This window comes from Fundulus heteroclitus, chromosome 22, assembly GCF_011125445.2.
Source record: "Fundulus heteroclitus isolate FHET01 chromosome 22, MU-UCD_Fhet_4.1, whole genome shotgun sequence".
Classification (NCBI taxonomy): Eukaryota; Metazoa; Chordata; class Actinopteri; order Cyprinodontiformes; family Fundulidae; genus Fundulus; species Fundulus heteroclitus.
This window is the reverse complement of record NC_046382.1, coordinates 36009424-36070371: the sequence shown is the minus strand read 5'-3', so window position 1 is coordinate 36070371 and position 60948 is coordinate 36009424. Positions and strand designations below refer to the sequence as shown.

General features: G+C 41.3%; 1 protein-coding gene across 1 annotated transcript; it reads right to left on the bottom strand.

The window, feature by feature from the left end:
- Positions 1 to 1326: 1326 nt before the first annotated feature.
- On the bottom strand, positions 1327 to 36066 carry LOC105933345 (sprouty-related, EVH1 domain-containing protein 2). Its single transcript, XM_012872830.3, has 6 exons — positions 35445 to 36066; positions 17300 to 17492; positions 17033 to 17201; positions 14853 to 14917; positions 7935 to 8093; positions 1327 to 7297 (listed from the first exon to the last, which is right to left on the bottom strand). Exons 1-6 carry the CDS (start codon positions 35468 to 35470, stop codon positions 6512 to 6514), a joined length of 1398 nt encoding a protein of 465 aa, XP_012728284.2. The 5' UTR covers positions 35471 to 36066; the 3' UTR covers positions 1327 to 6511.
- Positions 36067 to 60948: the final 24882 nt, after the last annotated feature.

Genomic DNA, 60948 nt, shown 5'->3' with positions numbered 1-60948 from the left:
TTAGCCCCGCCCACAGGCTTTCTTGACTGACATCAGGAGTTTGTGACGGCCACTCCATACCATTGACTTTGCCTTTAATCAACTGCGTAACTGCGCAACCTGACCTTTCCTGAGGCTTTTGGATCAGGTTTTTCGTTGTGGCCTTTAAGCTCAAGTCAGTACGAGACTCATTTCACTGTGGATCACAACAGTCTTACCAGCTTCACCTAGCAAGGGCTTTTGATTGATTAGGTTGATTTGCACAAAAACCAACATCTTTGTGACACAGAACCCAAAATCCTTCTTGAACGGTGCGTTTGGTGAACGTTGCCATGTCGTTTACTCTTGCCTACAACTGAACAGACGAATCTTACCCAAGAACGTAAGAGACCTTGCTGAGGTTTTAACCCCCCTCCCCCTTTTTATAGATGTCACAGAAGGAAGCAGTGAGTTTTAGGCGTTACTGTAAAATACCTCCACGAATGTGCCTCTCTAACGTAAATGCTGTAAACAAACACACCCAAAGCTCACAAAGGTTATGACTTCATCATCGGCGCCTTCATAGACTGTTTAAAGGCATAGTTATGGAGACCTTTGGAAGAGTTGAGACTTTAATTTGACAGTTTCAGTTTTGTCTTTACCATGACACTATGCCTTCATCACCGTCTGTGAGCTTTTGTCGCCTCAGCCACTGAAAATCTGCATCGTCATCATCATTAAGGGCAGTTTTGAGTCTAATTGGGTAAATATACCATGGATCTCTAGAACACATATTTCAGAAATATTAAATCCTTTCCAATCTGGGGTCTAGGTATTCCTTTGGGATTGCAACATTGAACACACCAATATTGAGATAGTGACGATTTGCTAGGTTGTTGACCTCCAGAGAGAGAAGTTTCTTTTGTACAGTATGTAAATATCTAGGTTCAACTATATACGATGTACAGTATGTAAATATCTGGTTTCAACTGTATACAAGTTTCACTATTTGAACAGAACCGCTGCAGCAACCTAATCATATTCCATTTTATGAGCAAGCACTTTTAGAACCGTGCAAAAGTCCCGGGTCATCCCTCATTTCTTTCTTTTTCTTCTTCTAAACTTCCAAGACCTTGACATTTTTTAAGAGAGAACTAAAGTGTATGCAGACATTTTGAAAATCCTTTGGGTTGAGCCACTTTAAATCTTGACTAAGTCATTGTGAAAATGCATGGGGGGGGGGGAGCAGATTTTGCTTTTGTAAATGAACGTTGTGGATTTATTGTGCTGAGCAGTATTGTAGCAACCCTTCAGTAGATGTGCAAAGATATCAAGGCGAGACTGGAGTCAATCAGCAAGCGTGCATGGTGGGTTTTCCTCTGTCGTCTCTCGTTTTATTAGAGGCAGAAGGTAAGACACACATTTCAACTTGATTTTCTCACAGACCCTGGCCACTCTTTAGTATCTACAAAGTACTTCCTCGTCCTTCTCAAAAGCAAGAGCTACATCCATCGTACATGTTAGAAACAGTTACTTAAAAAAACAAATATAGAAATAAAAATGTACAACATACAATTGATATATATAATATAATTTTTGCTCGTATTTTTTTTTTTTTTTTACAGGAGGTAAAAATACTAAGTGTAAAATAAAAAAAAAAGGATCCAATTCAGTAGAGTGATTTATCCAATTCTTTTTTTGTTTTCAATTTAAATACGCAAGGAGATAGGAGGATGTGTTCAGGCACTTTGTAAATGGCTCTGACATGTGAGATCAATGTAAAAAAAAAAAACAAAGAAAAAGAAAAAAAGAAGGATAAAACACAGACACTTTCTGAACGGATTGGCCCAGTCCCTGATGCATCACCCTTCATGGATGCAAGTTTAGAAGAACGGAGCCAGTATGTGAGTGAGAGCTGATCCCAGTAGCTTTGGATCAAGGAGCAGGATGGAGAGGCTGGAGAGGATGCCACGTCTACGCACACAAGCACTCATACAATGACATACAGGCCGGTACAGGGGACAGGATGTATCAAAAAGATACAACCAGCGGGGGTGGGGGGGAGGGGAGGACATCCTTAAACACTCTGGATTTTTCAGCTACAGTAAAAGGACATTTCCTTGGCAAAACAATGAGGGCCCAATGCGTGTTTTTAAAAGTTCAGATGACTCTTTTACACTTTTTTTTTTGCTCTCTGAGGGATTCTTACTGACATCCTGCCTCGTTTCATGTCTAAACAGCTTATTGTGTTCGCCATCACGTTCCAGACGCTGCCATCACAGAGGCCAAAGGCTGAAGAGACAGTAAAACAGCAGGTGGGACAACGTTCCTGCTTTTTTTTTCTTTCTTTTTTGCATTTGCTGTAAAATCGAAGCCCCCCCCCCCCCTCCCGCTTCAGAGCATTTAACCATTTCTTTCCCAGTCCAGCCGAGGCGTCCTGACTTTACTCTGCGCCTCGGCTGCTGAGCCCAGACCTTGCATGCAGGGGGCGGGTTGCATTAGGGCAGAGATGAATAGCACACAACGGTCACATGTCGATTCAGCAAGTTTGTTGCTCATGTTCCCAATCACAACTTTTAAAGCATGACGGGGATAGTCTGATTTTCTGCAATAAATTAGGTCACTTTACAAGTAAGGGCAATTATTTTGATTCGGCCTAAGGTTAAATAAAAACGACAAAGATCGACACCGATGTAGTTTACATATCTTTTTGAGGCCCCTGGTAGTTATCTTGCCTTTGTAACAAATGGTAGAATTCTATAAAACATTCACACTTTGCTTTTTTTGTGTGTAGATTTAGCAAAAATAGGCTGATTTTAATGAGCCTTTACGCCACCGATGCATGGAATCTGTTGCTTATAAATAGTCAGAGAAGACGTTGCTCATGTTTCCGAAACAGCCACCTCTCTACGGCATCTGACAAGCCCGACCACGGAAAAGCCTGTGGGCATCATAAATGGGACATTTCGAATGCACAACCGGCATAAAACATGACCCAAATTCTTTATGATCACTGTCTTAGAACGGCACCGACAGACATTTTGTGTCTTAGAGGGTTTCGAACTAGACCAGCGACTCACAAGAAAAGTTGAGGTTGAGAATCAGCGAATGTAGGTTCGTGTGATCTGCTCTACTAGTCAAATAAAATCTGGAAAAAGATTTGCAAAGCGTGTTTATGGTGCAAGTCTTAGAATAAAATAATACAGAAAGAGATAAAATAAATATATTGGGGGCATTCTGTTCCTGCTGTCATTTTACCAAATGACTGGACCCGTTGGTCTATTCAGCCGCGCCCGTGGGTCACTGGGAGGCATTTAAAACGTTACAGTTTAAAAAGTATTTGCAGTACTTGTTTTTTTTTTTTTTACACAGGTCAAAGTCCTTTTACTGAGATGCCAGAGAAAAAGCCAGAGTGAATACAATTGTATGAGACTGTAAGCGCTGCAAGTCAGCTGGCTGAAAGCAAGCGACCACACGCAGTCAGGTAATATCTCCAGTCACAGAGAACACAGGCATCCATGGTGGAGAAACTAGCTGCCCAGTTAACCAGCTAATACCAGCTCACTCTACTGGCGTAACTCAAGGAAGAGCACGACCTTAAGCATGTTTGCTTTGAAACTACTACTAAATTTAGAGGGTATTTGTTTTAAATTTCTATGCTCAAGTCTTTGTATTAAAAAAACAAACATAAAATCAACAAGCTATTTGATTTAAGCTCCAGTATGACTATTGGTCATACTGGAGCACGTTTATATTTTTGGCTTAATTTTAGTGATAATATAGCGATACTTCTCAGTGTTCTCCTTGCAGGAAGTCTCATACCGGCCCATGTCCAGTCACGAGTCTCCTCCGCTGCAGTTTTGGTAAGATAGAGGCAAAAATGTTTGGGAACCATTGATCTAGACCTCTTTTAGTCAGGCCCGTAATGCTCTGTGTGTGACCAGCGAGAAAGAGAGGGGGTTTTGATGCTTAAAAGAAAGAAGAAGAAAAAAAAACAAGCGGCTGGTGATTGTACATCGCAGGCGAACTACAGTCCATACGCAGTGAGAACCTTTTTGTCTTTTTAAATTTCCTTCTTGATACAAAAATAATTCAAATCGTGTTGAGTTGAGTGGTTGGATTGTTGCAGACATCTTTAAGGAGAGACGTGAAGTTTAGACCCGAGACTCCACATCTTAAGGCAAACGGGCACTAATTCTTAAACGGTGGGTGACTGATTATTTCCGCCTTGGACAAGAAAACCCTTCTGACTTCTGGATGGAGGTTCTTGCTTTGCTGAGTGAAATGACCCCAAATCGGACTGGAATCGTAAGACTCTGGGTGATCCAGTTATGAGACTTTCTAGGCACTGTTTGAAGGTAATGAGAGGGAGGGGTGCAGGGATGCTAGATTACCATAGCATTACTTCAGGCAAAGTCAAATCACACTCTTAAGGGTGGCTGAGGAGAAAATAAATAGGATAAAAAAAACAAAATAAAAATCACTAATCTTTGGAATATCATAAGAGTAGTAAAGGGATAGATCGGATTTGCTGAAGTGAGATTCGGTAAAGTTATTATCACTAACAGTTCCTATACCTGTGACAGAAAGATCTCACGTCGCAGCGAGTTTGTGGAAAACGGAAAGAAAATCCTCAGAGCGCTGGACCTCTAATGGCCAGCTGATTTAGCTTTAGCCGATGCTAACTGATGCCGTATTAAACTCTTAAGCATGAACCAGACACCGTCGCTGCCGTTTTCCACAGCCGAACACGCGTGCTACTTCATGAAGTTAAGTGGACTGAAACCAAATAGACCAAATTAGACGTCTCTCAGACCAAAACCAGTTAGTTATCCCAATCTTAACAGGTGGGAACCAGGCTTGACTGTGACTCCGACCGGGCTCCAGTCTTGGTTCTGGTTCCGTCTCTTAGCGTGAATCGACAAGGAGAGCTCATAATCTCACGGAGGTGAAGTTTGGACAGTGTGCCAATTCGCATTAGATGGGTGTTAAAGAAAAAGCACGGCTCTACCGTGATTTCTAACCCTAACGTTTCCGTTATGGGGCAAAGAGTTTTCGTAACAGAGATACGTCACCAGTTGGGAGCACAGGTCTAGTCTAAGGTCTCGGAGAGTACGGTTATAATCAAACACATTCATTTCAAAAGCTTAGCAAGTTTTAAACTACCAAAAAAAAAGAACATTACTTTAACGAGCATTATTTGACTTGCATTGAAATGCATCTAAATAGTTTCCTGTCAGCTTCAGGGTCGTAAACGCTGCACATGGACATCGTCTGCAGGATGAAATATGTACTTCAGCTTACTCTACTGTCAGTATGAAGGCCTTCGTGGTCAGAGCGACGCGTGCATTTGTGTCCATCTGTGTATGCGTACGTATACGAGAAGTCTGATGTCCAAGGCTCCATAACGCTACAGCTGCGTCATGTCAGCCTGCCCTGACAGGGGAGGAAACGTTCGGATTTTGTGCAACAGCATTGAGGGATGCTGCATTCCTGGCCTTTTCCAGTCGTTTGGAAATCGTCCTGACAATCAGCTTCAGCTACCATAACTCACTAGCAACGTTGACGTTGCTCGGCCGAGGAAGACGGCGGCGAGCCGCGCAACGGCCCACTGCAGCAGACGGTCGATATCGACCCCTGTAGCGCGGTTTTCCCTACAAAACAAGCATGTTTGGGTTAAAGTGCCACAATCAGCTGAAACCTGGGGAGTCCATCCGGAGGATTTATTGACGTTTCTACAAACTGGCTGCGATACGACATCCGTCTGCTGACAAGCGACGGAGCCCTTACTGAGAACTACACGGGATCTCGCTTTAAATCTCCAAGCTATCCCTTTAAGATGAGTACCACATTTGTTTGAGTGAGCAAAGATGTCTGGTGAGAACTATGTAGAATATATACATTAGCTTTACTACAAGCTGCAGTACAGACAACAAAAGGCCTCAACAAACACACACACACACAGAAACACACACGCACACGCACACACACTCCCAAAGAGGTGTAGTGTCTGATTTCTGTTGAACTGAGAGGGCCTGGTGTTTAAATAGAAAATCAACAATATGGCCACAGAGACATTAAAGGAAAGGAAGGAGAAAAAAAAATACAACAAAGAGTTCAAGTTCTTTGAGGCCGAGTTACTGTACAAATACAACAATATAAAGTACCTGCATATGTGATACATGACGTATAGGTTGGCTATAAAAAAAGGCCCCCTGAAAAAGACTGCTCCCTCTTCAGAAACAGAGCATGAAATGGCCACATGGAGAGCTGAGAGAACTGTCTGCCATAAGGGGGAGCTTATCTTCCCAGGCTGTTCACAAAATGCACCAACTGTTTTTTTTTTTTTTCTTATTTGGCTTATTTCAGTGTCTGGAATTTGTAGAGAAACCCAGAAAAACCAAGGCAAGAGAGAGCGAGCAGCTGTGACTACTTGTCCCTCCTCTTTGAGCGTTTTCCCCATCCCTCCTTTTCCCTGTGCTTGCATTGGGTTAAGGTGTTTTTTTTGTTTTGTTTCTGTAGTCTCCTCTGAGATGATTCCAAGTACGGCATCTCAGCTCTGGGCCTTGTGTCGGCCTCCGCAGCAGCCGCAGGCGAGCCCCGCTCGGTGGCAGGCGTGGAGGGGCGGGTAGAGGCAGAGGCAGGGCGCCACCGCCGACAGGCCGAGCAACGCCAACCAGCGCGTGCCCACGCGGCCCCCGCCGCTGCCCTCGCCCCCGTCGCAGGAGCACGGGTCCGAGTACTCGCCCTCTGGGTCGGACATGCAGTGATAGAGCATGGTGTCTGCCAGCCACATGCAGCTGACCCGTCGGATGCACGCTCGCAAGGGGTCCGGAGCATCCTGGCACCGTCCTCTCCGGTTGTCAGAAAGGTAAAAGGCCTCGCCGCAGTGCTCGCACTGAGCACGCTCTAACCCGTTGTCCTTCCGCCCCTTCCTGTCTTTGGAGGACGGGGAGGAGCCGGTGAAAAACGAGCGAGGCTGGTTGGAGACGACCGAGGAGAAAGGCGGGTGGTACGAGCCGGCCTGACCCTTAGGGGTCAAGGATCCCAGGGCCGGGTCAGAGTCTGAGGGCGACAGAGCGGGTGCCAGCGGGTAGGTATAGTCGTGCTTCTGCGCCTCCGTCTTGTCAAAGTGTACATAGGACTCCGAGTCATCCGAGTGGATGAATCTGTCCCGCACCGTCGCTTGACGGTAGTCCTCGTAGCCCGTGGGCCAGGAGCGGTCCGCCTGCCGTCCAAGGTAACGTTCTGTGCTTCGCTCCCAGCTGCGTTCCCGGGGGTTGATCCGGACAATTTCCTCATCCTCAAAGGTGACGTGTCGAGGAATCCGAGGCAACGGCTGAAGGGAGGACACAAAACCAACCTTTAATTGGATGGTAAGCGACAACAAACAGTGCAAACCACATTTACAAGCATGCAGAGCTTAAACATACCTTCATTTCTAATTGCTGTGGTATAATATTACACTTAAAAGTTTAAGAAACACCTAACCTTTTAACATCTCTAAAGCATTACTAACAGTCTGCCCTTATGGGGCCCACACCAATAACACTACATCTTCCATAATGCACTGCGACAGTCACTCCCTGCTCATGGCAAGCACTTGTAGGCAAGTCAAATGCAACATGGAAGCTTATGGCACTCTTCACATTGCCAAGCAACAACAAAGCAAGTCAGTCCTGCCGTGTGAGCGAGTGCACAGTTAACACACGCTGTTCACACGGCGTTGACTTTGAAGCGCAGTAAATAATCTGGAGAGAGATCCTGCACAGACCCAGGAGTCCCACGCAATACAAAGTTTCTCTGACCAAAGCAAACAGTTCCAGTTAAAGTCCCAGCAGACAGCGTGTCACAACATGTCGATGTGCATCACATGGTCAATACAGTGATAGAAATGCAATCACTACGGTCGATAAAATTGCCAAGTCAAATAAAAGGCATACCACTTCACCTAGGAACACTGAACACCCATTTACCTGGTCCAAGTAGTAGTGGTCTGTGAGGCGGTAGGAGTCATGCAGGTCATGGCGATGTCCAGGCGTGCACTTGTGTCTCTGAGGAAGGGGCGAGGACTCGAGCGGCGGCAGGGAGCCGTCCAATTTTTGAGAGGAGTTGGACGAGCTGTCCGTGGCGTTCTGGTGTGGACAAACAAACACAGGATGTGCGCTCAAAAGCCACTCTTTCATTGGCCGCGGCAGACAAACAGCCAGTGTTGGGAGGACACCGTGATTGGACAAACAAAAACAGGAAGCCTTGCAGCAGCACTGATTGGAAAAAAACAGGAAGCATGTGGACTTTTTTTTTTTTTTTTTTTTTTTTAAAGCCACTCCATCCAAGTTTGCATTGCCGCATGCTGAGTCAACGAACTGAACTAAAACGGTTGTCGTGGCTAGCAAACTTGTCATAACTCAAGTTCGCTGCGACAGCTGAGATCAGAATAGGTCTTGTAATGTCACTGCAGGAAGTTTACCTAAACCCTTTAGTGAAGAAGAAACAGCGTCTAACATGCTTCAGATAAAGTATGTGGTGCAACATGATCAGGACTCCAGACAATTGCACACGGTAACCAGAGTCACCTTTTTTGGCCTCTCCAATGCACTCCCCCCGATCTTAACTCTTCTACCCTCACAACAACCTGTCCTCCGCTCCCCCCCCCCCCAATAGCACTCTCTCCACATTCCACCTCTCCGGCACTCCGCACCGCTCTGCGTATGCCTATAAGTGTGTGTGCACAAATAGTATCCTGTTCCCTTTCCGCTAAAGGCTGTCAGGGCTCAAATCCAACCCAAACCTTGGCCAGACACGAGGCAGCCGGGCTGTGGCCATGTCGTGCTCAGACAGACACATTTTCAGACAGAGCAAATGGGGGAAAGGGGGGGAGTCGTCCTCGGAGGGCACCGTCTTAGAGGCAGGTTACTGTTCCTCCTGTCTCATCATCGTGCTTATTTGAGCACATGGGTAGGAGCTAGTCAAGATGAGTTCAGTCCAGTAGACGGGGTGAAACGGTGTAACCGGACAATGACACCAATAAGTCACAGGCAGTTAAGAAAGGGAAAAACAACGAGCGCGTTCAAGGACAAGTACGCAAATGGATTAAAATTAAAGAATTTCTTCTTTAAGAATAATTTTATTTCAAAATATTTTCTCAAAAAAAAAAAAAAAAAACTTGAAAGGTGCATGGCACAAATTTTGAAGTTAATTATTATTTCTATCCCATACAGGCCCTTATGTTTGCCCGACGAGTTTTCGTCTATTTACGGCAGTTGTGTCTATAGCCTCCATCGGTCAGTTTATGAGAGTGAATTGGGTTTGTGGATGTTGTGCACTGCACGTTTTCGTTCCCCTAGCTACTTGTTGAGTTTCCGCTGTAATCGATGCATTAGTGAGAGATGATGGGTTAAATTCACTATTTACAGCTTTTTTACCGCAGAAGACACCACTCCTCTAAACTAAGGACCTGTGCAGTCGGAGCGGCAGATGCTTTTCCTTTTCTCCCATGCACATCATTGGTGTCATTTTAAGTTGTCGCCAGAGGGGGCAGACGTGTGCAAAAATCCTGGAACTTACGTTATTCAAATTTTAAATTATCTCACCTTAAGCTGCTCTCTAAACAAAAAAACTTTCCGCAGTGGGGGCCAAAATGGTTTTGGGGAAATTTTTATTTTACCAAAAAGTATAACATGCAAAACCGTAACAAAGCAAACAAAGTGTAATTCTTGTAGACAGGGACTCTGTAAATTATTGCAGATCCAAACCATCTTGTACGATTGCAATAATTAATAACAGGCATATAATTTCCCCGGTTTTGTTAGACTATTTTTTTTGCTCAGCAAGAGGAACGGGACATGGGTCTGTGTCTAATCAATGGAGACGGGGGTGGGAGGTGTTTGGGGTCCCATTTACAAATTTAAAATGAAAACCGAAATGAGGTTAGAGAAATACTTCTTGCATCTAAGGTTATTTTAATGAGATTTTATTCCTCTGTGAAAATCTATCCTCGAAACAAAGAAAAGTGTCCATCCGCATCAATGGCCTGTTCTTGCAGGTCAGACTTGCTCCATTCACTTGCAGTAGACATACATCAGTCTAATGCCAGTTCTGTTCAACAGATCTAGGTAATGTTGAAACCATCCGAGGACCCCCAGCTATTGATTAAGCCACCAGTGGTAATAACCTTTGGTCTAGCTGGTGGAAGGTGGATATTGATTGGGTATCCAAAATGGGACAGCCAGGACAAATCTTCCTATTTTGGTTTGTGATCATTGTTTGCATGCTGGTGACTTTTTCTAAAATGTTAAACTGGCAAACTCCTGTTCAACATGTTTTGCAACAAAAACTATTGAAACAATAAGAATAATTTTCAGTCTGCATCGACTGTAGGTAACATACACTCCTAGGACACGTTCTCTGCAAACTTTTCCAAACACTTCCCTTGCGTCCCTACCACTTCATCGTGTTCAGAACAAATCTGGGATGTTATTTATGCTATATGACCCAGATCTGGGGTGGGTGTGTGTGTGTGTCTCGTCTGTTGGCCTCGTCTGTCTGCTGAAGCCATCCCCATTATATCCTGCTCCACCACATGGATACTGCCATGCCGAGAATTTCTCCCAGCTTTCTTACAAAGCCCTGAGAGCAGCTCGCCAAAAATAACATAACATACTGCCTCTGCTCTCGGCCCCGCCCCCCTGGAGAAGCCATTACTGGGTGGAAGGAGGAGTCGATAAGGTACAAAACCAGTCCGACTCTGGCCTCCGTGGCTGCAACTAATTCAAAACACAGACCAGACGTTCTGCTGCAAGCCCAAACTCCACAAGAGGACAGAGAAAGGGGGAGAGAGCTGGTTACTGGACATCCTCTTGCTGCATATTCCAGTCCAAGGCTGGACAGAGGACATTTCAAGTTATTTACTGACACAAAACGCCTCGCAGCTAAAAGCTTGGGAGGATTCATCCTTCAACAGGCCAATCTAGCACGTCTGGGTCGAGCCCAGAATTGCTTCAATAGTTTTCACTCCCCCTGTTGTGAATGAGCCAAAATAGAGACGGAGACAGGAGGCGATCAGAAGGGGGTGGGTTGAGTTAAGTTTAGGTTTGTTGAATGAGGAATAATTTAGAGAAGCATGTCCATCATTGCTCTCTCCCCCCCTTCGAGCTATCCTCCTTCCATCCCCTAAATGGCAGTAAATCTGATGAAGCATTCCCCCCCTTGTCCACGACTTTGGACCTTTCAAGCTCCATCACAGTCGCCGTTTACTTTAGGAGCCAGAAGCTGAGGTGAACACAAGCCTTGTCCAAACAATAAGTACATTTGCATTGCTGTCATTGGTGGACATTTTACAATTCTGCACTCGCTGTGAAAATGTATAGTAGGAGTTGACGGCATACACAAAATAGGGTCCACCACAAAGGTGTCAAACCTTTTCACATTTGTTTATGTTACAGCCACAAACCTCAAAGGATTCTGTTGCGAGTTTATTTGATAGACCAACACAAAGTAGCGCAGAATTGTGATATGGTTAGGAAACGGTAGTTGCTGACAAATAAAAACCCGGAAAGTGTGCATGTATTCAGGTTCCACAAAAGGCAAGGCGTTGCACAACCAGCTTTCCAAGCAGCTACAGATGCACGTCTCTACAAGCTCTTACAAATCGTCTTTGTAAAACAGCAACTGAGTCATTAAGCAAAGATAAAAATAGACCCAATAAAACCCAGCACTTTGACTGGGTCGCTCTACCAAATGCATGTTTTGATCTTAACCATAGCCCTGGATCTAGGTTTAGGGTGTTCAGAGAGGGGTTCCCACTCCAAGCAGCGCCTGGAGACCCAAAAGGTGAATATTGGTCTAATGTGACCGGAGCGTCTTCTTCCACAGGTTTGACGTATCCCTTAAAGGCAAACTGCAACAGGACTTCTGGTGGCTCTGTTCTCTTTGTCTCTGATAAACACTCTCCTTGACTAGACGGTCACTTTAGCTGGACAGCCATGTCTCGATAGGTTTGAAGGTGCACCACACTTTTTCAGATGATGAGCCGAACCACGCTATTTGAGACGTTGAAACTAGTCGGCTGCACGTAACTTTTATGTAGGGGTATGGCACGACAGGCGGCTGGCTGCAAATACAAGGATCCCTACAAATATCCTGAATTTGTAAACCCAACTATCAGATCCCCTCCCCCCCTTTCCTAGATCTACGTCTTCATCTGGTTGCAGGAAAGACCAGGTTTACCCAGTTTCTTCAAGATCATGGGAGTTGTGGCATGAGCTTCAATCACAACTACAGGGAAACTACATAGACCCACTATTAGCCTGGGGTTTAGACAAATCACAGCCAAAAGCAGGGACTCCTGTGAACGTGATCAAAGGCAAGTTTGGGTTTGGCAGTCGCCATCAACGGCAGCTTTTATGCTCAGTAGAAAGATGGAAACTGCATATACATTCTTTGTGTGTTCTGGATTGTGAACACAGTTAGGGGAACTATTAGGTGTAATCTTGTGCTGTGTTTAAGTACACGCCTTTAAAATAAGGCATGCAAGATGACTTTAAATGCGTCTTTAGCTGGATCCCTAAGCCTAACTTTGCAAAACTATGTAAAATACTACTGAAATGGAAATATTAAGCGCTTCTTAAATACTTTTTTCCTTATCTGCCACAAGATGCAATATTAAAGAGGATTGATCTCGAATTGACAAGTCTTACTTAAAAAAAAAAAATATGCAGCTTCTCTGCCAACAAGAGAGACTGCTACGGATTTGTTCCACTGAAAGCAGCAGCACCCCCCCCCCCGTCCCCAACCCCAAAAAAAACCCGCTTCCACTCAACTCTGCACTCCTGATCATGTGTTTGTGTGAGTCTCAGTGGTGGCTATACACTCCCAGCAGAGCCCCCATTAGTCATGGCCCTAACAGACAGCTCAAGTCAAAGATGAACCACGAGGAACTTCCTCTCGTAAATCACCAGCCCTGCACTAAGCTGGGAAACAGCTGCTCGCTGCTAGCTCGGTGGCTGCTCTCCCTTCCAAATGGGAGGGAGCAACCATGGTGTGTGTGCATGTGGGGTGGGGGGGGAGCTGGTGGGATACAGGAAGTGACCTTATGACCCCGCCTGCTGGCTCTGGTGTCAGATTACAGCACTAAAGGAGAAGGTAAGGGGGGGGGGGGGGGGGTCTTTATGCTAACTCAAGGTAGAGAGGCCCTGACACGTATCAAGACCTCTTGGAGTAATTCTCAGAATGGATTTGGATTTGACATTGAATTGTCAAAGTTAGCGGACACTATAATGTGTGGTTTGGTGCATTGTGATATTTTAGGCACAGCCCGGTATGAGAGTAAAATAACCTCGACTGAAAGTACCGTGCTATCTTGGTATTTACGCAAACAGGATCTGAGCAGTCCGCACACACAGGTTCTGGATTTTAGACACCTTTTAGGCCCATGGAAGGGATTCCGATTACTTGGATGGGTGAGCGGATACTTTTGACAATGCAGGGTATTTCCGAGCAGCCGAATTCGTCTTACTTGTAAGCCAGGGAAAAGAAGAGTTTCATTTTGGCCAGCTGACCAGCAGCGCGAAGCAATGGTTGGGGGAGGGGCAGCACTATATAAACTCAATGCTTCATGCACCTGGAAGAACAACGAAATAAAAACATACAAACCCAGTTCTTTCTCCATCATCTCATTAAAATGACTTCAAAGGATAGGAGAAGAAGTATGAAGAAAGTCCTTTTAACGCTTTGGAACCACCACTTATTAAAACCTTGTTATACATTGATACTAGTAACCAGGTCATGCCTTAGATGTTATAAGCTTAGTTTCAGTATTGATTGTAAAAAAAAAAAGAGATTATAAAAGCAGTGGAACCAGCACCACATTTCCCTGGTAAAATATGGGGTTGTATTCTTTTTGGCATCCTCAGTGGACGCATGCTGGAGGATTACCTTTATCTGGCTCAAATGTTGACACGCTTATGTTCTGCATCCAAAATGGGCAGGAAATAGCTTTCATCCGTGTAAAGGGGGTGTCCGTCTTTGTTTCAAAGTTTAGTAACCATCCCACTCGTGACTTTATATCGGCCTAAGAGATTGGGAAGGTAGTTTGGGGTAACATTAGGGAAAGGGACCAGAAAAGGTTGTCTACGGTCCATCTGCAGCTACAAGAACCAAAGGCGGCCCTAATGAAATCAAACTTCTCTGCCTCGCTGGAGGGGGCGTGCTGTGCAGAAAACTGGATGCATGTTCTTATCGGACTGTGGCACCCTGGTTTGAGCGTAAGCCAAAACTTCCTGCAGTAGCTGGGAACATCCTCAGACTTCCTGTGACAGAGGAACGACGTCGAGGCGAGCAACTTCTTTATCCTTTGTTGCAGCATCAACAAAGAAAATCAGCACCAGGGCTACCTGGCCTAACGGCACCACCACTAAGAGCCTACTTCTTCTGTTTAGCTTGTGGCGACTGTGATAAAAGATGCACTTCTTGAGATCAAATCTACTTCCCTGTATTATAAACCTCTGCAAAGTGAAACTGTTTCCAACCCTGAAGGCAGTGTCCGGCAGTCAGACCTGTCCTCGTGATCATTACAGCACCTGCAGACCTATTTGTTTGCGTTTTTTTTTTTAGGGCAAGGCTGAAACAGAGACCGTGCCACGCTGTGCGCCTTCGTTGCACAATGAAAGGAGTGACACATGCTTAAGCTTGGCTGTGCGACTTCCTCCAAAAGGCCGCTCAGCCCAGAGATGCATTGACTTTTGAGGCAACCACAAATGTCTTGCTTAAGATCAGCAGCATGATGGAGCCAACATGCATGAGGGACATTACCCTTTTCACAGGTTTAAACTAGAAATAAATGTAGGACTTTATAGGTCTAACATGCAGATAGGACTGTGTTGAGAAAGGCTTACAGTGAACACGTCGTCATCCCCCAGTTCTCCCTCATTCTGGAGTGCTGTAGAGGAGGTTGTGGAACCTGCGGAGAGGAAAGCATCACGTTAAACAGATCTGGAAAAGCGACTCTATAGTTCAGCTCTGTTTCTGGGTGTCACCGCTTTTATGGCTGCACTTGCGGCATTAATAAACTTTCAGGTTTTACTACCTCTGGATGTAAACTTCCTCATCCTGTCACTTGTTCAAATTTCAGACACACTATTTTCGGATACCCGTTTCTCAACACGCGCTAAACTCATTCATGTCCGCGCCAGGACCGACTGGTTTTACCTGTCGTGTTCTGGGCACCGCCTACTAACCAGCCCTAGTCGTGAATTAGCAAAGCGTTTTTCCTCCTCTCTCACTCTCTTTTTCTAAAACTCATCGCTGTGGAAGAAACACACACTGGTTTTGTCAGAGATGCAGTGATCACAGCTTTGTGAGCAATTTCTGGATTTTGCAAAGCTCTAAATCGGCAGATACTGATTTTAGCAGATTCAGAATTCTCTTCAACAACTAAAACATAAGATTATTTATATCAGGGGGACAGGTCATATCATACTGTGTGGGAGAACAGCTGTAAAATGATAAACAATTATTTAAAAATAGTGACTAATGATTAAGAAGGCAGAATGATCACAGAGCTGACATTTTAGCATCTTATTTTAACTATTAGCATTAATAACCAGCCGTGTGTGTATTTCTCAACAAAATGAAGGCTCTTACGGTAACAGAAATTTCCAAAAGGCTGACAACATTACCAAATCAAGCATGTTCCCCGACACTGGACAAAGAGCTAAAAAAGGATAGAACAGAGCAGCGTCGCAGTTCTTGGATCAACCTTCCCGTTATCTGCTAAAGTGATGCTCTCCCTTTAAGCAGCGGTCTGAATGTATGACATGTCTGTAGAAAATCCATATTCCTTTTTATATTTCTCCTTAAACCGCATGTGCTTCCACTGACCTCATTTTTAAAAAAGTGAAATGGTCTGCTTGTTTCCTGACCGGGAACCTTTGAACGGGGCTTTGTGGAGAAAGAGCCGATAAGCATTTATTATTGGTAGCTTTTTTTCCACGGCTTTAAAAATCCAGTCTTATCAGTTTAAAAAACAGCCTACGGCTAATTATCTAACTCAACTATAACATCCGTTTACGGTCGTCTGTGGGGGGGAATGAGAGGGAATAAATCCTTTATTCAATGAAATATCTTAGGATGCTATGTTGGGAGGGACAAATCAAAGCAACCACAACGCCGTGAGGATCTTTCCGAGAGTTTTTACGAAACGGGGCGCTGCTCCTGTGTTACGCCCCTTCGGACACATCTCTCAGGCGTCTTTCCTCAAATATCTGAGCGTTAAAACTTTCCCCTGACTTTACAGTGTAAATAACTACAGGTTTATAGCTAGAACGCCGGCTGTTAATCCCGACTGCAGCCGCCTCTTCTGTCCTCACACCTCAAGAATGACAGAACGTCTAAGGATGTCAGTACAATGTCTTTATAAGTTGTTACAGTTACACCTTCACCCGAGCCCACATTAGGGGGGTTGTCAAAATAGACGATGCCCGGATGTTTGAAAGCAACATAAAAGGGTCAGTAAAGCTCCTGTATCAACGACAGTTTCATAGGAAACCTCCCAGACAACATAAGCTAGCGCTAGCTGTTAGTAGCTTGACGGACAGTCCAATGAACGGGTTCTATTGGTTTGGAAACAACACCCCAGCGGTCCACGATCATTTCCCGTGTCTGACTCATGGAGCAGGGGCGTACCTTGGTCAGAGCTACGCAGTAGAGCTGCAGAAAACAGCATGCCGGTCTGCCCGGCCCCATTAACTTCAACCAATCTAACTGCTACAACGTGATTTCTCGTCAGATCGTGTGTTTCAGCCTGTAGAGTATTTTTCCCCTCAATAACAATATCCAAACTGAAGAGGGCCATTTTTACAGAGACCTGGTAGAGCTTTGGTGTGAGACATAAAATGATTGGAGAAAGACCAGAGTTTGAGTCTCCAGGAAGCCAGAAACCGGCCAGGGTCAATGATGTAGCATACTGTCTGATTCCACTTATGAGACAAATTCTTGCCGCATCCCTAGTTTCTGCAACTGTTCTTCCACTGGAAACCGTGATGAACGGAGAAGTCTACATTGCTGCACAGCATACCTTCAGCCAAGTCGTCGATTGCTTTCCGCAGCCCCCTGTCGAAAGCTCTTGCATCAGCCGGACACTGAAAGGACAGGCCGCACCTCCTGTCCTCTACCTTCCAATGGTGAAATGTCGGCATCGCGATGGTGTACACTATATCCTTCCTCACCGGACAGTCCAGGATCACCTGTGGAGCCGTCATCACGACTCAGCATCACTTCCGTAGCCAAAACACAAACACTCATAACGTTTGATTCAGCTAACCTAGGGTTTACGGGGTTTTACCTGTTTGTCACGCAGCCGTTCTCCCCGGATGACAAACTGGGAACTGCTGGAGCCCGGAAGATGGGTCAGCTCGGTGGGAAGGAGGCGACAAACACCCACCCGGGTGAGGGCTCCCCCATCCTGAGCCAGCCAGCCGCCGCTTGAGTCGTCCCGCGTCATCACCACCGCTTTAACACGCACGATGTAGCTGTCACTGGACAGAAAGATGAAAGAAGGTAAAAGATTATTGGAATGGGGATCTCAATGCGCGCAAACACACAACAGGGGGCGAGGATGAATGAAATGAATTTAAATTGCTGCTGTTCTTAATTTTAAAATGCTAATTATACGAGTTCAAAAATGCTTTAAGAACAGAAAAAAACATTGATATCAACTGAGTCATCATGTGACTTTTTTTAAAACAGACTCGTACTCCGTTATCAGATGCTTGATTTGTTACAGTACATTCTAGTTTGCTTGTATGTGGTAAGATAAGTCAAATGCAGAGAGTACCCACTTCCTGCTATAGTTAAACCCAAAAAAGGAAATGGAACGATGCGGGAACCTTGTAATCTATACAGAAAATGTTCCTATAAACTTCACTTGAAGTTAAAGGAACGTTTTAACTTTTTTTTTTTTATCCCAACGCATTTCCAAAACAAAAGACACGTCCTTTGGACAAAACGTAACATTTCAATCTTGCTTCCATTTGTCAGAGCAGACATTGCTGCAAAGTCAAAGTGGACTTATTGCTACAGAAGTTTGATTCACACCCCGGCAGACTGTTTGAGGGCGTCGCAAGTCACGACTTTGCTCGGTCCTCACTGTGCTGAAGTGGGAGGTGTTGCACCAGGATCAGTCAGCATAAAAAGCACAAACACACACACACACACACACACACACACACACACACACACACACACACACACACACACACACACACGGTGAAACTAATGGAACAGGGCTCAGTGTTCTCCACCTGATGGTCAGAGATTACGTTTTAAATTAGAGCATTTCAAAATGACACCAACGCAACATGACCATCATTGTTTCCAACGGGTAGTTTGATACTTATTCCATGTCGTTAATGGACACTTCTTGTTTTTGCGCTCAAGTGGATGCTGCAACATGATTTAAAACCTTTCAAGACGGTTTGAGATCTCAACTCATAAGGTGTAATATGTAGACATTGCGTAGGCAAAGAACTGAGACAAGCAAAGTAATCAAAAGAGTGAACTTAGCAAATAAAATTACAAACCGCAATGATGACTTTTCTTTTTGCAATATAATATCCCGCAACATTCTTTTCCCCAGAGTGCACAAAAGTATGATCCTGCTGTGTGCGCCTAAAAATTAGTGATTTCAATAGTTCTATTCAAGAAAGCCTCAACGAAAGAGCTGCTATCTACAACCATAACTTGGTGGTATTTACCTGAGAGAATGCAATAATTTTGCATTTAGCTGTAGGTTATTCTTATGCCACTAAACTGCTTTGCAGTTTATATATCTAAAAAAAAACCACTTCCTGTTGTGGGAGCGGTGCATTTCATATATCCTTTGGAATAAGGTTTATCTTTTGTCAAATCTTTTGTCCAAAGTAGTCACAAATGCAGGAATATGCACATCCCGGTCATCAAATTTGAGAGGCATTGCACTGTTTGTTAAAATAAAAGTACGAGGTATAAAGAATATGATATTCAGTAAAGCTTAGCCTCGAGCCAGTTGCACTTTTAATTAAGTTTTATCTACAGAGCAGATTAAAATAATCTGTTCCGATATATGCTGCTGATCTGCATCACATTATTACGGGATAGTAGGCATTTCCTTTTCTGTTTCATAAACCTGACTAACTGCTGTAAAACGATGTGAGAGTAGTTATAACACTCCAGATCTGTTTTTTGTTTTTCCACTGCAAAAGTCCTCCAACATTCCTGTTAAACAAATTAGGCTTCTCTGTCTAAACTCAAAAGAATTGAATACTTAAATAATTCTCAAACCTTTAAAAACAAAATATTTAAATGTGCTCATGTGCTCTCAGTCAGCTCTTTAGACAACGGGATGCTAGGATTCTTGAGAGCTGTAGAGTGAACACAAAATAAAAATAAAATCTGACAAGGAATTAGAAGAATCAGATCTAAATTGTTATCTCTGTTTTACAGCAGTTGGGGCCTCTGTTGGCTTCTCGGTTATTTCAAGGTTTTTTGTTTCACTCACTGGATAATTGTACCCAATGCTGGTCTGCTGTTTGTTCCTGTAATGTCCTCAAGTTTGGTTTGAGCTATTGGGTGTTTGTGTAAAAATTTAAAACATTAATAATAATTAAAAAAAAAGAACCAAATAAAAAGTAGAAATGTGCAACATGATTAGGTGCTACATTAATAATGTTTAAAATAAAACTACAAATCCAAAAGAGGCAGTTACAACAGTTCTATATTATGGCAAGTAAATAAAAGTTATACGTACAATTACTATAACTGTAAGAGTAAATGTCTTTTTAAACAGCATTAAATATTTCTTGCCTGTTTAAATGGATTACATAATAGTTCAGATTTTTGTTTACATTTGTAGTATAAATACCCTGATACCATCAAACTGTTGTACTTTAACTCAAGGTTATCATACCGTGACAATCTCATACAAGCATTCTAACTTTGCTTTTGAATGTAACATTTGCAGCCCAGGTGCACTTTTTGAAAAAGAGAGCTACGTTTACCAAGCTGATTATCAAACTAGCCTTACTTGTGTTTTCAAAGCTTTAACGAGGGTTTCTGTACTAAGACACTCAAAGTCGACAGGCGATAAAACCAATATGTAATCAGATATATACTTCCTCGCAATTAGTTGCATTAAACAGGTAAAACATTCTCACCCCAGCTACATACAGTTTGTTTAGACAAGACAACAGCCGACTGGAGCCTGAATCGGACGCACATCATACAAGGCGACGCGATGATGCAGCCACAGTTTAGTCTTTAGCAGCGCAAAACAATACTTGACAAAAAAACAAACAGGAGACCGGATGTGAAGCGGCAAATCCACAAGCCATTCTCCGGCCTTAGCATGACAGCCACCACCCTCGTGGGGACACAATACACGGTCCTGATCCTCGCGAACAAGCTGACAATAACAGGATGTGAATCTGTATATTCAATCAATACTGTCCCCGTGTGTGTGTGTGTGTGTGTGTGTGTGTGTGTGTGTGTGTGTGTGTGTAGGGGGTATTAAAGAGATATGGACGATGAGTGGCAGAGTGGGAGTGAATGAGAGAGGTGTTATATAGTTAACTAGCAGATAGTCCAAAGGAACTAATGCACGCTCACACACAGGTGGCAGAACTGGTTCACAGCTCCCGCCCACACACATTCATAAAAGTGACTGAATGACAGACTGGCTGACTGGGTGATAGAAGACAAACAGCCCGTACAGAAAAGCAACCACAGAATCACCCACGTATGTGCTTTTGTGAAAGACACGCATGCATAAAATGGCAATTTTTTTTTCCATTTAGCCAGTACAAGTTTTTTTTGTTGTAATCTTTGGACATAGACGCAGTAACCAACAAGGGGGGGGAGCATTTTAGAAAGATGTTATGGAACTTAGAAAAGCTTAATGTTGTTACTGGCAGAGGGCAGCGTTAGCGGTAGTCTGTGGGCAGGTAAAGTTGCACTTGTCATGTCAAAGCACGATGGGCGTAGGCTAAAAAAGCCATTCAGGTTCCTCTGTGCCACTGGAAAACTTGAAAAGCAACAAAGGAAATAATAGAATTTTAAAATAGAAACCCCAATGACCCACTTGCATTTCCATTAACAAACTAAACTAACTGGAAGCCAACAAGCTAGCCTACAGTACGGAGCAAGCTAGCCATCACAGTGCAACGAAAACGGCACAAAACTGGTGATAAAAATAGGCCACTAGAGTTTTACGCCTTTAAAATGTTTTGACTGCATTATCTCTACCTTTTAGCTTGACTAAGCTACTGTGGTTAAATACCTGCCTATATGTTTTTGGGTTGCTTTGGAATAAGGCTACTTTGGTGCTAATAAAGCATCTATGGAAAAACACAAAAAAAATAAAACAAGAGCCTAAAAAGAGAGAATTGGGTCCTGTTTCTATCAAAGGAATAAATAGCCCTTTTCCAGGCACTTACAATAGATTATCACCATAAACCCAAAATACAACCACTAAAATAAATATCTCAATCCAGCTATAGTATAAATGACACCCCAAACTTAGAGCTCCTTTTTCCACATGTGGATGCCAAATCTGAGGGCCCGCATGCTGCCAAGATTAGTTGGCCCAAATGCAGCTAAATGGGTCCAAACACCCAAAACCCAGTCTTCCCTAGTAATTACCACTGAACCAGAGCTCACCGACCAAAATTAAAGCACTCCCACACAGTCTACGTCACTGTATACCAACTATATGGCGTTGATGAGATCACTTCTAGTTTTATAGAACGAAAATGATGTGCTCTTGTCGAGAAACTGCTCCTCAATTAACTGCTAGAAAAGCAGCAAGATTATTGAAAACCCGCACAGCAGAAATTCAGGTACAATTGCAGACAGAGCAGGGACAAAAGGAAAGAAAGGATAATGTTCTTATTAGCTGAGAACTCGTATGGAAACGATCCACTTTACTTTTATCTAAAATAGAAAAGCAACAATTCTACTCACTGGCGTTCAACATATGGATTAAAACCCTATGTCTAAAATGTCTTTGTTACGTTGCTTCTGATACCTGCAAAGAAAATTGTACCCTTTTGCCATTCAGCTCTTTTTGGAGCAACGCAAGCTTAATAAACGCTTCTGTACACTAGCATGTTAGTAAGTAAAGCTACCTGCTAGCCCGCAGTCAGCTGCTAAAGAGCACTCTGCCTACTGTACTGCTAAAACGGTATTACTTTTCTATGAGTGATGCGTGGCATCCCTTTAGTTGCCACACAACTGCTGTACCCGTTTACTTATGACTATTTCTAAACAATTAATTAGGCTTTCTTGTAAGCGAGGGAAAAACTATAGATCCTTCCCTCAGCCAGCTGACTGGCAGTGTGAAGAAACGGCTAGAAGAGAGGCAGCTAGCTAGCGTTAAAGCTAATGCTGGCACCTCTTCTTTAAAACAGCCAATATTGTGATGTGAATGCAGTAACCCTTTTTAAAACCTTGGTACGCCTTAAAACTGACAACTGGTCTGTTCTACGAGTTAGTTCAAGTTAGTCGAAACGCAATTACCTTAAACGGCAAACCCTGTCATTCATCACTTCTGGCTTCACGGTAGCTGTGAAACTGTTATATTTGGAAATCCATACTGTTGCCTTTACATGACTCAAACACACACATGGCACAGCCACATATAGAACAACGCGTCCAAGCCACCCACATACAGAAATAAACACTAAATTCTGCAATAAATAGGAACATGTGCTTTCAGATACACGATCCAGGCTATCGGCTCTCTGAGATGAACTTGTCACATTTTGGTCTGTCTTGTGACCCATGTCTAGAGCCCCGTCTGCCGACAGGCCCCTGTAATCTGTGGTTGGAACACACAGCCGGCCACAACCAGCAGCGAAATGCTACTTTAATGCACTTGGAAGAGACTAAACATCTTGGCACAGACGCACTCGCGCCAACATTTAGGAACTGTGAATCTAATTCTGTCCATGTGAATGTTACACGAGGTGATGATGCTGAAAAAAGGACTGCCACTCCGTTTGACAGAAGAGGACTAATGCAATATAATAATGATGCGTTTGTACAGAAGAACCCAGCGCAAAAATGTGAGAATCCCACACATCGTAGCCGATCACTTTGATCGGCAGCAAAGCGGCTGTGAATTATAGGCTACAGGTTGTTTTAGAAAGCATCGTTCAGGTGTTTGAAGGATACTATTACGAACAAATGTGAGTAACAGGGGAGCTGACAGCCTTACAGATAACAGCAGCAAATCCGTGAATCATGGCCTTTTATAATTTATTGTAAGCCATCGGGACAAAGGTGCAGGGTGTGTCAGACACTACATCTTATGTAAGTCCAATTGCCGGCCATTTTATCCGTTGCAATACCACTTATACTGCATATCAAACAATTACTCATAAGCTCAATAGCCTGGGATATATACCTAAACATTCGCTAACCGGAGCCAGAAATCTCCCCAATGAGTCAAAGTTTTCAAATGTTTGTTCTTTTGTCTTAGCCAAGAGTAACTTGTATGTATTTAAATGTAAGTTACTGTTATATATACACATCTGTTAGACATTATCATGGCATAATTCTGAACCCCCAGGTCCTGCACAGTCATGTGCTGCAAATGTAGATGCATTTGCTGAACATTTCTCCACACTTTTGCTTAAACTTCTACTACTTGTCAAGTAGGGGTGTTCTACAGTCCAAAGTCATCCCCATTTATTGATATTTTTCTGGAAAACAAAAACAAGAAATGCTTGTATTGTTTTAAAAAGGGTCTCGATCAAGAAGTCATCTTCCTTTTAGATCTTTTGAAATTGGAGTTCGGAACATGACTTCCTTTTCACTCATTTTTTTAGCTACTACCTGGCATGTTCAGAAAATTTGATCATGCCTGAAAATTTGAAAGGTGAAGAGATTTACCAGTGCTGTCCCTATGCATGGACATTGGAACCAATCAAATTAAATAGGCTGCTTAAAAGACATGAACTGTGAAATTGTTGTGATTGGGCTATACTCAACTTTTAGGTTAAAGATCAGGCCGAAAGAGAGCAAGACCTTCAGGAGATAACAGGAAGGTTAAAATATGAAATCAAACAATGCTCTGCTTTATCTTTTTCCCCTTTAAACATTGTCTTTTATGGGAACATGCTAGATTTGGAAAGCTAGATTGGCAGCCTTTTGGTAAATCAGAGGTGATTTTATATAATATAAACATGGAAATTGCTGTTTATGTGACGCTAACCAAGCTCACCAACTGCGAATGAATATAAATGATTATATTGAATGCTTTTTAGTTTTTAAAGAAAAATCTGAATAGTCTAAAATTGATTTTATTAGGAGATTGAGGCGATTCGAGAACAAGAAGCTGGAAATTGGCTACAAAATTTGAATTGGCAGCTCTCTAATTATTAGCTGTTGGCAGCCTTTAATAGGAATGGTTTTGTTCCAGTTTCTTTAGCCTCTGAGAGACACAAAAGCTTACATAACTTGATATTTTAGAACTAACAAGGTGGTTGTAATTGATTCAATAGGAATACCTTCATATCCAGTAGATGAAGATTGCCTGCCTGCCCCCCCCACACACACACACTTTTTTTGCTTAAAGACATGACCTTTGAATACAATTTATCTGCCTCGTGTGGTTTTGAGTCACTTTTGTCCACCTCACACTGTGCAACATGCCATCATGGTCAATCATTGGACATAAAAATTAGTTTCAAAAAGCTGCCAAAGACTCAAGAAAAGCCTGGAGAATTGTTAATCAAGACCACTTCAAATTACGACAACATAATGCACTGAAGCATGGTACAAAAACATTTAGATAGCATTTAGAGCTTTTTCACCATGCCCAGTTTATATTTATACACAACAAACAGGCTATTGAATGTGCTCTAGAGTAAGATGGACCCTGACAATAGGGCTGTGCAACAGGGCTGTAATAAAACAGTAAACGGGGCTCGGAAGCTGGCTTGGACATGTGTGGAATCCAGCTCATGTGTGCCAGATAAATGGGCCGGTGAGGGCAGTCCAGCCATGTGTGATAAGAGTGACTATACTTCCTGTGATAAAGAACCACTCGCCACGCCTCAGCATGAACAGCCACCCCACACACACACACACCCCTCTCTGCACACAGTATACGCTCTGTTTGCTGCAATCAGGAAGTCACTGAAGGGCACTTCACAATCAGGATCATTTAAATATTGGTTTGTTGCTCCAATGTCCCAAATGCTTACAGTGTCTCACGGCACTGCCTGGTACCCCTGGTGCAAGGACAAGGGTAATGCCACATATGGTGTGCAGGGGGGAAAAAAAGCTGACTGAATGCTTCTGAATGGTCGAATTTGCTGATTTTCCAACTCGCATCAATTTGATGGTTTGTTTAATGATACAGAGAAGCAAATTAGTTAAAAAGACAGGATTTTTGGTCTACTCCACCCAATCTTTTATTTTATTCCCTCTCATTCAGAGAGACAGGAAGTGCAGGGTCGGAACATGGGGGTGAAGAGAATTCATTCACAACTATTGACACCGGAGCGTCCCGAGGGGAAGTGTGATCGGCGTTCTGTCAATCCGATGCAGTTATGTGGAACGTTCACATGTCAGGGCAGCACAAGGCTCGAGCCGCCGCTTAAAAACGAGTGCGTCAGTTGATATGCGAGCGCCGTTAACGGATAACACGCTATGTTCAACTGACCAGTCACAGCGCTAAGGCAGCGAGGGCGATCCGATCAATTGGTCACAGATCATTACGCGTCTGTATTCTTTCTGAAATGGCGAGGGAAAGAGAGAGTAAGCCATTCCTGAAAACACTTTTTATTCAAATGGAAGGAAGGAGACACCCAGTTCTCTTCAAAAAAACAAACAAACTAATAACTAGTATTCTATTTTATGTTGGTACACAGAGCTACATTTTCAACTTTTCCCCAAGCAGAGCCTCTCCCTTTTAAGATGAGTGGAAATAATTTGAGATGCACAGAAAAATTGTCCGGATGTTTTTGGAACAGCCATCCTTAAGCACCATACTTTACCATACCATAGTTAAGCACTGCACAACCAGGTTACACCAGCAGCCACACTCTTCAATGTGAAAGCTTTATCGCTGAAAAAAGACTGTTAGCTACTTTCAACATCTGCTAGTTTTAGAGTGATTCACATGAAGAAGAATTTTGTGTGAGAAAATTTCCAGTTTCCTTTAATTGTAACATACTTTTCAGGTTATGGTTACCCGTCATGGATTTTTACGACAGGTAAGTAAACAGTCAGGTTTGTTAACTGTTGTGGCGCTTAACTACTATGAGCAATAAAATCCAGCATCAATAATTTCTCTCAGTTTAATACGTTAAAGCACACAAAAATTGCTTACAAAAGGGTACTTTACGGCAACGTGTGCGACTGGTTTAAAGAGGTACACTGTCAGACGTGGAAATAATTCACTACATTCTACATGCAAGGCAGCCATATTGGATGCTAACCTCTGGGTTGTCCCTGGAGAAAAATCCAACTTCAGAGTACAAAGGGAAGATGCCAAGAGACAGCAAAACACTGTAAGGCATGGTTTTACTCATTCAAATCAAACAAATAGGATTAGAGCTAACATTTTATTATATCTTTTATTAGCAATTAGCGCAGTTAGCATTAGTAACTGTTAATGGCCGTCTTGTGTTTTCCTTTCAGCACATAAAACCTTATGTAGCCATGCCAAAGGACGGAGCTCTTAAATGGAGGGTAATGTCCAGTGTCAAACCAAATAAATGACTTCAAAGAAGCCAAGATGTAGATGCAGCCGAAACCTGGTACCTCCATTTATTCTCTTTAGGTTTTACACAAGCAACAGTCCTGCCGTCAAACATCCCGCACTGTAACTAGAACGCTGCGGACTCGGACGTGACGTCGTTCCTAATTCCTCAACAAACGGATCATTAAATTGCTTCTGCTCCTAATATGAATAATTAATGACTGGTATTGGCAGGTCAAAGCATTGCCATACCCAGAGATTAGAAAACAGATTATCTGTAGAAAATATATATTTTTTGATGGAAATAAAAAGATAGCTGAAAACAGCCTGTATATGGGTACAAATTGACAAGCCAGACAGGAAGGATCAAAAGAAAAGCGTTACTGAAACTATTTTGTAAAATTGTTCAAACGTGTTTAGGACAGACAAACGCCATGTGAACGTTTTCATAAATTTTGAGCCTGTTTCTAGTTCAGTCACTAGTGTTTACATTTTATTTGGGAAGGTTTTCACCTGCTCACATTACGAAAAAATTCTAAAAAGAAAATCCAATCGAATACGCCTGGTTTTCTACGACTATGCTGTTCAAAGAGATCAACACATCCTCAAAGCCATGTCTGGCTTTGATTAATTTTGGTGTTGATTATAAATTTTGCTTTAAGGGGAAAAATTAGTTCAAAATTAATAAAACAGGAAAGCCAAAAAGTGAAAAACAGACAAAGAAATCTAAATCTTGTCTCCAACACCTCTGCGGAAATGCGGATATCCAGCATTGCTCCGCTAACTATACTCCAAAAGTGACTTGGAGGCCCCTTCAGTTAATACTAACTCTACTGAAACTAAGCTGATTGGTCCTAAACCTCTTACAAACCTTCAATAAAGCCTCACATCCGCTTATTCTTGGTTCGACTTAACGCTTTGGGCTGAGTGAAAGTGCCGAAGGGGGCTCTCTAATCCTCTTTGCATCTTTGACAGACATCCAACGCAATGTCAGCCCGAGGTGTGTTTGATCAGGTGGACTTCGTTTACATAAACTGTCAGATGTCAATGGTTTATCTTTTAATTGGACAAACTGTGGTCCAGCTCTGGGGCATCAAACCAACTGAAAACTATTTGCATGATGAACACTAGGAAGCCTGTTCACTCAGGGCTTCCCCATACGAGGCGTTTAGCGATTTTTACAGCTACCTGTGAAAGGCCTTCACATTACTTGTTGTAAGCTGTAGTAAAATCACGCATTAAGATTTTGCTACCAGCCCATGTTTAGAAATTCTTAAACACCCTTGATTCTTAAGATTTACTTAAGCTATTTATTGCTGTAAATTGGACAGGCAGTATTCTCCTATTATGCTTCACAAACATGGACTATAATGCCGGCTGTTATTCTCGATCGGTCAACACCTAAATTATTTACTAGGCACTTAAAAATATGGTTATTGAACAGTCAAAGCAGCTCCTCCAATCTGACTTAACTTATCTGTGCTTATTTTCAGTTGCATACATGATTGCTTGAACCATTGTAAAGATGTTAAGCATTTAAAGACGTCCCAGATTGATTGTTTTTATGTGTATATTTCTATTGCCATGCATGCAAACTCCACGCAGAAAGACCTTATGTTGAACCCGGGATTTGAACCCAGGACTTCCTTACTGCAAGGTAACAATGCTACCAATTGTGCCCCTGTGCAAAGCACTGTCCCTTTTACAAATAAATGAAAACAAATTTTGTACTAGTTTTATAAATAACATTTAAAATATTAATAAAATCCAAATAAAAGGATACCTCCATTTTTCAAAAGTGATTTATTGTGCATTAAAATTTCATTCCTGGCACCTTTAGCATTATGGTTTTGCACTGTTCCTAAATGTGTTGAGATAATTTCAAATATACAAGGTAAAGTTATTTTAAATGTTACAAAATTAAGTGTAACTAGGCCGGACGATGCAGTTTTCTAAAAACGTATTGTGATGAATCATATTATTGTCATTTGGAGACCTTTTCTAACCAATATGATAATGATAATATGATAATAACGCATGTATATCTTTATAGCGTCATTTCGTTTGAATCCAAAAAACCGCCACCCTGCAGCGGTCGTGTTTGGCTTTGACACCATTGTTTATTTTAAATGCCTCAATGTTTGAGAGAGACATAAAACTGTCAGTAAAGTTCCTGTCTGGAAGAAAACCTCCCGGTCAAGTAACCCAACGCGCTAGCTGTTATTGCACACTACGGTACCTGGTTAAGGGATGCACCCCTCATTCGAGCTGCATTGTGCAACGCTCCTCACACAACCCACCAGAACAATACCGTCAGGATTCCCCCATTTTCTGTGGGATATCCTGGCAAGGTTTAACCCCTCCTACACTCAGTAAACGAGAAGGGAAGGGTGAACAGACACCGATGTACTGTACTGAAACCTTTCTGCTATCCCGTCTCAGAGAGAGGAGGCAGAAACACAAGGGGAAATAAGCAAGCCTGCATAAGCACATTATCATGCTTATTTTAACTAATCATGTGATTAAAATTTATTGTGCCATTAATTGAGTTATTGATTATCGCGACAGGCCTATGTGTAATATCAAAATGTAAAGTAGCTAAGTTGAAACGTTGTTATTAAAATTTGTGTATACTGCAGCTACGTTCATAATGCTGTGCTTTTTGTATGACTACTAATATTTTTTCACTGCCTCATTAGCATTACCAACTGTTTACCAGAAAGACTACAGTCCATCCAAATGATGCAGGTCATTTTAAACTTATGGATGTTTAAGTATCGGAACCTCTCGGGTACAAAAACGAGGAAAAATTGATTTTTTTTTTGTACCCACTTAGCCAGAAAACCATTTAAAGTTATCATTTGTATTTTTTTTAACAGTCTACTGTAAGGAAATTCGGTCACGAGTCTTCATTAATCAGCTACCAGCAGTAGGTCACTCATGATTATTTGATCTGATCAGAGGTCATAATTTGTTACATTTCACAGGAATCAAAGGGAAAACAAAAGGAAACGGAGTAAAAAAGAAGACGAAGAAGAAAGAGCGCCAGTGGCTCACAGAATATTAATTTACATGTGAAGTTTGATGTTCTTAGCATTAGTCGTCTCCATAATTGATCAAGAGACTTAACGACTAAGAGAAATAAACAGATATGCTACAGTTAAATACATGACCACATTTCTCCACAAGTATAAAAATAAAACTGAACGGGACAAAACACCAAAACATGGAAAATTAAATGTCTTTAATTCATCGACCTGCAGTTGTATCCAAAGTGCCCCCAAAAAAAAGAGACATGTTTAAGGTTAATGTCATGATTTATTGCCCTTAAAAATTCAATAACCCACACGTCAATACCAGAACAATTTGCGGGTGATAATGGCTAATACACTAATAATAAAACAAAGCTTTAAAGCTGTCAAATAAACTTATTGTTACCGTAAAATAAATGCTGTCAATGTTTTTTCTGCTTGTAACACCTTATGAAATAAATTCACCAACGTACCCTTAGGTTGGGCCTCAGGCTAACTATGGTTTAACATTAGCTAAATACTTCTCCAAAGAACTGAAAGTTCATGGAGTTCATTCACTGGGGAGCGGAGAAGAATGGGAGTTATCTGCAAAACAGCCTCTGAGTCGTCGTGTACACGGATTTAACCAGGGGGGGGGAAGACACAGCGAAGTGAATGAATACTTCAGCTATTATAATCTTGGTCATCAAGTCAGCTGATGAGTGGAGATTTAAAAAAAAAAAAAAAAGGGGGGGGGGGGGGGGGCAAACAATCCAGGTCCATTGTTTGGTCTCCTGATATAAACAGCTTGGACCGTTATATGGCCTAAAGGCTCCGGAGAGCGAGCAGTGATGAGCCTCTCTGTGAAACACAGGAAACACTGTGGAAAGCATCTGTTCCATGTGATGTGTGCGTGCATGCGTGTGTCTGTGAAGGGGGAGTACAGCGGGGCAGAGAAAAATAAAAAAATAAAAACATACCAAGGGTCTGCAAAGGAAGGCTATCTGCGGACATGCCGTATGTTTACGCATGCGATAAAAAAAAAATTTTAAAAAAAAAAGACCCATTTGGTGCAATTCCTCTTCCTCGCATCACCGTCTGCAGCTGGTAAACCAAACGCACATTAAAACGTGCAGATAACAGCTGTGTTGGCCTCACTTGACTGGCTTCCAGTTCGTTAATGGGTTGGTGGGTTTTTAAGGCTCTTCCTGGTACTAGAGGAACTTCAACCTTTTTCAGTCCTCAGTACGGTTGACAAACTTGGTTAGCACAGGGTAACACGGATTTTGGGCTAGATTTCTGTTGCAGTGTTGCATCTGTGAACCCAGGTAACAGCGTTATGGCAGCAGGAAATCACAGACCCCCGTTTTATAGTCAGGACTTGGCCAATAACCAGGTTGATATTTCTGTTGACCATTGCCAGGTATATCACAGTGCATGAAAGGCCACGGCACCAAATTTAAATGTATCCTGCATAGTCTATGATGTGATGTTTTTTTCCCCACACTGTCAATGTCACAATGGAGGAGATCATTTCTCTCTAAAAGACGACACTTTGTCAAAGGCAAAATCTTCAGCACCACCTACAAATGTAGGCTAAACAGATTAAATTTTGGCTTTGGTATTCTAAATGTTTGCTGTATACCCTAACCCTTATGGCTCTCCTTCAACAATGGCTTACAGGAACAGATCCGCTTCCAAAGACGGCAAAAAACTCAATTGTCTTTCTGGGTTTGGTTTAGGTAAGTGAGTATTCTGGCTTCGGTCAGACTTATTAAAGTGTTAATATCAGATTCAGCTAACTTAGACAAAAAAAAAAAAAAAAAAACCGAGGGACAGGAAGGTCTCCAAGAAGGAAAATACTGGGTGTACAAGTCACTGCTGTGTTCACCAGTTCATGACTGCTTTTTATTTCAGGGACGGATTCGGTTTCAACTCCATGTCGACCTTAGCTGAATGTCACTAAGCATCTCCTGTCCAATACTGACAGTGCACATGCTGACTGGGCAGCAGCTCACACCCGATCAATACATCCTCTGCTCATAGCGTTACTCTGTGCAAGGGGAGGGCAGTGCACTCTTATAAAAGTGTAATAACTATCCTGAGGAGCGAAAAGGGTCTTCAAAACTGGGGATATGACAAAGATAACGTACATTTAAAAATTGACAACTTCATAGTCCGAGCAGGAGATAAGACAGTCGCATCTGCAGCTAGACGGCGACGCGACAGAAGTCAGAAAACGAGCCGCTGAAGTTGCAAAAGAGGGAGTGAGAAGTGCAACCGTGTACTGGCACCATGAAAGAATACGTGACACTACGAGTATAAACAGGTGTGCCCGTATGTCCTAAGCCTGCCTTAATCCCATGACTGGCCTTTCTTCTGATAAGAAAACCGCATTACACAAAATAGTGGATAATCTTCCCAATGACTACTTCCGTCCAGTAAAGAGATAAGAGACAGCGAGGCTACATGCAACAGCACAAAAAGACAATAATAATAACCTTAACAAATGTTTTAATTAATATAGGGAAATATTTATATTTTATTTAGAACTGTCAAGATGAATTTAGTAAAATTCTGCTACAGGTCTCTTTTATAATTTTGAAAGGAATCCATCAAATGACCATTCAGTTGTGATTCCCCAGAGCTTTAACCAAAGGCAGGCCAAACTGAGATGAGAGGCAACAATTTTATGAAAGGTACTTATTTATAATTTGACTGGAAGTTCTAATTTATTGTCCCCTAAGGGCAGCTGATTTCATGCTGCACCTGTAAAGACAAATCTATAGTTGAAGGTCGACCTTAATCGAGCCAATATGCAATGGCAGGTTTTCATTTATGCACTGCAACCAATTCCACTCGCTCACTCTATATTTTTTATAGCTTTGTCAAGTTTTTTTACTAAATGGGAAAATAAGAGTCCACGGTAAAAAAAAAAAAATGCCAAAACCCAAAGTTAGTGGTATAGTCCTTTTTTTAAACATGTTTTTACATAGTTTGTGCAAGTTTGTACACAAGTACAGCCCAAAAAATTTTATGTTGCGATTTTGAGATGATTTGTGTTAAATAATTAAAAAACTATCTCTACTTTGGGTTCAAAGCAAAAAGTAGTCTCTCCAGATAATCATTGTTTCCATCTCTACAACAATGTTTTATTGAAACATTCTATAAAACTTTGTGCTGTAGTAGGTATGCCGGGCCCATAGGTGGCACTGTGACACAGAAAGACAAAAAAAAACAACAACACTGCAAGCAGCAACAGATGCTCAATGTGACCTTTATGTGGGTTGGTATGGAATATGGTGTAAAAAAGGCTTTAACAGAAGAATCGGAGGACGCTGCTAACATCCACAGCAAAGCAATGTTTATCTTAACTTGAACGCAACACCGAAAGGCCTCGCGTTTGTCGTCATCTGCCGAGGGTGACGCCCGTCTAGTTAGAGAGAGATGGCGCGACGATGCTGCGTGAGAACAGTACACACAAAAAGACAAATCCGCCGTCTGAAATTTCTACACTCTGGGACCCGTTTTGAAAAATTATTGGTTACTGTATTCTAAAACGGCGGATCCGCGAGGACGCTCAGCAGAAACGACAAAATACCTTTGCAGATTCACCTAATCTTGTCTCTGTGTGGGCGGGGCCTTAGTGTCTCAGTCACCTGCCCACCTCTTTCCCCTCTAAAATGCTTTACATTGTATTAAACTAGAGTCACCAAGCACATTACAGGCACAGAGGGCCTGACTGGATGGTACTTCCATTATTCCCCAACTGCTTATAAGGCTCAGTTAAGCTACAACTCTACAGACTGAAGAAGTCTCTCTGAGAAAAGACGGAACGTATTCAAAGAAGTACCCGTCCAGATGACCTATCCAATTTCTTCTCCTTTTTTTTTGTACTTTTCTACCTGGACTATTGAGACTGGCTAACATTTATTTCAGTCCACGCTTTTACTTCACAACACGCTCACTGCGTACAGTGATATTGCACCGATTATAGATTTGTGACATATTGTGCAGCCGCTGGTTAAATGAGCCCACCATTGTGTTTTTCCCCTGAGGTCATCACAGGGTGAGAATCTCACCCAGGCCTCCTCTCCAAACAGACTCCGTAGAGTAGGAAAGGAGGCACCGACTGACACCGTGAGTCTCTGAAAGGATTAAACTAACCTTTTATGACTTTACTCTTGTTTACATGATCATCGGACTATGAATGTTTCCTTGTGTGAACAGACGACGCGTTTGTCAGCCATTTTCTAACTCCACACACACTTACATGTTAGATCTCTGAAGTTATAAGAGCCTCAGGTCAGGCATCTAACAGGCTTGATTAGAAGCAAAGTCATTTTATTGGATAATATTTAAAACTGATATATAATTTTTTCCCTTTCTTTCCTTCTTTCGTTTTTAATAGAGCACAGCTGGTCAGCGAGCGCAGGCCTGTGCCAGGGTAGGGACTGGTCTCCCTGGGGGACCGGGGTGGGTGGTGGGGGGGGGGGGGGGGGGGGGGGGGGGGCGCATAGGCTCGGACGCGGGGCTGTTCTCACTGACTACACCGCGTCCAGCAGGCATGAATGGGGACGCGCTGGAGGTTAGAGGGCTTTTATGAATGAGCCGCCGTCACGCCACCGCAGCGCAAACACCCTCCCTCCCCCCCCACCCCATCCGGTTGCCCTTCGCCCTTCCAACCCCCGCCGGCACTTCAGCACAGGCGGCCACTGCCACCCAGCAGCCCGGCTCATACGACTGGAAGGAAGAAAAAACAAAAAACACACACGCACATAAAAAACAAACACGAGTCTAATAGAGTTTAGGAGTCGCCTACTATTCAAAACAACACGGAAGGGGAAGGGGGGGGGGGGGGGCATTCGGCTTCACCCAGATCCACTGGTTCCGCGTAAACAGCTCCGTTTGGGCCTACGCACGCCGAGCTACATTACGCAGAAGGCGGACAGCGGAGACCCGCGACGACTCGCCCAGAACCGAACCAGACGCAGGTCCCCCCTCCCCCCTGTGAAAGCCAGCCGTCGGCCCCGATCCCTGTAGCCTACTGTGTGTGTTTTTTATGAATGGAGCGCGGTAGGCTATGCAAATGAGGGCGATTGAGAAAGAGATGGCGGATGAGGCATATCGGATATCTCATATCCTGTGAGACTCCCCCCCCCCTCCCTCCCTGCTCCTCCTCCTCCCCTTCGGTTTGGAAGCAAACACAGAGATGTGGCCGAGCAGCACAGAAATAAAAAGCGCCGCCGCCGCATTTAGCGCGGCCACCGGTGCGCCACGCCACGCTCGCCGGCGCGGCTGGATCTGTACGCGTTCCGGGCGCAGCGCGCCTCAGTTCCCAAGTTACGCTGCAACAGGGCCTCGCCGCTGCTCTCTCGCTCGAGATCCTTTCAGAAAATGTTTCCGATCCACCCACGCTTATTCCCCTCCTCCTCCCACACTCTCTCTCTCTCTCCCTCTCTCGCCTTCTTTAGGCTATATTCTTGAACACAATATGGAGGGGCACCGTAAAAAAAAAAAAAAAAACATAAGAACACAACGAGGAAAGAAAGATCACACGCACACTGTCGATGCACTGAGCCGTAAAAACACAAACACGATTAAAGGGAAGTACAGATAGCAAGGAGAGTTTTCACATTCCACCAAGTTGCTCCAAGCACCTCTAACTTAGAAGCTCGGAGAAAGGGGGGTGAAGGAAGGGGGGGGGGGGATCTTAAAGCTGCATTACTTACTCGTTTGGGTGTGTTTCCTCTATCATTTTTCCCCTCGTTTCACCTCAGGTAATGTACCACGGCGGTTGCATACTTTTCACTCGTCATTCTTTCACCTCCGATGCTGTGTCCAATTCCGCATAAATCCCCCCTGCGCCTTTGTGCGAGTGTCGGCTCTCAAGGCTTTGCCCTCGACAGCCTTTTTTTTTTCTGAAATTCTCTCTTCTCCTCTCCTGAAGCCACACTGTTTTCTTCTGGATCGCCAAAAAAACATAAAAAAAAAAAAAAAACACAGGACCTCCTCTCCTCAGCCTGGAACTTCTAATACCCAACCAGTGGATAAACGCAGGCTGCACTGGTAATTTTTGGCTGCCGAATTCAGCTCTTGATTCTCTCCAACCCCCCCACCTTCCCCAAACACACACACACACACTCCCCTCACACACGCTCCGCTTTTTTTTTTTTTTTTAAGTCCTAAGGCGCATGTTTTCACCGACGACTCCGCTTCCAGTTGTGCGTAAAAAAAGCGCGTCTTCGCTGCTGTTGCCGAGGGGTGGCCCCGCTAGAGCCCCATCTCTCACTACTCCATGTTGGATTGCAGGCGGCCGAGCTGCTCCAACGACGCCGGGGGAGGAGAGAGAGGGAGGCTGGGGGTGGAGTGTGGAGAGGAGAGGGGAGGGGAGGGGAGGGCAGCTGGGCGGAAGCGGTGACGTCGTGCTACATTTTAGTGGAGGGCCCAAGACGGCTGCAAGCTTTAGCCTATAGTGGCCCTTTGATAAACGCGACCCCCTCCCTCCGAGCCACACACACACACACACACACACACACACACACACACACACACACACACACACACACACACACACACACGCACACACACTTCAGGGATCCAATTGATTTTTTCAAATCATGTACATAATGTGCTGAACAAATATAGGACGAAATAACATTTATGTACCGTGTATCATAATCAAAATAAGATGTTAAATGAATAAAAAAAATTAACAAGTAAATGTATTTATTTACAATAGTTAAGTGTATAGTTAAACGCTTGAATGTAAAATGAATCAAACTCGCCCTGAAGTCATATGTATCATATCGAATTAGTTCACGATCTGGTCCGCATTATATTAGGAAAACGATATTATAGATCGCTGTGGTGACTGCGTTCTTGGTTTTTGATTAAGCCAGTTTCCTTTACTGCTGTCTGTCCCTTCCATGATCACAATGTACCCACCCGCCTGAGGTTTTGTGATCTTGACCGCTCAGATACGTATCAGGTGTGGGCGTAAACAACAGCGAATGTCCTCCCAAACGTATCAAAGCAGAGGTTTAAGTGTCTTATATCGTTGTGACATCGCACGCTTTTATATGAGGACGAAATTGTGATACGATTATTATTGCAGTGTGACTATTTGTTTCATTATTTTAATGTTTTTTTAATGAAATAATGTACATTTTCATCAGCTTGTCAAATACACCCTGACGGTTGGCCTGCACCATTATTGATCACTTTGTCTTTTTTGATTGTACAAGCAAGTCGATCTGCCAAGATCATGGGTTTCAGGGGCTTTCAGATTATGATACTAAGATCGCAGAACCAAAGGGGTGTGGCTTACAGCACGTTACATTTTTCTGAGTAACCTGCATGAGACGTGTGGCAGCGCCCCCAAAAGGATTTATGGTGTTAAATACAAGGTAGGCTGTTGTGTATAATTCTCAACAGATTGTCCTCATCAGACTCTGCAGATCAGGATATTTCTTAGATCAGACACATTCTAGAGGCTCTGCACTCTCTGCACCTGCTCCATCCGGGCTGTCATTCGGCTTTTCACTCGGTTTTGGTTGTTTTGGGTTTAACAAAGCTCTTAGTGGTTAAGTGTTTGGACTTCTCCCCGAGGTGGATGCAGGGAGTAATGTTAGTGGCTTGAAAGGTTGAAATCAAACCCCCTATTTCATGTCAGTAACCATCGGTTTCTCATGAGGCAAAGGAAGTATCACCTGAAAGGGGCTGACTTTCAGGTAGACTTGACTAGAGCACTGGCTCTCAACTTTTCATAGAAGGTGCCACCCCAGTAGGCACCAAGTTTTCAAGTACCGCCACAGACATTTTAAGAGTACTAGAAAAATACGTAGGCTTCATCCAAATACTTCTATTGGGTAGGAATTCTTAGGCAAAGCAGAAGTGCATCAGTGGTGTCCGAATACAGCAGTCAGTAATGTTTCTTCTCGCAGCTAATTTAGCATAGGAACCTCGCGATGCCCCTTAGCGGTGCTTAGGAGCTATCGGCAATCCCACAATCCTTTGTGTGACATGACGTATAAGCACAGTCCACCTCATGGAAATGAATGAAATCGACTGGAGAGAAGAAAGCGCACACTTGGTAGTTCATTTTCGGAGGGCTGCAGGCCCGGATTTGACTAGAATCATCCATGAGTTAAAGGCTGTACAAGATTGGCACAGCAGTCCGAAGCTCCTTTCCTGTTCACCAGTGTTCATACTGTTGACCTCGTGAAAGGTCAAGGAACAGGAGCTAGGAGCTGTAATTAAGGGTATTTGGATGGAGCCTTAGACTTTTTCAGAAAACAAACAAACATTGTAATCCATTAGTTACTGCGTGACTGAAGGATACAGTGTCGTAATATGTTCAACTACCCAGAAGTTCAAACTTTCAAGTTTAAACTAGGAAAAAATCAGCACAAAGGTTTCTGGAAATCAGAAATCCAAGAATTTGTTTTTGCCATTTTTCAGCAACCTGATTGTCATAATCTTAAACACCTTCCATTGATATGATAGTTAAGTATAATTTTGGTAAGAGATTTGCACTTCGGATGATTTGTGAGCCTTAAATCAGCAAATCCCACTGCCTTTTGAACTTGGGACTGAAACACGGTTGATGGCTATCCCTCCCAGATCCAAGTGCTGAGCTGAGAGATAAACACAACATTTTATCATTAGTCACCTGAACTTGTTCCTGGTCAACTGTCAACCATTTCATCAAAGTTATTTTGCTCACATTTACCTTGCAAATAATTATTACTGTCACTTTTTCTGAGTACGTCTAAAGGCAGCCCTTGTACTACAGTTGGAGAACAGCTCGCAACCCCACACACCTACTGATACAATAAATAAATGATGTGACACAGCAGGCAGCCATTAAAGTAACACATGGCAAATGAACACACATATTATATTATAGATAGTTGTCAATATTTCTTTTACTATCTAATGACATTTAAAAGAGAAGGAATAATTTTTTTATTGAACTGTGCCAAGTTTGGACCTCCACAGTAATTTGCAAAATTCCCAGTTTGCTATAAAATTCGCAGAGATGCAAACTCTTATTAATTTACGATAAAAAAAAAACAATCAAAGAGTGTGTACATGTCTGATCAAACACAAGATTTATAGGCTAATCTTGTTAACGTTTTACCAAGTTGTCAATGAACGACTCGGTTAATCCTGAATTGCCTTTGTGTAAACCAATCTCCGGACTGAGCTCTTTAAAATCTATTGATCTACTAAAGAGTGAACAATTTAGATGAGATTTGTCACTTGTCTTGCCTAACAGCTCTGCTATTCAAACCCCCGAACAAGCTGCCAACATTGCTGCTTTCCTTTCAAGTTTGCTTGACAAAATAATAATAATAATATTCAAAAAAAAAAAAAAAAAAAAAAAAAAAAAAAAGATCAGGATAAAATTGTGATGGTGCACCGCCCTCTGCTGGTCACTACTTAGTTTCACATCATCATGACGTACCTTGTTTTTTTTTCCCCGTGCTTATTCTAACAGCAGATCTCGAGCTTTTCTACCAGGTAGGACTTTAATATACACCAAGCTGATTGATAGATAATGAAAACAGTAATAAAAACATGAGCTGGACTTTTGTTTTAGTTTGCTGCGTCGTAGAAAAGTGAAATATTGGTCCCGTCAATTTTATTATTGCACTATTATGTTAATGCGTAATTGTATATGTAAACACATCGTGAGCCTTGTACAATCCAGAGTCAAGTTCCTCGTATGTGTTCACATATCTCGCAAATAAAGTTGATTCTGATCTATTGGCCCTGCATGATTGATGTAAGGGTATGGTTTAGAAAGGCATTCGGTTTTTAATCAGAAATGGAAGTTCCTATGTTTTAGGCTGGAAAAAAAAAAACAAGTCTCTGTAAGTATTAATTCAGATCAGGTAAGTTGTTTGTCACCAATTACAACCTCAAAATCCAAAAGGACTGCCTAGCGTTGCAAAACACAAAACACCTCATAGTGTCTACCTGTCCTCTTTGATCCTGAACCGGGCGTGATCAGCAGACATACACATTGTTGGCAAGGCAAGTTGATTTGTACAGCACTTTTAAGTGACAAGACGATTCAAAGTGCAGTACATGAACAGAAAAAACATAACAGAGGGAAATACTACATAGAAAAAGAAAAACATTACAGTAGCAGAGGAATACGCTGAGTGAATCTTTGACTAGACTTGTTTTATATGTTGACAAACATATAGAAAACATAAAATCACAATACTTAATTGTTGTTATTCATGATAAGAAATTAACTAGGTAAATCCTTGGGTTTTTTTGATCAAAAGTCATTTTTGTCCACCTTTTCTAAAGCCACAACCAGAATAACTTCTTTTGTTTCAATTTTTCACTGGAACAAACGTCATGACTAACATTTTGAAAGCTTAATTATTTCTATTCATGTATTACCAAAAGTAAAAACATGAGCTGGACATTACACTACATTAAGCTAAGTAAATCCTTGACCACACTTATTTAGTTTCAATGAAACAAGCTTCATCACTAAAATATTAGTCCAGAATAAATTCAAAGCTTAATTGTTTCTATTCTCACATTAACAGAATCCTTAAAGCTACATTTAAGGTCTCTGATCTGACCTTTCTGAACTACAGCTAAAATAGGATGCAAGCAGTGTAAAGAGCCAGTTAACCTTCCCGCAATGCTTTGCAGTAAAGTCACAGCTCTGCGTGGTCGAAGACCAACCTGATATGTAGGGTCAGGGTTACTTTACCTCTTTCTTTTCACACCTTCGCTGGACGTTGCTGACTCGGCTCCATTGCTTCTCCTTGTTTATTCGTTGTGCGCAAATGCAGTATGGTACTCTCAGTTCAGCGATCGTCTTATGGTAAATACACACAAATGCTCTTCGTTTACTAACAAATTGAGCAAAAACACAGTGAAAAACACAGAAACAAAATATAATAAGCCAACAGGGTGCGATAATTTAATGGGAAAACCTTTATGTGCAGAAATTTGTAAAGGTAAGTTTGTGACTAGGCCCTTTTAAAGTAGGCCTAATAAATAAAAAGCAAATGTTTAGTTGCACTACAGATAATGTGTATCTTGTTAAATTAATCAGATACACACAGCACTATAAAACGCCCTTAAGTGAACAAGTTGCTACAATGTTTGAAAGAATAAAATGCTGTTATCTTGTAATCAGCTAATAATGGTTAGCTGACTCCCTCACCGAAAACAAATGACAAATCCCACTGCTTCTCTAACTTGGAAATGAAACAAATTATTTGGGTTTGATACCATTCCTGGATCCAAACGTTATAACTTCAGCAATGAACTGATCACTGGATAATTGTACACCATCACAAGTTTCTGGTTTGTCCACATTAGTTTGTAGTTTGGAGCTCCTGAAAAACTGGACTGCCCTTCTTTGCCAAGATTAACGTGCTTGGATAACTCATTATTTGGGCTGTTGGTGCGTATTGGGTCTACGTCATAGTTCATTTGTCAGTATTTACCTTGTGAAAAACTAATAACGTTTATTTTGCATACCGCTAAAAACAGTCAAAGTACAAGACAGTTGCAAGAAATGTCTCTAAGCAGGACATTGAATCAAATAACACCAGAAAGTTCACTTCTGAAAGGTTCAGACGTCAGAAGTTTATTTTCTCAAGTTTCTTACTTTCACTTGAACAATAGTATTTAGAAGTATTGCTGCTCTTGAGTGAAATATCTTCTATCCTATCTGTCTAGTCACTGATGGAATGAAGAACAGACCTTTTTCTACCAAAACTCTTCCAGAGACACACACCTACAGTTTCTGTTAAAGTGAGACCTCTTGTTTGTAGACAAGCTTCGTATGTGTATGTGTTGATGACTCTGATGGTTCCATTCACTGGTTGTTGTGAGACTGATGTGGTGGGGCCATCCCATGTGGGATTGTCTTTATCTGATAGCCGTTCGTGAACCTGATTGGATTATGTCAAACTGCTTTGATTTCCTGTGGAACACTTTGAAACCATTACAGTCTTCATACAGACATTCAGAGTGTTGGAGTTAGTGTGGGACCAGCTTGTTAAACAATAAGTTAAATGAGAGAAAATCATTGAGTGCATGAAGATTTTCGCAGATTGAACAGACATTGGGTTTCTACTAAAACGGAAATAAATCGGAAATGAGCTAAATAAATGAGCCTTTTTTTGCAGGTCTGCTTTACATGTGACCTAAAATTAAAATACAAGAGAAATACCCAGGTATTTGTATTTTTGGATGATTAGTAATTTTCCTCCTGACACTATAATACAGTTGAAACCAGAAGTTTACACTATACAAAATGAAACATAGGCTGTTTTCTCACTGTCAGACATCAAATCTGAACAAACCTTTTCTGTCTTAGGTCCATTAGGATTACCACTATTATTTACCCTTGCCCCTTGCCTTTAAAGGTCTTGGTACCCTTGCCTTTAAACTGTAGGACTTGGGTCAAGCATTTTGGTTATCCTTCCACAAGCATATCACAAAAGTTGGCAGGAACTTCAGCCCATTCCTCCTGATAGAACTGGTGAAACTGAGCCAAGTTTGTAGCCTGCCTTGCTCGCTCATTCCTTTTCAGCTCTGCCCTTACATTTTCAGTAGGATTGAGATACAGCCTTTGTGATGGACACTCCAAAACATTGACTTTGTTATTCTTTAGCTACTTTGTAACCAGTTTAGCTCTATGCTTCGCATCATTGTCCATTTGGAAGACCCATTTGCGCCCAGGCTTCAACTTTCTTCCAGATGTTGCTTCAGAATTTCCACATAGTGTTCTTTTTTCATGATCCCATCTATTTTGTGAAGTGCACCAGTCCCTCCTGCAGCAAAACAACCCCACATGATGCTGCCTCCCCCGTGTTAGGATATCAACAAGGTCAAGTGGAACGAGCTGTTTATCCCAGAACTGCATGGCACACTTAGATGGCACTGACCCAAAAGATTGGCACATATCGATCAGATACCACCCTGGAGGTGACGCAGCTTCCCTGCTGATGTCACAGTTTGGATGTGTACCGCCCTTGTATGGGTGTGTCCCGAGATCCCTTTATAATGTTTGTGTAATGAGCACTCGAGGCCTCCTGCCGATCAGGGGCCCATCAGCGCTGGTGTGACTGTAACTATTTCTCTGTCTTTACTTAGATAAAATATAACTAAAAGCATACTTGTCTGTTTTATGCGTCCTACATTCAAGGTAAAAAGTAAGTGGGAGTCGCCTGACTGGGTAAAACGAACTGGGTCCACCGAGGGTGCTTCACCGTAGTCACGGCACGGTGAAACATTAACACCCGTATTTCACAGTTGGGATGGTGTTCTCAGGCTTGAAAGCTTCCCATAACCTGGCAAGCCTGACTGATCATGTGTGGCACTCTCTGTTGTGCACATTATGAATCTGGCACTGCTCCCATCGAATCCGTTTGGGGAAAGGATGAAATTTCAGCAGAATTATCCGAGCTGACTGGGCAAAGCGACACCTAGTGCCCGCCTACCAAAGATTTATTTTAGACAATCACGGCATTAAATTAAAACGTAAGCAGCTGGCGGCATGAGAAAAAAGGTAAGCTAGTTAAGGCACTTCTTGTTGTTCTTATTTCAAAGAAGAAATCGTGGATTCTGACAAAACGGATGCGATAGCAGCAGCTACGCATTCGTCCTCCTGCGCTGCCATGTTGATTTATAAGCTGTAGGGTCGGCAGCTCTTGCTTTCTTAAGAGCTGGCATGTCCCGCCTTAAACTATAATACTGCAACATGATTGGCCGACCCGCTTTTGGTTCGGCCAGAACGTTTAGGATAGGAGCGGTACAAGATGGATTCCCATGTGTTTGTGTATGCAAAAATACTGTAATAATTCAGCTTACTGGTAAGGTGAAGCTTCTTCCCCCAAATGTACAGATGGTCACTATGGCCAAACAGTTCAATTGTAGCTTCGTCAGACCACAGGACATATCTCCATAAATGTATTTTCTTGTCCTTGTGTGCATTTGCAAACTGTAATCTGGCTTTTATGTGATGCTTTTGGAGTAATGACTTCTTCCTGGCAGAGTAGCCTTTCAGCTCATCTCAGTACAGAACTCATTTTTCTGCGGATAATGACACACTCTTACCAGCTTCACCCAGCATCTTCACAAGGTCTCTTGTTTTTGTTCTTGGGTTAGTATCTACATTTCGGACCAAAGCAAGTCTCCTTCCTGAGCAGTATGATGGCTGGACAGTCTCATGGTCTTTATACTTGCACATAATTGTTTGACCAGATGAACGTTGCACCTTCAGGCATTTAAAAATTGCACGCAAGGTATCTTGGCTGATTTCTTTTGACTTTTCTATATGTTAAACAAAGAGGAATAGTGTCTTAGGTGTGCCTTTGAAACATCCAAGGGTTTGTCTCAAATCAACTTAAATGTTGTCAGTAAACCTACCAGAAGCTTCCAAAGTCATGACATCATCATCTGGGCCTTCCCAAATTCTTTAAAGGCATAATGATCTTAGTGTATGTAAACGTCTGAATATGAAGAAAGTAATAAGTTATTGTCAAAGATGATCATTTTCTTGTTATTCTGGAATTTAGCAAAGGGAAAAAAATTATTGTATTTCTAACAAACCTGAAATAGGAAAAGATTATTCAGATGTCATGTCTGACAGTGAGAAAAAAAGCTTGTGTCTTTTTATATGATGTATGTAAACTTCTTGTTTCAACTGTATCTATATCTTTGGTTACTTTGTTATTTGGTGAAAAATGTACCCACAGTTTTAGACACATTAGTTTGTAAAGAACATTAATTTAACCATTCTGTCACTTTGATCATCACATTTTTTAGGATCTGTGTAAAGATAGAACTTTCTACAGTCAACAGAGTTGTTGCTGTCAAGTGATAGCTTGATTTTATGAATGACACAGCAATCTGCTGACTCAGTTGAATGGCTCGATTGGAATCCAAACTGAAGTGGGTGAAAGTTAAAAGAAAAAAGAAAAACATATTAGAGTGGTCTTTGCTTTGTTCACATCCATTTCTCCAGGACTTTGGACATTACAGGTTAAATACTAATAGGGCTTGTAGTCAGAGACGGATTGTGGGTTTCCTGATTAAAAAATGGGTGACACAATGGCTGTTTTCCATGTGACTGGGAATTCTGTTTTACTTAGAGATTGAATAATAGTTTTTGTAACAGGACTAACTAGTGGTAAACTGACATTTTTAAGCATTGTTGTGTCCATTCTGTATGCATCTTTAGATTCGGAAGGTTTAAGTTTTGTAATACCTACTTCACGGCTTGCTTCCGTTGCACATTTAAAAATCATGCCTGTGCAAATTCTCAGTTATTTGGATCATCGCAACAGCAAACAGGCTTAAATCAGAGGCAACCAGACTTTCCATCAGTTGTTTCTGAAAACGTTTCAACACCTATCCAGGAGTCATTGTCAAATCTGGTGGCTCGCACTTGAGCAGTCTGCTGTTGGTGCGCTGCTGTTTTTAAAGGACATGGATGCCCATCCTCCTAGGTGCAAGCGTTCTTTTCTTTGCACTGTATGCAACAAGGCCTCATGTAAGGCCAAGCCACATTAATTTGGATATTGACTCATTTAATACGTTCTGTTTAACATTGTGACTATAAAATCATTTTATTAATACTTTAATAATCACAACATTAATCCTCTTTGGGTTGTCTTGATGAATTTTTGTTTATAGGGACCTTTTTGAAAATATACCATAAAGGCAGAAATTCAAAAGGAAAAAAATATATATTTTTGCCTTTTAAGTTTGCAATTTCTTTATATTACATTATTATTTTACACACACACAAATAAAAAACAAACAAATAAATTGAGGTTTTCACACATTGCAACACATGTAATAGAAGGACATATTATTGAAAGTGGATGAACTATGACGTTTATTGCAATAGGCTGACATTTGTTCATAAATTAAGTTATTGTAGTCTGGATTAAAGTCATGTTGGCACATCACTGCCTCTATGTGGTCACAATGTGAAATGTCAGTTTTGCTGCATTCACAAGAAAACGGACATTTGCATGTTAACAAAGCTTTTCCTACAACCTTTTTTCCATACATTAAAACTTCCATTAATATGCTCAGATACATGAACAGAAAGATGTCTTGTGGGTTTTAATGACCTGTAAGCCACAGTCTTGCAAATTATTGTAAATAAATGCTTACAATACATCGGCATAATGAATCTACAGCAGTTTTACTATTTGTTTTGAATTACATTTTGTAATTTACTGAGATGTACCACCTGTAATAAGGAGGTGGTGCTACTAAAACTATCATACTGTGTAATCCTATATAATATCACACATTGTCATGCAACATCATACATTTTCTTTTTTTTTTTAAATTCACAAATAATATTACTTATTCTACTAGTTCTTCTTTACAACATGTGTTTTATGTCCAAGTTAATGTTGTGTTGGTGTCCTTATCCCATCCCAATGTTGTCTTTGTTTTCTGTATGGGCTTCATGCAGCATAGATTTCCCCTCATAGACTGGGTTGAGGGCTCATTTATTTAAAGCTCCCTGATGTATATAAGCAGTAACTGAGTCCTATTGCACTCCCTCACCCCGCCATTCATCATCGCTGATTGGACAGATGGAAACTAGCTTCAGTTTTTTGTTTTTCCACACTGGGAGGCACACATTTAAGATTTTCTAATTTCATTATTGGGTCACATTTGCTATTAAGAGCCAGATCTTAATGCTTGTTACATTTGCTTTATATCAGTGTTGCTCAACAGCAACCTTAAGTTGTGAAAGATCCATCAGTATTTAATACATAGCAGGATAAATGTGATCATTTGATTTAGCTAAAACCTCTTTGGTTACCATTTTAACCCAAAAACTGTTTCTTTTGAACAATTTTCCCACCAAAAATAGGGCAACAAAACAACCATAGAAGAAGATTGACCAAAACAGCTCTCTCTTGAGTGTTTTATCCAGGAGAGAGCACAATAAATCATGAGTAGAGCAGGTTAAAAAAGGTTCACTTCCTCCCAGCGTCGGCCCAATCAGACACAATCATTGGTTGTGTTTCATATAAAATAACAGGGGTGCAGTTTGTTATGCACATCTGAATCTGGCGGTGCAGTGCGTGTTGCCCTTCAATGTATCACCATCACAAACTGATTGAAACAATCTTTATTTATTCTAGGATTGATGTTTTTTAAAGAGATCTAAAGTTCTCTACATACTAACAAAATAAAGTGATAGCCCTTTAGAACACTGCTGAATTGGAAGTCAGCTTTTTAACTTGTTGCAGCATGACTTTAAGGAAAATAACGTGATAAAACCCCAGTGGCTATTTGTCTTTTCACTCACATGCCTACGTCATAAAAACAATAGAAAAATAAAGAAATCTGAGTCAGTAAAAGTATGGAATTTGGAAACATAAATATTTCTGGCTACCCTCTTCAACACCCAGCAAGAACTGAAGGGAACTGGTATGTTGTTGAGAAATACTTTGATAAATACCATTCAGTGTTTGAATGAATGAATGGGTTCTAATGAGTTCTAAGGATCCAAATAAAGGGACTCCAGGGGCAGCTGTGCAAGTTCCAACAGGTGAATCAACAAAAGCCCTTTTCATTATTTATGTATTTATCTCTTTAAACTCCCAGTATTCACATTTGCTTTAGGCTACAGGTGAAAAAAGAGAGGCAGATGAGCTATACTGTAATTATGTGTGATAGTTTGCCATCACTATTAAATTTCTTTAAATTCATTCAACACTGATATTCTCAATGAAATCAGTATATGTAGAGAGTTAAAAGCCAAAGTTTATAGTAAGCACACATTTTGTCTGTAAGGGCCTCAGCTCACCACTCTGCAATGTGGTGTGGACTTTAGGCCCCAGAATAACTTTCTGACACTTGTTGAATAATTCACTGGTTTTAAAACAGATTTAAAAATTGCCAAAAAAACACTCACCAAAGGTCACACACAGGGGGCAGCGTAGCAAGGGGAACACTGCATCATAATTACTTCCTGTGGTCAAGATAAGCAGGAAGGCTCCATCCGAATATCCTTAATCAGAAGCTCCTAGCTCCTCTTCCTTGACCTTTCATGGGGTCAACAGTAAGAACACTATCGTGGGGAGGAAAGGAGCTTTGGACTCCTGAGCCAATTTCAGACTGCCTTAAACTCTGATGTCATTATGTGATGGAAACACAAATGAATGATGTGAGTCAAATTGGGGCCTACTGCTACAAAGTGTGCGCTCTTTTCTCTCTGACCATTTTCGTTAATTTTCATGAAGTGGGCTGTGCTTATTCGTCATGTCACACAAGGGATTGTGGGATTCCTTATAGCTCCTTAGCACCAGTAAGGGACATTGCGAGGTTCCTAGGCTAAATTAGTCGCAGGACGAAGTATACAGCCTCCTTTTCCTGCCTCCTTCTTTACTGACTACAGTATTCGGACAGCACCTATCATGACGACCGCTGACGCACTTCCGCTTTGACTAAAGAGTCCTTATGTAATAAGGGTATTCTGAAGGACCTGAAGAATATTGTGGCTGCGTCCGAAAAGGTCTGTTTGAAAAGACTGTTTAGTTAAAGCAGAAGTAGGAAGGAGGTAGGAAAAGAAGCCTGTATGCTTCCTATCATAGTTCCTTTAGCATAGGGAGCTCATGATGTACCTCACTGGTGCTATGGAGCCATAAGGAATCCCATAATCCTTTGTGTGACATGACATATGGAGCCATAAGGAATCCCATAATCCTTTGTGTGACATGACATATGGAGCCATAAGGAATCCCATAATCCTTTGTGTGACATGACATATAAGCACAAAGTTAGTTTTAAATGGTTAGCTCCATTATGAGTGGAGTGAATCAATGCTAGGTCAGTCAGTACTGCTAGTATTAGGTTATTATAGTGGGTGATTTTAACATCCATGTTGACACTGAATGTGATAACCTTAGTGTAGCCTTTAAAACTATCCTAGATTCAATTGGTTTTGTTCAAAATGTGCATAAACCGACGCACTCTCGGCTCCATACTTTAGACCTTGTTCTGACATATGGCATTGATTGTGAAGAATTAACAGTATTCTCTCACAACCCTGTCCTGTCTGATCATTTTTTAATAACATTTGAGTTTAATCTAACTGAATTCTCCACCCCCAAAAGAGGGTTCCATTATAGTAGATTTTTATCGGATAATGCTGTATCAAAACTTAAAGAGTCTGTCCCCTTCTTAATATCCTCAGTATTGCAGAAATGCCCTGTAGATGGCAGCATTGCTGTTTCTTCCCATTCACAAATCGATACCTTTGCTAACAATGTGACTTCCTCATTGCGTTCTGCATTAGACAATGTAGCTCCCTTGAAAAAGAAGGTGATTATTCACAGGAAGCTGGCTCCTTGGTTTAATTCAGAGCTGCGTTCCTTGAAGCACAATGTTAGGATATTGGAGAGAAAATGGCGCTCTACACACCAAGAGGAATCCTACTTAATCTGGAGGGACAGACTATTGTTGTATAACAAGACCCTCCGCAGAGTTAGAGTAGCATATTTTTCATCATTAATTGAAGAGAATAAAAATAATCCTAGATTTCTCTTTAGTACAGTTGCCAAACTTACCCAGAGCCACAGCTCTGTTGATCCATCCATTCCCTTAGCTCTTAGTAGTAATGATTTTATGGGATTCTTCATAAATAAAATTGATGCCATTAAAAATAAAATAATTGGCATCCTCCCAAACATGATTACCTCGTCCTCAGTAAGTGAGGCAGCATTGGAGGAATCTTTAGAATCTGCGCAGTGTTTGAACTGTTTAGAAGCAGTAGAGCTTTCTGAGCTATCTAAAATTTTAGCTTCATCTAAACCTTCTACCTGTATGTTAGACCCAATCCCAACCAAGTTGTTTAAGGAGATATTCCCTTTGATCAGTGGCACTATTTTAGACATGATTAATCTATCCTTAGTAAATGGATATGTACCACAGGTTTTGAAAGTAGCTGTTATTAAACCTTTACTTAAGAAACCTTCTCTTGATCAAGATGAGTTAGTAAATTACAGACCTATATCTAATCTTCTTTTCTTATCTAAAATTCTTGAGAAAGTAGTTGCTAATCAACTTTGTGAACATTTACAAAGTAATGACCTACTTGAGGAGTTTCAGTCAGGCTTCAGAGCTCATCATAGCACTGAAACAGCTCTGGTGAAGGTCACTAATGATATTCTCATGGCCTCAGATAATGGACTTGTGTCTATACTTGTCCTGTTAGATCTCAGTGCTGCGTTTGATACAGTTGATCACAATATTCTCCTACAAAGACTTGAACATACTGTAGGGATTAAGGGGAAAGCATTAGGCTGGTTTAAATCTTATCTGTCAGACAGATTCCAATTTGTTCATGTTAATAATAAATCTTCCTCAAACTCTAGGGTCACCTGTGGAGTACCACAGGGTTCAGTCCTTGGACCAATTCTCTTTACTATATATATGCTTCCGATTGGCAAAATTATCAGACAGCATGGGATTAATTTCCACTGTTATGCTGATGATACTCAGCTATATTTATCCATAAATCCTGATGAATCCAATCAATTACTTCGACTGCAGTCATGTCTTGATGACATCAAAAGCTGGATGACTTTAAATTTCCTGCATCTAAATTCTGACAAGACCGAAGTTTTAATCTTTGGGCCAGAGTCCTCAAAAAATAAACTTCTTAACCAATCACTTAATCTGGGTGGCATTAACCTGGCCTCTGGTAATAAAGTAAAAAATCTTGGTGTTATTTTTGACCAAGACATGTCATTTAAATCCCATATTAAACAGGTTTCCAGAGTTTCCTTTTTTCACCTCCGGAATATCGCCAAAATTAGAAACATTCTGTCCAGGAGTGATGCTGAAAAACTGGTCCATGCATTTGTTACTTCAAGGCTGGACTATTGTAATTCTTTACTATCAGGAAGTCCACAAAATGCAGTTCAAAGCCTTCAGCTGATCCAAAATGCTGCAGCAAGAGTTCTGATGAAAATCAACAAGAGGGATCATATTTCTCCAATTTTAGCTTCCCTTCATTGGCTTCCTGTTAAATCAAGAATAGAATTTAAAATTCTTCTTCTAACGTATAAAGCCCTTAATAATCAAGCTCCATCATATATCAGAGCTCTGATTACCCCGTATGTTCCTAACAGAGCACTTCGCTCTCAGACTGCAGGTCTGCTGGTGGTTCCTAGAGTCTCTAAAAGTAGAATGGGAGGCAGATCCTTTAGCTATCAGGCTCCTCTCCTGTGGAACCAACTCCCAGTTTTGGTCCGTGAGGCAGACACCCTGTCTACTTTTAAGACTAGGCTTAAAACTTTTCTTTTTGACAAAAATTATAACTAGTGACTCATGTTACTCTCAGCTACCTTTATAGTTTTACTGCTATAGGCTTAGGTTACTGGAGTATATCAGGATCTAATTTTCTCACTATATTGAGTTCTACTGTTCTTCAATTATGCATTATGTGTTGTCATTTCTGCTTTAACTTTCTGTTCTCTCTCTTTTCTCTTCATAGTAGGTACACCTGGTCTGGCGTTCTGTTAACTTTGACATCATCCAGAGAAGACGACTCACCTGCTACTACCATCTAATGTAGAACAGATTACTAGATCAATGTGTGCTTCTGTGCTTTTTTGTTTCTCTTGTTGTGTCTCTGTTCTGTCTTCTGTAACCCCAGTCGGTCGAGGCAGATGACCGTTCATACTGAGCCCGGTTCTGCCGGAGGTTTTTTTTTCCCGTTAATGGGTGGTTTTTCTTCCCACTGTCGCTTCATGCTTGCTCAGTATGAGGGATTGCAGCAAAGCCATGTACAATGCAGATGACTCTTCCTGTGGCTCTACGGTTCCCCAGGAGTGAATGCTGCTTGTCGGGACTTTGATGCAATCAACTGGTTTCCTTATATAGGAAATTTTTGACCAATCTGTATAATCTGACCCAATCTGTATAATATGATTGAACTTGACTTTGTAAAGTGCCTTGAGATGACATGTTTCATGATTTGGCGCTATATAAATAAAATTGAATTGAATTGAATTGAATAGTACTATTCACAGTAACTTTATCGCTTCACGTCTACTGTGTTTGACACATGCAAATGTACGCTCCTTCATATGTTTTGGTTTGTGTAACGGAGAGCTTCAGTCGTTCGCTACATTGGTCTATTGCCCAGTCCACACCATGCGATTTTCGGCCATGGCAGACGGAAGACAAGAAGTGTGTGAAAATCATGGAGAAACCTTTGGTCGTGGCTCTAAATCTGCGATCTGACGTCGTGCAGTGAGACAGGTTCAAGGACGGCCTTTGTTAGCATCTGCAAGCAAAGATAACGTGCGATCAAGATCTGACACTGTCAGATATTTAGAAAGAACATCTCACAGTGTGATAGCTGCTATAACCTACGTCTAATCAGTACTGTTATATGAGAGACTGCACAGATTATGAATGGCACTACCCTGCAAATAAAGAAAAAAGAAGTTTTGTGTTTCTAAAACAATTCCTGTCAGGGATAACCTGTCCTGTTTGCTCCGATCAGACAAGTTTGTTTAATCAAAGTAAAAAACGTTGTCACATGGAGCATCAACCAGGGCTACAAACCGGTGCATCATCAGCTGTGTGCAGGTCCGATTGCACACTGCTGAAAAAATAAAAGGGTTGAATATTAAAAGCTCTCACAACCCAGTGAGAGCTTTTAATATTCTTCTTTTATTGTGGCGGCCTAGACCAAGACGGATAAATAATTTGGACCCCAACATATTTGTTGTTCCTGTAGGATTTTCTTTGTTTTTAATTTAAACTTTATTTCATTAAAAAAATGTTTTTGTTGTTGCCTGCAGCGGACTTTGATGTGCTGAATTGGAACAATTTGCCAAACCTAATTAAAAAAAAAAATTATTTATTAACGGACACTCACATTTGATTAAACATATTAATCCAAAGAGAACTCTTTCATTTATTACTGGACTATTTTATTACTTGATTGTGGTTTTGTTTTGGATGGATTTAGGACAGAAGAGTAGAGCATGTGACTCAATAACTGATTTTGTTTGTTTATGTTAAACACAGCAGGGGCTGTAAATGGATGACATATACTGATAAAGGTGCTTATTGTTGTACGTCGTAAGTGCTTTAGTAGTAAAAAGTGATCGTACAATGTGCAGAAATCAAACTTGATGTCGTACCAAAGATTATTAAATCCATGTTGCACACTGTGTTATGGAGTAATCTTATAAAATTGCTAAAATCGCACAGTGTATACAGAGCATAACTTGCATTTTTTTTTACTAGCATCATACATGTGCGTTTCCGTTGTGTAATGCGGTATAAGTTAAGTAGTATTATGGTTTAAGGCAGGACACACCAGCTGTTGACGATATGGCAGTGCAGGAGGATGCACGCATAGCTGCTGCTGTCACATCTGTGTTGTCAGGGGCCTCAATTTCTTCTCTAAAAGAAAAACAGGAAGAACGGCCTTTTTGTGTACCTTATTGTAAAGCATTACTGTAACTTATTGTGGATTCTCATGGCGCCTGTGGCTTACATATTCATTTGATGCTGTGATTGGCTAAATCCAACCTTTGGTAGGATTCTTTTTAAGGCAAAAGGTGTCACTTCAAATAAATTTGAAATAAATTTAACGGGAATTTCATAAATTCAGTGGGAGCAGGCCCAGATTGATGTTGTGTGGAACGTAGAGAGCTACACATTATCAATCTGGATTGCCAGGTTAGAGGAAATTAACAATTAAGCAGATTCTTTAAACGTTGGTAAAGTATTTTCTTGTAAAAATAGAAATGAACGCTACAGCAGCAAACAGCATAGGGTTTCCAAGACGAGCTGTCATAGTGGGGGATTTACAGCATGGTCCTGAACTTTGTTCTTTATGAAAACGTGAATAGGCTGAGAATGATGATTCTCCTCAGTTGTTTATTTGCTGAATGAGAAGACTGAATGAAGTGACTGTTTGCAGTGTGCTGGAAGACATAGGTCATAGCTAGGAGCAGTTTAGAGCACAGAAACATTGTTTTTTTTCCTGTTATTGGAGATCAATTCATCCCTTTTTCCCCTCTGTCCCCTTCAAATGAATGTTTATACCGATGATAACATGACAGGTTGTTTACACCTGTAAGTGTTCTTACAGCGTTTTGAGTTGCGTAACATGGATTTGTGGAGTTAATCTCTGAGCTAAAACCAGAATGGGCGCTGCAAGTGGAGGGTGCTCCTTAAGTGTTACGGAGTGTGGAAAATAGCGCTTCATTCGTGCATATTCCCACCATCCTTTAGCGTTCCCTCAAAACTCAGCAGCAGAAAGTTTTGACATATTTCCAAACAAATAAGCAAGCGAAAGCCATGGTGAGATGCAAGTTAATGCACCTCACGCCTGTATGCATCACATCACCCTAGCAAAGTAGGTTTCTACATCTCACAATGTCCTTATCCGTAGACGGTAGGGAGGAGCATGTTCACTATGTTTTGACATACATATTTTTGTCCAAACTCGTCAAAATGTTATTTGTTCCTGTTCATCTGTAAAGAGAGAAGAAAACCTTTAGAGGTTTCTAAATTGGAGGTAATTAACTTTCAAGTTCAATTACTTTCTACCAATAAATGTGGGATGACGAAGAAGTAAAAACTAATTATTAAGTAAAATATAGAAACCAACACCACATATTTTTTTGTTTTTAATTTAAATTACCTTTGCTTTAAGGTAAGCAGAGTTTTTCAACAAGACGATGAGTGGAGGTAACATGTTTGCTCCGTACTTCTCCAGGTCCACACAAAATATGCATCACACTCACTGGAAAAAATAAATTTGAAACAAACAGAGCTGACATTGATGCCAATGAGTTGAAATCAGTAAACGTATGAAAAGGCTGTTCTTTGTTCACATTATTGTATCTTTCCAAACCAGTAGAAGCAATAGAAACAACATATTCACAGCTTTGTTTCATCCAGTGTTGAAATGAAAACCCTGCTATCCTACAAACGCACAACACACTTTTCAAACCTTAATTTGCACAGATTTAAAAAAATATATATATTACCCACCAGCCTCTTCAGCTCTGCACAAGTTTCTAGTTGTACAAACAAAATGTATTAAAGCTTCAGAGGGTCGCTGTAAATGTGATGCTCATGATAATAATCCTGAAAATATTCCAGTTAGAATGCAGTGTAAAATTCAAAGTAATGTTTGGAGATTGTTTTATTTCTCAAAAACTCTCTCATATGGACAAAAAAAATATTTGTATATAGGTTACAAGCAGATTTTTAAGCACAGAACAAAGAGTCACATTCTCTTTACTTGCTGGGATTTTCAACATTTTAGTAATTATCTGATATTTCTATGGTGAAAATGTGTTTACATTGTAAAACATAACCATAAAAATGAAAATGGACTTAGAGATATGTGGGAAAAATAAACTGGAATTTTTCTTGACAAAAGAAAAAAAATGTAGGGAAAAGATATTATCCAATCATAATACTCAATTGCAATTTCCCCATCATGCTCATAAGAAAAACAAGAAAAAAAGGCGATTTCTGTCTTTAATCATATTACTGAAGGACTGGTTCATACAAGCTCAGGGCACATCATTTGACTCGTGTTGCGCACCCTGAACATTTTCTGGTGTAGTGATTTTCCCAGTTTTTATGTTTGCACAACCTGACGTCTAATATTATTCACACTTTGACAATCTTTAGGTTTGTTGTTGTCACATTAATTGAGGACTTCTTCACAAGAAAAATCAAGTTAGGGTATACAACTGTCATGATAAAAAAGTATCTAGTGTCTTACAGAGATCAGTGTCATCACACAACGTCCCCAAATTTAAACTTTTAACCCTTTGGCAGCATCAAGGATGCAAGGGGGAAGAAACCTAAGATGGCTGCTACCCGTGATTTGAAAAATAAACTTTTTGATTAAAACTTTTGTTTGTTTCTGAATGTTTATAACCATGTCTAGAAGAGCAAAAACAAATTTTAAGGGGGTTAATTTGTCACTAATTCAAACCATGCCACACTGCACTCACCCCTCCTGAGTATCACAAAACATTCATCAGCTCTGACTCCCTGACCTCCTTGCATCAACGGGTTTCTGCCTCCAGCCAATCAGAGTCAATCCGGACAGCGTCTCGCAGTCTGTTACATTTATACCCGGGGATTAAAGTCACCCAAAGGCCTCACTTCACCTTTAAAACCAACACCGGTACTGCCCTGCACACTAATGACCCCTCAAACATACAAAAACCCCTTCAGCCGCTCTGCGCTCCCTCCCAGCAGCAATCAATAAGTGATAAATGGGGTCACTTCAATGTACATATTTAGGCTAAGGGTCAGCCTTTATGCGAGGATCTGATGGTAAACTGCAGTCATGCAGAGATGGCCGCTGAATAGCCCCCCTCACATAACCACAATACATGCATCTGTAGGTGCATATATGTCTCATCCAGCAGAGGGAGACAGGTCCTCAAAATCCCCTTCACTTCCACCTCCGTCATTGTGAATGTACAGCAAGCATTTTGGGTCATTTTGGACATTTTAAAGTTTGCACTAAGATAAACTGGAATTTTTTTTTGCTAAAGTAGTGAATATTGTGCTGAAGTTCACTTTTTTTTTTAACTGAGGAGTTACTTTCTTTTATCTTTTCTTTGGCTCCTTAAAGGGAGAGTTTGGAGTTTTTGAAGGGCGATTCTTTATTATTGCTAACAGTGTCGCTTATGTGTGCTAGACAGAGTGAAGGATTACAGCACGCTAACGGGTTTTAGGATTTTAACATAACTCAAACTCTAATTGTTTAGATCTGTGTAACAGAAAGTTATATTAACAGACGATGAACTTCTACACTTTCACAAGAGTTCTTTATTGCGTTCGTGGCTGTTTTGATAGTTGAGTAACATCTGTATGCCAGGGTGAAATACGATGTTGTTTCAGTGCTGCCGGCTGTATTAATCTGCAAACATCAAGCAACAGTCGAGTAAACTGTAAACCAAAGACGCTACGCTCCTGTTCTTTGTTAGGCCTCACACCTGTTTGTGAGACTTTTAGTATAGTGTTGTAGTTCACAGACATGATCTTCTCAGTTTGGCTTGTTTTAAATTGCTAAAATCAGCTAACAAAGTGTTTGTCTGATGAGCCATTAGCCTTCCATTGCTCTGGGTTTTTTCCCTTTCATAGTTTTATTGTTTTAAACTAACCCCAACCCCACCAGCGTGATTTACTGCAAGTTATTTTTTTTATTTTGTCTTTCTGACATGATATATTAGCTTTACACCAGATGTAATGGGACACACACCTGCCAAACAGTTCTACTTTTGTTTCATCTGTTCGCAGAACATTCCCCCCAAATTCTTGGGGATCATCAGAATGTTTTTTGGCAAATTTGAGATGAGCGTTTGTTTTCTTTTGAGTCAATATTAACTTGTGCCTTGGAACTTTCCAATGGTCTCTTGCTTGTTGTTGATTTACGATCACTGACCTTAACTGAGGCAATGAGGTGGGAGTTTATGTCTAATCGGGTTTTGAATTTTTGAGATTGCTTTCCAAAAAGTGTGGTGAAGAAAAGTGAATTATTGGTTTATCAAGAGGGGTGAAAACTTTAAATTTTTTCTACAAAGGTCAAAACTGATTTTGGATAGATATTTTCTTCTAATTAACTGTTTTTTGTATTTACTCCATTTCTTTGTTTGGAACAAAAGTTTCTTTCATTATTGGAAGCATTTAAGACTAACAAAAAGTAAAACTGGAAGAAATCTAAAAAAAGCAACAGACTTTTTACAGCTCTTTAGCTGATTTTAAGTCTTCTTCACTTAATTAAAAAAGAAAAGAGTCCTTTCCTCGCATCAGTTTGCTGTTTAGCTCTGTTGCATTCAATGACTGGGCAAGAATCACATTTTCAGCATTCAGAAACTCGTCACTCTGGCCAACTGGTTCTGGTCAACAACTAATTTTTTGTTTGGGTAGCGTTCCTAAATTTCCTCCCAGTACTCAAACCATTGTTAGAATATTGTTTAAAAGCATTTTATACAGGATGCAATCATTGCATAAAAAAATTGCCCGAGGTAACGGAAGTAAAATTAAGCATTAAAACTCGATCTTTGCCAAACGCTATGGAAAGAAATATCTACAGACCAACTAAGGTCACAAATATTAAATCTTTCTTTTGGTGCTCGATTAATAAGAATACAAGCCTTATTTAATTAAAACCATTGTAACCAAGTTTGAAAATGCATCAAAAAGTGTGTTTATGTGTGTGTGTGTGCGCATGTAAGGTCAGACTTGGGGTCATCTCTGTTTAGTCTGTGAGTTTCTCCAGAGTGGCGACTACAACGTTCTGTTCACATCGCTGATTTATAGCTCTCAGCTTTGGACCTTTGTAGTGCTCTCAAAACATACATGCATATAAATACATGTGATCCCGTGTTCCTCGGTGCAATCAAAAATCTAAACATCAGCCTATGGCAAATACAAAAAAAAAAACACATTGCATTAGCAAATATTAAATGTTTTGAATTTAAGGATTGTTGAAAGAATAACTATAAAATAGCAGACAACAGTGAAATGATAAAAAAAATAAACCCTTTGATCGAAAGACAAACTACAACTCACAAATGGCTGTGCCAAGTAATTTAACGCGTTGGCAAATTAACATCTCGCAATGGTCCGAATTTCGTCACGCTTGCTCTTGTCCAGATGTTTGCAGACAAAAATACACATCCAGCCTCATGCGCCAGCTTGGCCTCCGTGGCCCCTGAAGCCGTAGAAACGGTTTTGGGAGCCAGACTCCGTCTCTGTCTCCGGGCCGCGGCTCCAGCGCCTTGTGTGCGCGTCGGCAATTTCCTAAAGAATTCACTGCGGGCCGCGGCGTTACTTTGTATTTCCACAGAAACAGCGGTGAACCTCCAGCACGCACAAACATGCGCGCACAATGCAGCCACTGCTGGTACACGGAGCAGTCACTTGCAATTAGAAGTGACTGAAGAGTATGATGTACAGTCCTTTCAGACCGCCTTCAGGCTCACAAGGAGAGGAGAGAAAGCCCTCTTTTGTTAAATTCACACAATGTATTGCGGCTTCGACCCATTCATACATAAGAATGCATCGCTAATAGATGTTGCTGCACGTCTGCACTTTTTTTACATGGAATCCAATGATGTAGGTTGTAGACGCCTGTTTCATCCTGAGAGCCCTATTGCGTCAAATCATTTTGGAATATGTCTTGCATTTGCTGATTGCTTATCTTGCAGAGCGCCGTCATGTGCAAGATATCATCTTACACACACCAGAAGGACCAAACATTTGGAATTATTCCTGACGGATTTCACATAAACAGCTTATCAAGTCTGTCCAAAGGCAGCCGTAAACAAACCCCATTGCTGATCAACCAACCTGATTTAATCGCCCTCTTGGATTTCCAAACAAGCCCAGTTCAACGCGCAGATCTTCATCTGCAGACAAAGAAGGCGCACGCAAACGCTTCACAGATCTTGATTCCGAGTCTGTTGTCAAGGAATAAGCAGAAGTTTACAAGATTAGACATCAACCAGCAAAGCGAGTAACAACAGAAACTCTGCTCCTTTAACAGTGATCTGTGTCTTTCTCTGCATGTGTGTATTATATGTGTTAAAAGGTGGCGGTATGTGTAGAGGCCAGCCAAACAAGCCCCTTTGTTGGTTGAGGAAGAGAGCGTGTTGATGGAATTCTATTGATGTTCGGATTAGGGCACGCCTCTGTGATCAAGCGCTCAAACACTAGATAAGAGGGTCAGAAACACCCTTTAATCCTGCCTAACCCTTCTCTAAACAGGACACCATCGTGTCATCTCACTGGAGAGGAAAAGAGGCTAGAAGAACAGCTAGAAATGTACCTTTAATCTGATTTATGGCAGAATGCATGATAGGCAGATTTTCATTACAGGTCAGTGGTGTGAAGGGCTCAAGGGTGTTTTTAAGGGTGAGTCCTTGGAAGTAAATTCTGATGGTCATGAATTTACGGTTAGTTAAATCTCCCTAGGTAAGATATTGGTGAAGCCTCCCTCTTTGGAATTTTTAGATATATGAGTTTTTAAAAAATCTGCGTTGAGGCTTTTTTTATGGGGGGCATATCATGCAAAAGCCACTTTTTTAGCCCTTAAATACATTTTGTTGTGTACTTGGAGTTTCTAGGTGTGCAGAAAAGTTGAATGTAGTCTGTCCAGGAGTTATGTATATACAGTATTTGTATATTAATTTTGGGTCATGTTTTTCAAGCCATTCATTTTTCTGTGTTTTCTATTAGATTTTTTTAACATTAAGCTCACAGTATTTGCTGCGGAGCTGCTAAACAAGATCATGGACTTCCATCTTACCAGTCTCGTGAATCTACCAAAGTTATTTCTCAGAACGCTTTGTTGTCCAAGCTGAAGGATGCCTAAGTTATAATTGGATAAGCGATGCTCGGTTGTTCATTACATCGTCCCCCAGCATACCACAAAAATATCCAAACGGGGCTGAGTGGAACGCTCTGCGACCTGAAGGGGGGCGGGGTTTGAAGTGCCTCCTTTAGATTTAAAGAGACAGCATCAAAACAAGTTGCCCTCAGACGCACCTGAGAACAGGGACAAAATAGGGGCTGTTGGACAACAATAACAATGAATTCAGATCAAATTATTGCAGTTCCCCTTTGTATGGACCACAACTAAATGATTTCAAAGTAAAAAGTAATCACTGAAAAGCATTATATGTCCCCTTTAACTCAAAACTCTAGTACTTTGCTGAGATGGAAACACACAGACAAAAAACATAAAATAAACAGCCAGATGAACTGGTCTAACTTGGCTGTGATTTTGGTATACATGGAGACCAGTGGTGGGTATGTGAATTGTTTGTTTCACAAGGAGGTGGGATGTCCAAGAAAGGCACCAGAGGCCATTACTTTGTTCAGTCTCCGCTTGGATCTAAAGTCTCTCCCTGTAACACTCTCTCTTGCCGTCCTCCATAGCTACAAAGACTTGTTTTTTGGGATCCTCAGTGGCTCCTCAGTCTCTTAGGTTGTACATAATACACCTAGTAAATTTGTCAAAAAAACTTTTTCCGTTTCCATCCTTATAAAACCTGACAATATCATCAGTGACAGCTTCACATGCATAGACTAACATTAACAATATAACCTTGATTATTGCATTGCTGTAACTGGGAGGCATGGACTGATGATAAATGGGTCCATGCTCAACAACTAGCCTCAGTT

Excerpts from the sequence above, each read along its gene's own strand:
- LOC105933345 (XM_012872830.3), bottom strand. The coding sequence starts at position 35,470 with ATGATAGAGGAAACACACCCAAACGA. Across the intron at positions 17,202-17,299 it reads AACGGCTGCGTGACAAACAG|GTGATCCTGGACTGTCCGGT; the intron begins GTAAAACCCCGT and ends ACGGCTCCACAG. Across the intron at positions 7,298-7,934 it reads ACCACTACTACTTGGACCAG|CCGTTGCCTCGGATTCCTCG; the intron begins GTAAATGGGTGT and ends TCCTCCCTTCAG.